This window comes from Caretta caretta, chromosome 7 (genome assembly GCF_965140235.1).
Source record: "Caretta caretta isolate rCarCar2 chromosome 7, rCarCar1.hap1, whole genome shotgun sequence".
Taxonomy (NCBI): Eukaryota; Metazoa; Chordata; order Testudines; family Cheloniidae; genus Caretta; species Caretta caretta.
Window position 1 is genome coordinate 68,526,684 of NC_134212.1, and position 61,690 is coordinate 68,588,373.

At 41.5% G+C, this 61,690-nt stretch overlaps 1 protein-coding gene across 8 annotated transcripts; it reads left to right on the plus strand.

The window, feature by feature from the left end:
* The first annotated feature begins 3,316 nt into the window (after positions 1-3,316).
* On the plus strand, positions 3,317-55,661 carry CSGALNACT2 (chondroitin sulfate N-acetylgalactosaminyltransferase 2). Of its 8 annotated transcripts, XM_048856254.2 has the most exons (11): positions 3,323-3,459; positions 6,159-6,248; positions 16,724-16,820; positions 29,072-29,216; positions 33,577-34,829; positions 45,359-45,575; positions 46,282-46,383; positions 47,935-48,113; positions 50,207-50,301; positions 52,177-52,258; positions 54,181-55,661. In XM_048856254.2, exons 5-11 carry the CDS (start codon positions 34,175-34,177, stop codon positions 54,471-54,473), a joined length of 1,623 nt encoding a protein of 540 aa, XP_048712211.1. In that variant the 5' UTR covers positions 3,323-3,459; positions 6,159-6,248; positions 16,724-16,820; positions 29,072-29,216; positions 33,577-34,174; the 3' UTR covers positions 54,474-55,661. The 8 variants fall into 8 exon arrangements, with proteins under 8 accessions (XP_048712213.1, XP_048712217.1, XP_048712211.1 ...); XM_048856261.2 differs by lacking the exon at positions 29,072-29,216; XM_048856258.2 differs by lacking the exon at positions 16,724-16,820.
* The last annotated feature ends 6,029 nt before the right edge of the window (positions 55,662-61,690 follow it).

Genomic DNA, 61,690 nt, shown 5'->3' on the forward strand with positions numbered 1-61,690 from the left:
AGTGAAATTGACAAGAATGACAGCCAACAGCTGATGTAAGGTATCTACAGACACTGCATTGCCCTAACTATACCGACATATGTCCTATGCCTCTCGTTGAGGTGGTTTTATTATGTTGGCATAGCAGGGCAGTTACATGGGTGGAAGGAGCTTTTCAGTGTGCATACCTCCACTGTTTTAGTAATGAAAGCTGACTTTTGTCGACAAAACTATGTAGTCTATACAAGCCTTACATGCATCCTTTGCTTTATGCAGCTGAGTAGTCCCACTGCAGTAAATGTGAAGCAATAGCCTCAAGGTTCCTTCCCCACTTTGAACTCTAGGGTACAAATGTGAGGACCTGCATGAAAACCTCCTAAGCTTACTTTTACCAGCTTAGGTTAAAACTTCCCCAAGGCACAAACTATTTTACCCTTGGTTTTCCACCTGGTTTCCTGAGAAAGCGTTGTTTGGAAACATCTTTCCCCCCAAAAATCCTCCCAACCCTTGCACCCTACTTCTTGGGGAAGGTTTGGTAAAAATCCTCACCAATTTGCATAGGTGACCACAGACCCAAGCCCTTGGATCTTAGAACAATGAAAAAAAGCATTCAGTTCTTGAAAAGAAACATTTTAATAGAAGAAACAGTAAAAAGAAAAGGATCACCTCTGTAAGATCAGGATGGTAAATACCTTACAGGGTAATCAGATTCAAAACATAGAGAATCCCCTTAGGCAAACCTTAGATTACAAAAAAACACACAGACAGGAATATTCATTCTATTCAGCACAACTTATTTTCTCAGCCATTTAAAGAAATCATAATCTGACGCATATCTAGCTAGATTACTTACTAAATTCTAAGACTCCATTCCTATTCTGTCCCCGGCAAAAGCCTCACCCAGACAGACACAGACCCTTTGATGTTTTCCCTCTTCCCAGCTTTTGAAAGTATCTTGTCTCCTCATTGGTCATTTTGGTCAGGTACCAGTGAGGTTATCCTAGCTTCTTAACCCTTTACACATGAAAAGGTTTTTTCCTCTGGCCAGGAGGGATTTAAAGGTGGTTAGCCTTCCCTTTATATTTATGACAAGCCCTGTTTCAATATTGATTACATGCTGAAGTCAATGGGATTACTCGTGTTAAGTTAAGCAGGTATGCAAGTCTGTAGGATTGGGGCCTTGGTTATTTTTGTCACTTTTTGATGAACAGGTTCAGAAATAATTGACATTTGTAAATTGTCATAAATGCAGTAAAGCAGCACAATTCTATACTCTCTCCATCTGCCAAGTGGCATTGGGAGGAAATGCTGGGAGTAGTGCTTTAACGTTTTATATGCAGTGACCTTGATCCTTCAATGAGCTTCATGTTGGAGGGCGCCTATTGCTTGCAACTGTAGGGCTTTTATGTGGGCCAGATCCCTGAGTTCCTACTGAAGTCAGTGGGAGTTGAGAGCTCACAACACATCCTGGATCAAGCGCTAAATGTAGAAAAGATTAGAAACAATATATAAGTGCTTTTATAGAAATTCAAATAACACTTATCGGATCATAACAGATAAATCATTTAGATTTATGCTATTGATTTAATGTTTAACAAAAGAACATACTTGTGCTTGGATGAAGTTGGGCCTTTTCTGGTTTATACATTGGCTGTGATCGCTATTGGTTATGTAGCACCCTGAGCGTATGGCATATAGAACGGTGCGTTATGCCAAAGCATAATAAATCTCTGCCTTGAATTAATATCTCTACAGTCCGGTGGATAGAGCCGATACAAAAGAGTATGGAGCAAACAAAGTGCTACATAGTCCTCAACAATGCAGCCTTTTCCAGGTGTTTTGGGTCTACTGTTATAATTACCAGGAAGCTTCGCATGCTTCCTGCAAGCATTAGGAGAAGTATATTGTGATTGGGTGGATGGATATGTCATCTGTCCTAAGGTACGCTGAGGCTGGGTGCACTGATTCAAGTTTCAGAGGGGTAGCCGTGTTAGTCTGTATCCACAAAAACAACGAGGAGTCCAGTGGCACCTTAAAGACTAACAGATTTATTGGGCATAAGCTTTCATCGGTAAAAAACCCACTTCTGCTTAGGCTCAAATAAATTTGTTAGTCTTTAAGGTGCCACCAGACTCCTCGTTGTTTTTTATTAAAGTTCAGCTTCTTGGCTCTTATCCAGTAGGTCAGAGAACAGGGACAAACTAAATATATAGTCTAAAGCCTTGTGATAGAATTACGTTGGTGGGTAAAGACCCTGGACAGACAAGGCATAAATGAATGGCTTTGAATGCTAGATGGCATACTTAATTATGGTTATTTAGCACTTTATTAAGTATGCCAATAACAAAGAAAGTGGGGTCTCCCTTCTAGCAGAGCATCTCTGCTGTTTTCTGGGTTTCACTTCAGGTTGAAATTTCAGCCTTCCGTTATTGTATTCACCACTAAAGTTTCAAAATCAATAGGCAGCCCAAACACCAACATGCATTATTATTTATGAGATTTTGGGATTCTTCCTTTATGATTTTTGACTTCTCTGGGCTTTGGCAATACATCAGAACAATGTTTAAACCTCCACTGGATACGGGTATCTCAAAGCCTACAGGCTGGTCTCTGTGGCCATGCAGAAGCCCAGTGAAGATCTGTGCAGGTCAGAAGAGCAACCTGTTGCAATATGAACTGTCACTCTCTTTCTTCAGTTTGTCCAACGGTGCAACCAAGACCCCACACATTGCAATGCGCTGGATTTCTCTATGGTGCAATATCCTCAAGTTTCTGAGGCTGAAGGTGCCTTGCTGTGGGTGCCCTGCTGTTGTAATAGCCCCAAAGAAATAAAAGTTATTTTATGGGGGAGGGGGACCTTGTGATTACCCTGCAAGTGCCCTATCGGTGTGGCAACAGGACCTCTGCCTGCTACGTGTAAAAGGGTTTGCCGTGGGACCCCTGATCTTTGTCTGCGTGTATTGGGGGGCTGTGTGTGCAATGGGATCAGCTGACTGCCATACGCATGTGGGGGTGGGGGACCCCCGAGTACCACCGGCATGTCTAGCTGAGGGGTGCGCATGGGGCAGAACCACAAGTGACCCCCCATGTGTGGGGGGCCGGGTAGTGCAGGGGGCCGGCCCGAAGGGCTGGTGTTTGTGTTGGGTGGGGGGAGGGCGTAGGGGTTCGAAAGCCAAGTGTGGGGGAGGGGGCAGAGGAACCCCTTAAACTACCCCCCAAACGCTGGGGCGGGCCCCGAATGGCCCCCGGGGCGGGGGAGGCCCCGATCCCGATGTGGCCAGGCTCAGGGAGGGACGAAGCCCCGCCCGCCTCACTCAGTGGCGGGCCGAGGGGAGGAGCGGGCCACCCGTCCCCGCCCCGTCTCCCGGGGCCGCGGCCTGCCGCTTTAAGGGGCTGCGGCTGAGCCGCCGCCTCCGGCCGGTTCCTGGCTCGCGGGAAGTGGGGCCGCTGCGCCGAGCCGGGAGGCGGCGGGACAGGCTGGTGAGTTACGCGCAGCCCCCCCTCCGCCCCCCCGGCCTGGCGCTCGCCGCCCGCCGGGCTCGTGCCTCGCGGGCCGCTGCTTCGCGGCCCTGCTCCTGGGCGGCTGCTTCACCCGTCCCGTCCCGTCCCCCCGGCGCCGCTACCCCCAGCCCCCCATATCGCCCTTGTGCACCTCCCCCCCAGCCCCCCATATTGCCCTTGTGCACCCCCCCTCCCCCCATAGCCCCCCATATCGCCCTTGTGCACCTCCCCCCCAGCCCCCCATATCGCCCTTGTGCAACCCCCTCCCCCCATAGCCCCCCCGGCGCCGCTACCCCCAGCCCCCCATATCGCCCTTGTGCACCTCCCCCCAGCCCCCCATATTGCCCTTGTGCAACCCCCTCCCCCCATAGCCCCCTGGCGCCACTACCCCCAGCCCCCCATATCGCCCTTGTGCACCTCCCCCCCAGCCCCCCATATCGCCCTTGTGCAACCCCCTCCCCCCATAGCCCCCCCGGCGCCGCTACCCCCAGCCCCCCATATCGCCCTTGTGCACCTCCCCCCCAGCCCCCCATATTGCCCTTGTGCACCCCCCCTCCCCCCATAGCCCCCTGGCGCCACTACCCCCAGCCCCCCATATCGCCCTTGTGCACCTCTCCCCAGCCCCCCATATTGCCCTTGTGCACCCCCCCTCCCCCCATAGCCCCCCGGCGCCACTACCCCCAGCCCCCCATATCGCCCTTGTGCACCTCCCCCCCAGCCCCCCATATTGCCCTTGTGCACCTCCCCTCCCCCCATAGCCCCCTGGCGCCACTACCCCCAGCCCCCTATATCGCCCTTGTGCACCTCCCCCCAGCCCCCCATATTGCCCTTGTGCACCCCCCCTCCCCCCATAGCCCCCCGGCGCCACTACCCCCAGCCCCCCATATCGCCCTTGTGCACCTCCCCCCCAGCCCCCCATATTGCCCTTGTGCACCCCCCCTCCCCCCATAGCTCCCCCGGCGCCGCTACCTCCAGCCCCCCATAGCCCCCTTGTGCACCTCTTCCCCAGCCCCCCATAGCCCCCTTGTGCACCCCCTTCCCCCATAGCCCCCCCGGCGCCACTACCCCCAGCCCCCCATAGCCCCCTTGTGCACCTCTTCCCCAGCCCCCCATAGCCCCCTTGTACACCCCCTCCCCCCATAGCCCCCTGGCGCAGCTACCCCCAGCCCCCCATAGCCCCCTTGTGCACCCCCTCCCCCATAGCCCCCCCGGAGCAGCTACCTCCAGCCCCCCATAGCCCCCTTGTGCACCCCCCTCCCCCATAGACCCCCAGTGCAGCTAACCCCAGGCCCCCAATGCCTGCTTGCGCACCCCCCCTCTCCCATAGCCCCCCTGGCACAGCTACCCCCAGCCCCCCCATATTGCCCTTGTGCACCCCCTTCCCCAATAGCCCCCCGGCGCAGCTACCCCCAGCCCCCCATATCGCCCTTGTGCACCCCCATAGATCCCTGATGCAGCTACCCCCAGCCCCCGTAGCCCCTTTGTGCACCCCCCATAGACCCCTGGCACAGCTACCCATAGCCCCCTTATGCACCCCTCTCTCCCATAGCCCCCCTGGCGCAGCTACCCCCAGGCCCCCCCCTTGTGCACCCCCCCATAGACCCCTGGCACAGCTACCCCCAGCCCCCATAGCTCGCTTGGCACCCCCCCTCTTCCTATAGCTCCCCCCGGCGCAGCTACCCCCAGCCTCTCATAGCCCCCTTGTGCACCCCCCCATAGCCCCCCCGGCCGAGCTGCCCCCCCAATAACCCCCCCGGCGCAGCTACCCCTCAGCCCCCCCATAGCTACCTTGTGCACCAGCGTCCCCCATAGCCCCCTGGCGCAGCTACCCCCAGCCCCCCATAGCCCCCTTGTGCAGCTACATCTTCTCCTCCCCCCATAACTCCCCTGTGCTGCTACCCCGAACCCTCTGTAGCCCCCCTTGTGCAGCCACCTCCCCACATTCGCCCCATAGCTCCCTTCCCGGCGCAGGTACCTCCAGCCTCCCTTAGCCCCCTTGTACAGCTGCCCCTCCCCTCCCACAAACCCTTCCCCCCGGCTCAGCTACCCCCAACTCTCTATAGCCCCCGTGTGCAGCCACATTCACCCCACAGCCCCCTGGCACAGCGGCCCTGATCCCCTTCCCCTCATTGCCCCTTGTGCAGCTACCCCTCCTCTTCCCCTCATTGCCCAAGGCAGTTAGCTCTTCTCCTCTTCTCTCCCCCGCGCCCCCGATTCTCCTAGCATTTCTGCTGTTTTATTCCCACTTCTTGTGCCAGCACCATTATCTCCCTCCTTAACTTTCTCCACCCCCCCCCCCCGGAATCTCCTCCCTTTTCTTTTCCTCTTCTCTTCTTCCATTTATTTACCCTCCCCCCACATCTTTTATTTCTTTGCCAATTCTTAAAATCTGGGCACTTTTTATTTCTTTCTAACCTCCTTTCCCACTGCTCCCCTTTCTCTGATCCTTTTAAGACTTCTATTTTCTGCTCTCCCAATTCCCTCTCCTAAATCAACTTGAGGATCTAATTCCTCTCCTTTCCCCAATACAGTTGGTACTCTTAGCACATACTCCGACCCACATTTCTCTTAGTGCATTTTATTGCCCCTTATCCCAGTTCCCCAGGAGCCCTTTATATTTCTCTTTTCTTCCACCATTGCAATCTGCCTGTCACTTTTATTCTCTGTTTATACTCCAGCCCCTAGTCCCTTTTGTGCATCTGTCTCTCCCTCCCACCACTTCCATTCTCCTCTACAACAGCTGGGGTTTCTGCAGTGTCTTCCTCTAGGTGAGCTGTGTTTTGTTTCTTTATGAAAACCTGGCATGATTTTAGCTCTTCTGGGTCATCCTGATGTAGACTTGAATGAAAGATCTGAGGAGGTGGAGGGAAAGGGGGAAAAAAAGAAGACTGAGATAAATGCCTCACTACCGACAGGTTAGAAAAGCTTTCATCATGAGAATGAGGTACCCTAGGATACTGTTTTAAAATTCGTCACAAATGAAGGAATCAGCTTCCGAAAGAGCAAGACTTGGTACTGCAGCTCTGTCCCTGTTGTGTGTGTGTGTGCGTTCTGAATGTCTACTCCCTCTGATGCCCATTTTTGGATTACACAGCATTAGTCTACGCTGACAGTGTTTGTGTGATGGTTCATATACTGTTGTTTCAGCAATGAAATTGGCCTTGTTTAGAAAGGAGTCTCTCTTTTTCTTTAACTTTCAAGGTGCTTCTGTTTGCTAAATGTTTAGCACTGGAAGGTGGCAGAAATACAATTTCTGTGATGCAAGGGATTTTGTGTCAGATATGGAGAGGGAGGAGTGAATATTAAATGGAAGAGATTGCACTGGTAGTTTTTAATGCCAAATTAGAGAAGACTGTATGGAGCTAAGAAACTTGTTATTGTGTGGGTTTCACCTCTCCCTCCTACAAGGGCAGCCTCACTGTAACCAGAATTGTAGTTGGCATGGCATTGAACCAATTCAGAACTGTTTCAGCTTCCTTGTGACTTGAGCTCAACTATATTTGAGTTCACTATGTATCTGTTCCACTGTATGTCTTGAGACCCCATTTTGGGACAATTGTAGCCAAGTCAGAGGATCTGGCTTAAGCACGACTAAAATCGGTAGCTTGGGGGAGAGAGTGCACCCATAACAAACTCCAAGATTTGGATAATATATCTGTGTCCTGTTCCCATTACAGTTTAAACCATGTTGTAACCAGAGGATAACCGTGTTAGAACCAAGTCAGAGGATTCTTTCTATCTGTAATTTAGACGAGGTCTTGAGAAGCCATCTTATCCTTCACACGTGGATGTCGTGCATGTGTAATTAATTTTTATTTCTGGGAAAAAAAATCACTTCTCTTCCTTGTCAGAGACCTGTTCCTAGTTAACTGTTTGTTGTATGTTAGAGTACCCTTTTGGTAGCTTGGTTCTGTTCTACCACTGAACACTTTGAAATAGGAGATTATAGTCATGTGTGATTAGATATCTCTGCAGAGAGCTCTCAGCAGTCTCAGTTTATCTTGACTGCATAATCAATAAACTATGCAAGGTATTTATTTGCAATTACATTTCTCCATTTCAGTGCTGTTGGTGTGTTTTGCATTTTAATTCCATACAGTCTTCTAGGCACAAATCAGATTTACTCTTAGCTCATAGGAATTGCAAGAAAATAAAAACTGAATCTGTTTTTCCCTCAAAAGAGGGGACTGGGATGGAAAGAAATGAGGGAATCTGCAGTAATCAATCTTTTTTTGCCAGCTATGGTTTTGCTAAGTGAAGTGATGTATGAATTGTGCCAAGTAAATGGATTTTGTTAGTGAGCACCCTACCTGCCAGTCTGTCACTAATTGACTTAAAAAAAGCCAGTCCTATTCCTGTCTGTTCATCATGTGCTTTCAATTGATGTATGATGTGTCCAGGTCAGTTCTGCAGCACACAAAAAAGGGGTTTTGAGTGTAAAATTGGAAGATAAAGCTGTTGTTAAAAGCACTTTAGTGCAGTGAAGTTGATTGGCATCTCTATTTTCAAAGAATAATTTCTAGAAACTACCTTCCTAAAATAATGTTTACTCCAGTGTCAAATTAATGTATACCTTTCTTTCAGGCTGTGGAAAGATCTGTTCATAGATTTACCCAGCAGCAGTGTGAAATTAAGACTCTGGTTAAGTTCCTTGTTGCCACCCTGTAGTTTGAAGTGGGCATAATAAAATAAAAAAAAACAGGTAAATTTCAATCTGATGCTGACTGAGAATGCCATGAAAAACTTCAGTGAGGCCCTGGGGTGGTTATGGGAGGAGTATCCCAAAAACAAAAGGAGTAGAGGAGACCCACTTCAAATGCAGGAGGCTGGGAATCAGGTAGAGTAGCTTCCCCACCTCAACCAGCAGTGTTAGCTACTAGCTTCTACTCCTTTCCAGGAGCCCAGAGGGCGGGAGAAGACTTATTTGTCAGACATTTATTAGCCAGAAGGTAATATGAAAAATGGAGTCCCCAGGCATTGTCCAAAGACAGTAACCTGGTCGGAATCCCAACAGATGTCAAGGGACATGGGTTGGGCTTGTCAACAGGGTACTTATCCCTTGGCCTCACTTGAGGCCCCAAATCACTCATATCAGCCTATTGGTGGACAGTTGGGCAAGCCTTTCCTGACTTATCTTGGGAGTCAGTCCATTACTGTTGTGCTAGGCTATCAATAACTGGAGAACTGAGTTAGGAACATAGTAGTCTTTGGTGTTTGGTGTGTAGAATATAATCCATAAATGGAAATTGTACAACTTGTCTATTTCTAAGTGAAACCCAGGCAGATTTCAGTGATGTTTTTTCTCTAGGGTAGATAATGACTCTGTGCATTCCAGGCTTCACCCCTGCCACCCCCCACCCCCCCCAAACAGCTCAAACCAGTAAGGCAACGCAAACTGCTTAACTTTTATGATTTGTAGCTTGAGAGAACGCCCCTCTCCTGACCTTGCTTCAATACCTTGTGAAGAGAGAATATTTCAGGTCACTAAGTTTGCTGCATGATAGTGGGAATTGCATAGCATTACACTTGCCCTTGAAACTCTCTTTGCTCTTAGAGGGGAGAATCCCTATGCTGTGTCTGGAACTTTGAAGTAGTAGAGTAAGAAGAAGATCTGAACTGCTCTCTGCCTTGGAGCTGTCAGACACTAGATGAGGATCTGAGTGGGACTGGAGTTCTGACTTACTTTCTGTTTCCACTTAGCATGTCTTTCCCCAACCCCGCAATGGAGCTGCTCTGAGCAACTGAACTTTGAGAAGGTGTGGTTGAGAACCTTGCTGCTGCTGCTCCTAGGGCTGTGAAAATGAAGCCGCTCTAGATGAAGCTGGCCCAGGGGTCCCGGCCAAGAGACAGCTAACTCTTTTGGATACTGATAAAAAAATATTCCTTGTAGATGTAGATGTAGGAAGAGAATGTTTCACTTCTATAATACCTTTTATCCTAGGATCTGAGTGCTTTACAGACTTGATTACATCAAGCTTCTAAGGTCTGTGGTGCTGGGAAATGTTATCCCTACTGTGCAGATGGAGAAACTAAAGCACTGAAGTCAGGTGACTTGCTCAGGGTTACATAGCAAGTTTATAGTAGAGCAAGACTAGAATGTTACTCCTAATTCACAGTCATGTATTGCAGCCACAAGAAAACTTGCAAAAGAAACTGGTAATCAATTCAGCTAACTATAGCTATTTTATAATTAGAATAGCTACTGAAAGATGATTGGCAATAAAAACATCATTCTCTACTAGTTCTGAATTCCCGCTGGCCCCCTTTTAAGGGCAAGTGGATTTGTGGGGGAAGGAAGGTGGTTTCGGGAGATAGCTAGCACGCAGCATGTTAGTGCCCTGCATGTTGCAGGAAGCTTACTTGTGGCTTCTGGTGCAAAGGGAGAAGAACAATCAAAGAAAATGTTAGGCTCCGTGCTGAGAAGTTTGGGTACTGCTTTCTATTGCATTTGTTTTAAAAATGTACACTGAGAGACTTCAAATGTTATGTTGTGTGTGGATAGACATGCAATCTAACCAGGTGAACCAGGTAGCTTAAAAGATGTCTTCACAACGGTGAATCTTCACCCCTCAGTTGCCTTGTTGCCTTTTGTATCTGACCTGAGCTGGTTGGATCTGAAAGACAGGGATGCTGGAACAGTTTTTATAGTGGGAGTGCCGAGAGCCATTGAACCAAACTGTAAACCCTGTATATAACAGAAACCACGTCAAGCCACAGGGCACCCCTAGTTCCAGCACCTGTGCTGAAAGGTGTTACCGGTCATGAACTAGTAATAAATTGATGGATGCAATTCAGAACTTGGCCAAAACAGGTTCATACAGCTGTTGCTACTGCTGACGCTTATTAGGTGTCGTATTGTGAATCTCAGCAAGACTAAGAATGGAGTGAACTGTCTTCTTCACTGCCACCTTCCTTAGGTCTTGTCAAGTAAAGATTGAGGCATATCAAAGAGTGCATGGGACATTTGCACTGTTATTGCCTTGCTGTACCATATCTCTAATAAGAGTATTTCAATTTTGTATGCAATCAAGTGTCTTTCACCAGCATTAAAGTATTTTTGATTTTTTGTAATTAACTTTGATCCTTTTTGAATGGTGTTGGAATAAATTCAGTCCTATGTGATGATGAGACAAAAAGAAATCTCATTTTCTCAGACTGAGTGGAAGCAATAGTTTTAAAAATTGCTGCTAGCACAGTGGTAAAATTATCCGACCATGTAAATCAGCAAACCATTGAACTTAACAAAACAAAATAAAAAAAACAAAAACCCTGTAGAAGGTGGCTGAGCAAATTTAACAAATAATTTAAACTTCCCCCGAATTTTGTGAATAGGGGACCACCTCTCAGTGGAAATGTTTTCTTGCCACCCACAATCAACTTCAACGCCCATCAAAATAAATTTAAATGCATTCTGCCCCTTTCTGCTTCCCAGTCACTTCCTGATTAAAATTGATTACTCCCACTGCACATAAGCAAGCTCAAGCACACCATGAGGTCGACTGCCTCTTGAGCAATCTCTCTCATTGTTCTCCCTGCAACGAGTTCCATGATCCTGGCTCCTGTATCTGCTTACCCACCTATTTCAAGGTCCGCAGTGCTCCCTCTGTTTCCAGTGATCTTGGCTATGGATCCCCTGACAGATTGCTCCAATGCAAAGGAGGCAGCTCCCTTTGGTAGCAGCTTCTTTCTGTTGTTCATATTAAATAGTACCCTGTTCTCAGGAGTGGTAGCTTCTGGGTTACAGGTAGAGAAGCCAATTTTTCTTATGGAACTGGTGGCAGCTCTGCTTCCATGTTTTTATGTCCTACCTGGAACTGTGCCCTATGGGATTAGAATCGGCAGCGTCACACAGCGGCCTTGTTCTGCTTGGGCTGTAGAGCAGAAGTTTCCAAACTAACTGATCAGATTGTGCCAAAAAGTGGGGCGAGTTGTCAATTAAGTTACTATTTAAATTTGTGCATCCGATGAAGTGAGCTGTAGCTCACGAAAGCTTATGCTCAAATAAATTCGTTAGTCCCTAAGGTGCCACAAGTACTCCTTTTCTTTTTATTTGAATTGTGCTGCTTGCAATTTACTACTAAAGAAAATAGCTTTATTTTTATTATGTTTGAGAGGTTCAGAACAGGCACACAATGTACAAGGACAATAATGAAACAGCAAAAGCACAATGGGGGAGAAATATGCAAATTTAAGTAATTGATTCTGAAAGGTATGCAGGAATGGAAACGAAGTTAGGAAGGGGATGAGAAAATGGTTAGAATTTGCAGTGCACCCTCAAAATTTTGGCAACTAATTTTAAATGTTTGTATAAATTTAACTTTTATTTCTAAAAATTCCTGACACATTTAAAAATGTAGCCAGATTATTATTCCATTGATATCCTAGCTCCAAAACACAAACAATTTATTCCTCTGGGGTACCTGGCATTGGCCACTATTGGAAAACAGGATATTGGGCCAGTGTGGCCGTTCTTATGCACTGAAACCCATTTTTGGATTGGTGGTTTTGGATTCTGCCTTGTACCTAGCCTCTTAGGGTCATCTGCTCTTTAATTTCAATGAGATCATGCAAAACTATTCAACCGATGACTGAGTTTTTGTGCCAAGTGCAACAGATAGTTCCATTGTTTGTCATTATTTGATTCTGCGTAGGCATTAATCCTGGGTATGCACACAGGATATGACAAGATCAGTGTTATCAGTTGGTAACAATGTAACTAACTGGCCAATCTGAGAGTCTTCCATAGCAAATGGCTATTCTTCTCTTTCAGATCCACTCTGTTCAAGTGTCAACATATTACCTGCTTATCTGCTCTGGAAGTACATTTTGATTCTTTTGGGCCAGATTTGTATAATGGAGGGCTGCAGGTTTCAAAAAAAACTGTACAGTATTCTGAGCTGCAGTGCTCAGGAAGGAAGTGAGACTTTCTCAAAACTATGTGCTTCACGGCAGAGTGAGCTGTATTAGTTCATGTTTGCAGAATACTTTGAAAGTGCAAGGTGCTCAGATAGAGCAAAGTATCAGGTCTTCAAAAATCTCCTCTCCTGCTTCTTTGTGTTGACTAGTAAATCTTCCTAGGGAGAGTTAAGCCATCCAGAGCTCCAGCTATTTTTAAGAGAACCTTCAGATGCACTGTTGCCTTCAGACAAATGGTTCTGGAGTGCTTCTGCTTAAAGTTTTTTCCTAGATTAATATGATGCTTGTCAGTTTCACTAACTATACTCAGAATCCTGTGAACAGTAATAAAACTGGCTGGCATCAATTTTTGCTGCTTGTGCTCTTTGAAAGCAGAGGAAGGATCTGGATTTAAAGGTGAGAAGGGATTCAAAAGTAGCAGAGAGCCCACCCCTCAAAGCAGCTAGGAGCCTCTGGAGTGGATGGCTGGATCGGGAAGATGGGAGAGCGGTCCCGTTCACTTCCAGGAGCCTGAGGGAGAACATGACAGGGATTTAAACTGATGAGCACATACTAGTCAGAGGCTGATAGGAAAGATGATTCCCCAAGCATGGTCCAAAAGTAGCTCCCTGATAGGAATCCTAGCATCTTTCTCCCCTGTCCTTCCGTTACTGGGGATTGAGTTTTTTCACCATGGCTTTTTATCTGGACCTCTCTATGGAAGCATCCTCCCCCTTCTCATTTTTGTGTGAGCTGTGAAATATTAGACTTAATCCAGTCATTACTCCACTTTTTCCAAGCCCTGCTAAGTATTTTGCCACTTTGTTAGCTGATGCAAGTTCCTGTGCTTTGGTCATAGTCTAACCTGGCTCGACACACTCATTGTGAGGAAAGGCAAAAAAGTAACTCATGAGAATTGTTTAATAAGAATTTTCCCTCCCTTAGCACAGAAAGGAAAACAACAAAAGCTTAAACGGTATTAAAACAACATAATTTAAGTGATTTGCCAATTAAGTAAAAAAGAAACTTAACAGTACCTGCAACATGTTTAAGTGTATCAGGGAGTCATGACCACCCTGCCTTTTCCCTATTGCTAAGTGAGAGGGGGGCCTAGGTTAGATGGAATAAGGCTGAGGACTACTGACTTTGGTGGTGGTCAAATAATATGTAGATGACTGTGGCCTAACTTTAAAAGGTGTTGAGCATCTGTGGTTTCCATTGATTAGAGAGGTTTTTTTAACATTTCAGCTTCTGCATAGGGTGCAGGGGGGGAAAACTATTGTTCAGCATTCAGCTGATCAGTGCAAAGACATGCATTCTTAGAGACTCAGATCTCTTGTTTCCATGCCTACACTGTGTACCTTATAGTGGCACAGTTGTGCTGCTACAGCCATGCTGCTGTAAGGTACGCAGTGTTGCCGCTCTTTGCTGGCAGGAGAGAGCTCTCCTGTTGACAACATAAAGCAACCCCCAAAAAGGGATGGTGGGACACTCTCCCTCTGACAAAGCACTGTTCACCACTGGTGCTTTTTGTAAAACTTTTGTCGGTTTAAAAGTGCAGTGTAGACATAGCCTTAGCTTCAGTGTAATGTTAGTCTTTAACAGCGTCACTTTATGCTCCATTACAGTATCTGAGAATGGTATTGCGGTTCTTCAAATGGAAGGGTTTTTTAGCTGTGATAAATGCTGCTCTTACAGTAGTTCTGAGATGCATTTTATCAGTGTTAAAATAATTGTTGGCATCCTGCTTTCAGGTATATTTGACACCAGAATTGACACAAGTAACTTATGCTAGCTAGGAGAAGGGTAAAATAAGCTTCCTGTAGTTGCTGTTTGCTAGATACTTTCAAGATAATGGAGAAGATGGGAGGGAAGAGCTCTATATCCGAAGGTGTGGACTGAGGAATGATTAATTAATTGAATATTGTTCAAGAGAATAATCTGTGGGAGGCAGGATATGTGAATTGATCCTGGCTATTTGATTTATAATCTTATTGTGTAAAAAATAGTTTGTTTCTTAGAATTTGCATATTAAATACCCACTGCATTTTCAAACTGGCTGAGGCTCTTCATAGCCTTCAAGCCAAATTACCACGTGGACTAAATGTGTAGAAATTACTGGAAATGGAGAACATAGCTGTTTTAGTCTTCCTCACACTTACTGTGAAACAACTATTTTAATACATTAAGTGGTGAAAGACAAAAATTTTGATATTAAATCACAGCCCCAAAGAGGATATTGCTGTGACGCTTTTTAGTCGTTTAATTGTCAGAGAGCCCATTTCAAAATTGTATTTAGAATACTAAAATTATTTCATAATATGAATTGATTTATTTAATGGAAATGCTTAAACTGTTGCTTTTATGACTTAGTTAAGAGGTGGCTTGAATGCCTCAAATTAATAAAATTTCAGGCTTCATCCCAGAAGGATTAAAATAAAGTCTTAGGCAGTATAACTTTATCTTTTCAGTACTCTACTACGTAAAGCTATAATTTTGATGGTTGTGAATTCATAATATGTCTTGGGTACTTGTCTGTCTGGCCTATACAATAGGTAGATACTGCAGAGGGATGACTCCAAAGAACTAGGAGTCAAACTTGTTAGCTCTAATCCTAGCTGTTTCGCTTTGTGAATATGAATCTCCATTTTCCCACCAGTAAAATGGGGAAAATGCTTACCTATTTCAGAGCCTGTTACGGTAATCAATTACTTCAGTGGGCCTCTTAATTGTTCAGCACAGTCTCAACTTTCATATTAAAATATATATATGTGTGTGTGTGTATGTGTGTGTGTGTGTATATATATTGAAAATGACAGTGTAATCAGTAGTGATATTTGAGTTTGCAGGGAGCCTGTAACAATAGCTCTGAGATGTGAGCTGCTCCATTTACTTCAATGGGTGCTAACTCTAACAATGATGGTACTTTAAATGTCAACATTGTTAACTATTTTACTGCTTTTAAAGCACTTCAGGTCTTGTTTACATAGGAAAGTTTGGTAGTTACTTCAGTATAGCTATGTTGGTATAGTTAAACTGCTGCAGTCATACGGGTAGAATTATTAATGGAAATTGTTCCAGAATCAGAGTGGCTTTTTAAGGCTTAGGTTAAACCATTTCCAAAGCAACATAGGATAAACTGGAAAAAGACATTCTTGTGCCAGAATAAGGCCTGATCTACATACCGATTTAGGCAAATAGCATTAAATAAGTGCCTTATATTGACTTAACTCTATAAGTGTCTACACTAAAATGTGGCTTCCACCGATGTAACTTGCCCACTACACTGACTTAATAACTTAATAACTCCACAAGCACTTAGGTCGATGCAGTGTCAGTGTAGAAACTGCATTGCTTACATAGACTGTTGCTGCCTTTCAGAAACCATCCCCAAATGCCCCATACTGACAGTTAAATTGGTGCAAATGTTTCTGGTGAGAACGCATGCCACCGACACAAGGAATGTAGTGTGGATATGCAAAAGCGATTTAATGACTGCAGTGGCTGTACTTCAGTGTAACTTAGGTCAACTTAATTCTGTAGTGTAGACTTGCCTGAGGTGTGTCTGTGTTGGGAGTTACACAAGAATAACAGTGGTTTAAATTCACATCTTAACTTACATAGGTGTACCTTTCTTATGTCGACAAGCCCCGAGGAAGTATCGTACAAGGAAGATCTACATACACATTCTACTCTGACAGGTTTCAGAGTAACAGCCGTGTTAGTCTGTATTCGCAAAAAGAAAAGGAGGACTTGTGGCACCTTAGAGACTAACCAATTTATTTGGGCATAAGCTTTTGTGAGCTACATGCATCCGATGAAGTGAGCTGTAGCTCATGAAAGCTTATGCTCAAATAAATTGGTTAGTCTCGAAGGTGCCACAAGTACTCCTTTTCATTCTACTCTGAGTAACTGCTTATTTCAAGTAGGCCTTTACCGACACTGGAGGGAAGAGGATGGGATTCAGCGTGTGTGTGTGTGTGGGGGGGAGGGGGTTATGGGAGGGATGGATGATTAGTTTCACTTTGCTGAAGTGGGACTTAGTTTGCTGAAATTTGGCAAATGCAGGATTGTTATTTGTATCGTGCTAGAAAGGTATGAGGTGCTTCAAGTGTTACTACTACTGCTATAGAAGCATAGTGAAAAGACCTTTTGTCAATTGAAAACTGTCATTTAGTCCTTTCAAAATAGGCACTTTATCTGTCTTAAGAGTGCCAGCTTTTTCAGATCTAAACATTCAACTACATATTAATAACAATCTTTTCCTTTATCTTGTGCATTGAGTTACTTTTGTGGCAGGAAATGGGTGAGATGTGCCTGATCTGTTTTTTTTTGTTTTTTTGCACAGGCGCATTACCTTTTACATGCCATACCGCATTTCTAGAAGCCTGGCTGCTGCTGTGGTCATTTCTCCCCGTCCTGCAAGATGTGTTTTAGCTATACTGGTATTCAGTCTTTCTCCTTCATATATATAAGAGAACAGAATGATCACAAATTTCACCACTTCCTGAATCAAATGGGGAACTCATGACTGCAAATTAGCTTTTCCACCGCAAGAATGGGGAAAAAGAAACAGTGGAAAGAAAGGAGAGAAAAATCTACTTTGTAATATGTATGTGGATATTTTAGGAGAGAAAAGAGGTGGATTTCGATCACAGTAAATTTTGGGGCACATAATTTGGTTTTTTTTAAGCTAGTCGGATAGTAAGGAGAATAATAGAAATGTGTTATAAGTAATGTGTTTACATATGATCTTAGAATATTTGATGTCTCATGTATTGTTTTTTCTTCTTTAATACTTGGATCTTCCAGTGTAGTAACATACCTGGAGTACGTGTTTTACTTTTTCCTGGTTATATTTAATATAGTGCCTTTATGATGCAGGAAGAGAAAAGCAACAAGTACAGCTCACCTTTTTAAAAAAACAAACAAACATGAAAATTCAGTGCATAAAATCTGTTAATGTCTGGTTAACATTTCAACTATAATGCTACAAGTCAGGAGATTTAGTTATGCTTCCCAGAGCAGCTGTAAATCTGCCACATTGTATATGTGTATTGGTGCATACCTCTTACAACATATACTCAATGTTACATGCATGCCCTGTGGATAAATGGTAGTTTCTGGGAGAACTACAATATAACTTTGCTTGATTTACAGTATCTTAAATTATCAACTATGATACTGCATTGATCTTTTTATTTTTTTTATTTTTTTTTTTGGATGCATTGAATATATAACAAGCTCAGTGTTAGGTTTAACCATATTGGTTTGAGATGATTATGGAGGGTGATTAATCTCTCAGCTGCTGAGCAACATTCCAGGAATATTTGAAAAATTTGCTCATCCCTTGCTGCCCATTGTGTTTACATTGTGATATGCAAGCGTAAGAATAGATGTTCTGCACACAACTGCTCCAGGGAAATGCAGCAGTAAAGAGATTGTAATATAACTCTTCAGTTACATTTTTCCTTCTCTTACTGCTGGTTTGTTTTTCAATATGCCCTATGTTTCAAAATCTTAGTTGCACATAATTAAATTGAAGTTTTAAGCAGTCCCGTTTACTTCAATGTGACTGCTCACATGAATAAAGTCAAATACATGTCTGTTAGGAGGAGAATGTCCTTAGTGTAATTTTATGCAGCACATTTTAGGCAAATAGCAAAAGCTAATAAATAACATTCATGAAATGACACTAAAGGTTGGAGTCTGCCAATATGTAGTGTGCAGGACCATTTGGGTTATAGGCATGATCAGTGGTTATATTTATCCCCCATTTCACTCAGCTCCTTTAATATTTTGAATGAAGTCAGGCAAATATTTTTCTAAGAATCTGCTCTTACAGAATGATACTTTCTGAAGGACTCCATCTTATTACTTGAATCTGAGAACTCAGGTTGGGGTAACAGATTAGGAATAATGTTACTGTGAGTATGGAGTAAATGAGTACACCTCGTTGTTATGGGGTCACATGTTGAATAGTTAATGCAGCCCTTCTTAGTGAGTGTCTTACTGTTCGGTTATTTGCAGGACCCTTGGCAAAAGTAGGTCAAATTGTTGGCTTGTCATCCTTAAGTGCCTGTTTCAAAGACATCAATTCAGATATGACATACTGACAAAATCCCTTTGGTTCACTTCCCTTCCTTCCATAGGCTAGTAATCATACATTTTTCCCATTTGTAGTTTATACTCTGTCTTGTATGGACTATATTGGTAGGCAAAATAATTGCAACCAGATGGTGCTGCTCTGCCATCAACATCTTTACAATAGGAGGAAGAAAAGGCCCCTTTCTAAGTTTTGAGTTGGCTTTGTTTTACACTGGGTTAAAATGTGAATACAGATGAATTAATAAGTGTAGGAAAGTTTAATGGGTTTTTACTTCTATAAACATGTAATTTTTATGTAAAATGAAAACAAACAGCCAGTAAAAATGCTTTGCACTACTACAGAGAATGTTGTAAGTCGTCATGGAAAACATCATCAACATTAGCATCAACACAAGATGCTCAGAAAAGGCTTACATTTTACATGGCTACTTACAGTGGGGAAAATATGACCGGCTGTTGTCTGTCTTCAGACAAATGGCAGTAGAATCAACATTTTACATGTTACTTTTTGATCTTCATGCTTTTTACACCTTCTTTGAAATAAGGGTATTTACAAAATTGGCAGTGTGGGGCTTGTGCGTGTTTTTCTGAGTTTCTTTTGGGGTCTGATCCAACCACCATTGAAGTCAATGAAAGGGATTCCCATTGATTTCAGTGGGAGCTGAATTAGGCATAGATTCACAAAAGGTACTTGGGCACTCAAGTCCCACTTTTAGGCTGCACTGTGATTCACAAAACTCCTGCCTAAACTCACTCTGTACCTATATTTTCAGAGTAGAAGTTCCCTCAGTGCCTACATTTTTGCCTTTGATCACACAATCTGTTGCCTCACTCTGGAGGCCTGTCTTCCACCAAAGCTTAAGAGCAATTCATGAACCAGGAAAGAAGCGTTCAGCCATGTAAGTCATGTGTGTGGTCTGATTCAAAGTGGGAAGATTCTGAATGCACCTACAGGGTTGGGTCTTATTCTAAATATGGCAGCTGGACGTGGTGGTGGAGGTATCCACCTTAAGTTTTAGCCCAGAGGTTAGAGCACTCACCTGGGATGAGGGAGACCCATGCTCAGTTGCCCCTGCAGGCAGAAGGGGAGAAATGATCTCAATGGGGTCTCCCACCACTCAGGTGAGCCCTGTAACCACTGAGCTGTGGGATATTCTGATGTGGGGTTCCTTCAGTCTCTCCTGTTGAAACTGTTCCATTGTGGATAAATAATGAATTATTGGAGCAGGGACCTGGACCATGGGTCTTCCACCTCCCAGGTAGGTGCCCTGAGCACCTATTACAGAGTAATTATCTCTCTTTTTTGGCCCAGTGTCACTTTCCTTATTTATCATCAGTGGAACAGTTTTAACAGGAGAGAGAGAATCCCCTAGCTCAATGGCTAGAGCACTCATCTTGGACCTGGAGATCTAGGTTGAATTCCCCCCTCCAGCAGAGGCGGAGAAAGGATCTGAACAGGATCTGGCACTGGAATAAAAGTTATGAGGTGTGTACTACCACCCTACTCTGGCTCCCTGTGTAGAGTTAGGTGCCTGTTTAAGTCATTCTCATAAGAAACACCTAAGGCACCCAAGCTACCTAACTCCAAGAATGCTGGCTTTTTGTGAATTGCTTTCTGAGCCACTTGTCTCTCCCCATTTATTATATAGGGAATCTAGGCACCTAACTCAGGTTTTATGAATCAGTGTTGTTCCTGTTTCCTAGGCACCCAAAAAGTTAGGCCTTGTTACGCTGAGCATCACAATGCCTGAGCCCCTTTGTGATTCTAGGTCTTTGTTACAGTGTAATTTAACTATCGTTGTGTGACTGATGGGCAGAATCCTATTATCTCCACCATAAATGTGAGCAACATCTCTCTTGTCCTCTGAAGGATAATCTACACTAGAAGCAATGGTGCAGCTGCACTGATGCAGCTGCGCCACTGTAGCATATCTGGTGAAGATGCTCTATGTCAAAGGGAGAGAGCTCTCCCGCTGGCATAATAAAACCAACTTCACACAGCTACTGCCTCTTACGGACGGGAGAGGCTCTTCCACCAACCTAGCACTGTCCACAGTGGCGCTTAGGTCAGTGTAACTTACGTCTCTTAGGGGGTGGCTTCTTCACACCTTTGAGCGACATAAGTTATGTCAACATAACCTGTAGTGCAGATAAGCCCCGAGTCAGTTTCACTCTGCTTCTGGTCGGAATACGTTACATGCAGGAATTAGAGATGCAGGCAACAACTGTTACTACTGTTGCTTAGGTTCTCAAGGGTGGTTGGAAGGGTGCTGTTTAGGTTAAAACACCATTCCCTTCCTTTGACTGTCAGTTGGTGGTGGATTGCCTGAGAATTTGATTTTAACATAGTCTTCATTGCAGGGGACTCTTTCCTCACTTGAGGCTGTTAAGTATATGCTTCTCTTTCCTAAGAGACTCAGTTGCAGAATACCACTGATTTCCAAATATAGCCATTATGTAACATTGCTTTCTCTGTTGTTTGAACGGTATTGTACATGGAGTTGCTCTGTAATTTTTGAATATTGTATGTTGACCTGGATACTGTGATGTTTACTCTATGAAGATATTGGTTTAGTCTGTAAGAAAACAAGCAGGAAGGACATAATGTCTTAAGATAAGCCACCTCATGGTAAACACTAAAGGTTTGTTATGGGACAATTGGAGAGTCCATGGCTCTGAGGCTGATGGCTTGACCTGTTATGGAGCCTTGCAAACCTTGTTTTGCCACACAGGTTGAATGGTGGAAATTGGAAGATCAAAAGGATTATAGCAGTTAAAAAGACTGTCTGTTTAGAGAGGGATTTGGTTGTTGGAAAGCTGGTCATACTGAGACAGGCACTCACTGGGGCATCTGAAGAAGGTGTACCCGCCATCATAGGATGGCAGAGCTTTAGGAAGGGTGTGTATGTGTACGCTTTTGCTTTAAACTCCCTTTTCTCTCATGTTATGCTTTGTTCCTACTGTTAAACAGTGCTTTGGTTTTAAGGAGGTTGTCTGTGACCAGTAATGACTAGACTCCTGAGGAAAGAATAGCAGGTGCTGAACTCCATGGGACCTGCTGGTGAGCATAATTGACAGAGGACTGTAGACCCGGGTCTGGTCTGAAAGAGGGAGAATTGCCGCTTTCTACCCTAGGTGATGTAAAGCCATATGGCCTGGTGCCTAAGGGAGTGCATTCACAGTCTAGAGAAGGGAAAGAGGTGCAGCTTAACCTGTAACCATGACACTGACCATCAACAGCAAGAAGGGAAAAATGTGAAGAGTAATGTTGGAGGAAATCTGTACCAGGTTTCCTAGTGGATGAGAGAGGTAACAAAAAACTGCCGGCACTTGTCCTATGGCAGAAAATAAGAATCAGCATAAATCCCTGATTTCAGGAGAATTATGTAGCAGTACCTATGGGAGTGTCTAAATATGAAATCTGAGACTTGTGTAAAATGTCCATTTTTCTTCTGGCAAAAATAGTTTTTTGCTATGCACAAGGCAGAATTTTACAGTAGGAATCACTTTGAAATTCACTATTTGCAATGAGACAATACATACTGGGGGGATTTTGTGTGTGTGAGAGATTATGGTTTTGTTTTGTGTTTGGAGTCTGGCCTTTTTTTTTTTTTTTGAGAAGTGAAGTAAATCCACAGAATGTTGTGCAGTTTCAAAAAGTGTAGCATTCTTACCACTGTCTTTTATGATTGAATAATTTATCAGTCAGTCTTTATTTTGCCAAGCAACTGCATTTTTCTACACAATTTAATATGAGGGATTGAGAAGTATACTTTTTCAGCAGTTATCTCTTACAGATTTGCTCTGGCTCTTAATTTTAGACTCTTCATAAGATATAAAATTGGCCTTATATGAATCTTGTGGCTTGTGGCTCTTAAAATGTTTTCAATTAAAAACTAAGTTACTTAATGTCACTGTCTTCTGTAGTCATAGTGTGAAAGCTTCTTAACCTCCTCATATCAACGTGCCCCCTGCTGACCAGCAGTGCGTCAGCCTCTGCACTCTTGTGGGGCTCATGACTAGGGTAGAAATGAGCAATGTCTTTTTAAGGTCAATTTAGTACTTATGAAAGAAGCCAGATTGACAGCCCTGGAGACAAAAGTTCTTTATAAACTAGGCTATTAGATCATCATGAGTAAAGCTTGTTGTTGGTCATGCTGCTGTGGATGGTTATGGAATCCATGACTATTACTTTAAGGGGTGGAGGGAAGTAAATATCCCTCAGGCATGCTATTAGACAAATGTGGCGTAGATGCTATGGCTACTCAATGAGGCTGAGAATGATCTTTTAAGGAGCGCAGTCGGTTTTGAGTCAGATGTGTCATAGCGTGGAGCTGATTACTTCTGTGTCCTGATCCTCTCTGGAAGTCGCAGTTGCCGAGATCTCTGCTTTCTGTCAGACTTCCTGTTTCTGTCTCTTCCATATCTGCAGCCCTAGAGGAGAGGAGTCTCCATAGTAACTGTCCAGTTATATCTGTGACTCTTCTGATTTACCAGAATTGTGACTCTAACTTTATTTGTTCTTCCTGTGATTGTCAAGGTTTTTCCCACAACAAAGAACCCACCTGGTCACCTGGTTCGTGAATTTATAGGCCAATGGGTTTGTGAGAAATGGGACTGTGACTGCAAGTAAAATAAATCCTTGTAGCTGTGATCTGGCTTCAGATGAAGGATACACGGATTTAAAAGTATCAAGTGTTAGTGATCATTAGTGCAGTGACAAAATGAAATTATGGACCCTCAGGCCTAAGCTCTTATGGTCTTGAGATAGTTGCTTGTGTGACCTCCATTTACTACTTCCTTTTCTATGCTTTCTCTGCATTTTTACTGATTTTTAACATCTCTACAAAAGAAGAAAAGGAGAACTACTCCAGCACAAAAACTCAGGCTTCAAAGTGAAATTGACCAGACCTGTGCGAAACTGAAAATCGGTCTGTAGCCAACATTGACTCAAGGTCTTCTGTGAGAGTTTGTAATACTATTTAACCCCATCACTGTTAGTGCTGCCTTTCTGTGGATATCAGTTAAGCTAAAGGTGCATTCCAGGATTAGGCTGCCAGGTTTTTTTTACCCTTGTAATGGTCCTACAGTCACTACAAAGTGTTATTTTCAGTAGTTTATAACTTTTTTCCTTCTCTACATTAATAACTTCAGTTTTTACTAAGAATATTTCTCTTCCTCAGCAGGAAGAATTAAAATTCACTGTCATCTGTTTATAACAGATCTCAAGCTGTACTCCTCATTTTCTTGTTGTGATCTTCTGTGGGTGGACCACTGAACTCTGCTGGCCAAGTAGAAGCTTTGACCCAAATTAAGGGCTTTATACAAATCCCACTGAAGTTAACAAGAGCCTTTCCATTAACTTAAAAAGGCTTTGGATCAACTGTTAAATCCCTGTAAACCTGTATCATTTGAATTAAGGTGGTGCTGCAACACAATGCTGAAATACAGCCTTTCTTGAAACTCTGTCAAATAGCTATTGGGTATCGAGTGTGGACAAGCCCTTTATGGAGAAATTAGTTGTAGATAAGGTAGCTTCTTCTCCCTCCTCCCCCTTTTTGGTGCATTAAAATTATCTGTAGCTGAAGAAACCAGCTCACTTTAGAAAACTACTGCAATGAGTCACAAAACATCTGGAAGTTAAGACTCTGAAGTGTATAGTTTCTCTAATGATCAGCAAGCATTCCTTGTAGAATCAGTATGAATTTGGTGGGAAATAGGGTAATATAACATGTTCAAGAGACGTTACTAAGATTTGTACCCTTTGTATGTGAATTGCCAAGAAAAACAGTTGTAAAAATGAAATGTTAATTTTGTGGTATCTCTTGGGTAGAGTTAAGGTCCTACCTAGGATGTGAAATTACTGTAAATTTGCCTTTAAACTGAGTCATAGATTTGCAAAAGCAGCCAAACCACAGGATCATCTGTAGATTACAGAAAAGGAAAATACTGAAGTGGAATATATGAAAATAAGTATGTGCAGACACAACTCAAAATAGAATAAAAATATACAGAATTAGGTCATTACTATAAGCATAAAAATGCCTCCTCTTTAGGAAAGCCACTTTTCTATTCTTCACAACAAGGGACCAAACCGGAATGCTAATGTAACAAAAACAGATAAGTGTTTTGAATTAGCATTTTAGTTTGTTTCCTTGTGCTTGGAGAATAAATGATCTCTTTTGTAAACAGCAGAAACACTTCTATATTTGAATATATGAAATGCAGTAGGAATAACAAAGTTATTTCTATATATCCTAACATTTTTGGTAACATTGTGTGTACCTCGGATGTTTCCTTTTCAGAGGCACGATAGTCATTCTTCTAAATCAAATGAATTTCTGTCAGCCAGAATAAAAGACTTTTCCTGTGTGAAATCTCAACATGCAAAATTCCAGGATGTAGAAAGTCAGCCTTTAAACAAGGTCATGCTCAAAATACCATATTTTCCAGATAATCTTGTTATACCGTAGCTTTCTCCAGATATTTAAAAAAATACATGTTGTTTTCAAGGGCAGCGACTTACTTTTCCAATGTTGTGATGCTCTCCGCACCTTCACCCATCTCTAGAATTATATAGTGCAGGCCATCACCCTCCACTTAAAGCACAAGGCTTGGAAAAACTACCTGCAAGTCTGAAACTGATGTGAAAGACGACTTCTGATCACTAGTAGGATCCGGGAGCAGTACTTCATGAGAAAGTGAGCACAATCATCCTCAGTCTCTTGGGAAGTGGTACTGAATACCCATCAGGGTGCCATCCCTGCACCCAGCATGAAGAATTTGTATTTCATATCAGGGCTGACTAGCAAAAATATGTAACTTTATTCTCCCATCACCCTGCCTTCCTGGGGCAGAGTTCTCCATATCTTTATCCCTTGGTGGGACAGGACTTCAAAGGATCCCACTTGTTGATCTCTCTTCTCCTTCTTTTTGGGGGGAGGGGGAAGCAAGGTAGGCAACATGCTTACCTCTGCTGTTGCTGCCAGAGAAAGTTGTGATCAGTAGTAGTGACAAAAACTCAATCCTTTAGCTCCTTCAGGCAGGTGAGGAAAAAGAGACTCCAATCTCTTTCAGTCCTTGACACAGGACAAGATTCTAAAGGAGCAGTAGAGTGAGGATGAGAAGACGTGATGCGAGAAGTCTGGGTTTCTGGCTATCTGACTTAATCCTGTGACTAGTAGGTGTCTAGTAAACCTTTCAAGTCTTTTATCCAGTACAAAATTCTTTTTAAAGGCAGTATATGTAAAAGGTGAGATTCTTACAGTAACATTAGTTTGGCTACTCTGCATATAGCTAGTATTTTCTGTTCTATTAAATTTTCAAATTTAAATGTATACTATTTAAAAAGTACCAAATGTCCAATATGTCTGAGTTGGCATTGCTGTAGAAACAGAAATATTTATATTTTCTGCCTCTTCACTTTAACTGTGCAACCTGATAAGTTGCATGTAATTTCTCTTTTTTTAAAGAGCGGGGCAGTAGTGATGGAAAAGTTGGCATTTATAGGGACATAATTGAATGTGGCTTTTCACATCACATATAAATAGGGTAGGGATGCTTTTACATGGCAGCAACATGTGATGGATGCAAGACCTATCTCTTGGCAAAAGCTTTTACCTCCTAGTAACAACTTAGAATTGGTATTGTTTCTCGTGGTTAGGTGGCATTGAGGAGGAGGTGGGAAACAAAATAGAGGGGAAAGAATTGAGTGTAGGCATCTGACTAAAGGAATTCAGGTGAAGTTTCCTTTATAGACCATGGTGCAGTCTGTATGCAGTCTTAATGCACTGCATTAGAAATAAGTAAGATAGATTTATTATTATTGCAACTGTAGTGGTACTTCTGATCAGAGTGCTTCATAAAACAGAGGTTTGTTATGTACACAGAGAAGGTGCTAGTAGATGTGGCTCAAGAATATGCAGCGTTTGTACTTGTACGCTACAGGTGGGTTTGTGTTAGCTCTTCACATGAAGATCTTAACAGTGCTGACCATTGCCATATATATATCTGGCCACAATAGATAGAAGCTTCCTTCACAAATAGTTCAACCGGTCATACTTTTATTTCACCCATTACTGTCCTATCTGTGTACCTCACAATCTCTCTACTGTATTTTTCCCTCTCCTCACCTCTGTGAGCTAGGGAAGTACTACAAAGTAAAAATCCTTAAATCAGACTCTGATTTGTCAAGCAGCGTTTGTCTAACTTTGCCTATCTGTTATTTTGATTATCATTTATGGAAATATTTTGTTTGTGTGTGAATGAAATAGACATTTGCTGATTAAATACCTAATCCTTCCAAGCCTGTTTATAGATCACACTTTATCAAAGGATTTTATAGCAAGTTGCAAATGTTATCCCATTTTAGGCTAGACACTAAATGACTGACCAAGCATCCCTCAGTTGACCGCTCCAGCTATTTGCCAATACCCAATGACAGTTGATTAGGCCCATTAACCCCGTGACCGTCTTTGTAATTGCCAATGGCTTGACTCTTTCCCTTGCCCTTGGGGCACTTCTGTAACTTCCTCATTTTTCCCAAAGGCATAACAATAACTTAGATGTTCTCATCACTTTCCTTTTAATAATTAAAGTTTTCATTCATAGATTGAAAATGGTGCCTAATGTTTGTAGTATCACTTTCTTTCCCCACTTATATACTTATGTAAATGCTTCAGAAGACAGAAGTTCAAACATTAACCTCTGTGCCCCAAATCCCACTGGCTGTGGGATTTAGACCCTTAATTCTTTTCCAGGAAAAAAAAATTGTCCCTCCAGCCCCTTTCAATCCCCAAAAATGGATTGCCATGTTGACTGAATTATCAGCACTCTGCCTGTTACTCAAAGAGCATGAAATGCTGCCATTGCTGCAATAGTCACCATTCTGGATGGGAAAGTCAGGTATTACGGAGAAGGAGACTCAGGTTTGGCATTACCGAATCTGTTTTGACTCCGCTACAGCCTGATCTTTACTTGTTGTAAGTAGACTAAGCCTGTGAGTGCCAGTTTTGCCTAACCAGGTTCAGGTGTCTGCAGCTTCCACTGAACTAATGCCCTTCTGTATACAATACTTAACTGGGTTTTTTAATACTTGTGCTTTAAGAAAACCTAAAATTCATTAGCTAGCAAATGTGTTTCCAATGCTTATTTTGCTGTAAAATTCAGAAGGAAATGGGAAAGGATCATTTATAAAATCAATATAATTTTCTGTTAAAGAAAGGTTGGATGTCAGTGTTACATCACTCCGTGTCCTGGTTTTGCACTGCAGACTGGCTTTTTCTTTCTGCCTTGACTGACCAAATCTGGACTCTGGTCAATAGTTTGAGGACACATCTGGTATTAATCATATTTATAGACACGTGATTGTATTTATGTAATATTTTATTCGTAAAATGTTCCAGACATTTTTCATTCATTTTCCCTTCTTAAGGACTTACCTGGGTTTAATTACCTGAAATTACTGTGTTATAGATGTTTGTTTATATATTGTGTATTAAATTGTTCAGTAATGACACATTCAAAAAATGTCTGTATTAGATAGCTTTTGCCTTCGATCCATCTTCTTCAGGTCTTCCTTCAACCTCTCTAATTTGTTCCTTAGCTAAATATTATTAGGCATTGATTGTGGCAACAGGAAGTGGGTAACAGGACCACTCATATACATGTACACTTCAATCAGACCACTCCTGTGCATGAAGTTCAGTACTTGCACAATCAGGGGACCATAGTCTCTTACTCAAAATTCTGGGTGGCTTGATGCTCTAATGTAGATTCGGTAGAACAGGCATATTTGAAATCCCAGGTGATATTATGTATAGCTACAGGCGTGGTCTGTGCACAGAATTGAGATGGAAGAATTCCAGGCTTTGGCTCTGGTTCCGACTTTGTGCCCTTGGGCAAGTCACTTAATCTTTCAGCCATACTTATCACATTTGGGAATAGGTGTAACAGTGTATATAGAAATAGTGTGGGATCTATGTGGTAGGGTTGGATAAATATTGACTTAATAGTTATTTCCACTGTACATCAAATGTGCAGAATGTGGTGTGCCATAAAGACTTGATTAGTGAGAGTTTGAGAAGACTGCATCTCTGACAGATGCCAAAATTGTGGGTCATTCCTGTCATCGCAAATAATGTAATGGTGTAACCATTTCCCCCCTGCAATCTTTTCTTTTAATTATTTACATATTAAAACTAAATTGATATTCAAGTCTGGGTACTTAGGTGAATTTCCACTTAAGTACCCCAGACAACGGTTTCACAATGTGGTCAAGAGGGAAATGCAGTTAATTGCCCTTTTTTGGTGATGTGGGGGAGCCCTGAGGTTGCTATCTGAAAACAGGACTAAAATCCCTTTAATGCTCTTGGGAGACACAAATCTTGAATTGAAAGGCCTAACATGTCTTTCTATATTCCCTGCAGTAGGAAAGAGGCTTACTTAGGACAGAATCTTTTGAGCACTTGGTGAGAATTGTGGGAAGCTCCTACAGTTCATGTATGCCCAGAGAAAGGTGGTCAGACCTGTTGGGATGACTGATGATGTGCTCAAATTTTATGTCTGTCTGTCTCTCTCTTCTCCAAAGATAGAGGGTGGAAAAGTCTTGCAAAAATTAAAAGGAAGAACAAAGGAGGAATGCCTGATTCTTGCGCAGATTGCAGCATACTTGAATGCCCCCAAGACAGTCAGCCCAGGATCTCAAAAAATGGATGTCTATAACTTACAATATAGTAAGTTTCCTTTATTTTTTGCAAGAGTGCTTTGCAGAAGCATGAACAATAATTTACTTACCTTAGTAACTGAGTTAATACATATTCGCTTTTATTTCCTATTCTGTTTTTGGTTTTTTGTTTTTGTTTTTGCCTTGTAACCTTAATGGTATAATGGAAATACTCTTTGGCTGCATTGTGTTTAAGGGTGTATCCTTTGAGACACTATTAAAGAGAATCCATCCCTTATAGGTGGAAGAATCAATCCCAATGTTCATTTCAAAACAAGTTTGTTTTGGTTTCCCAGTCCTGGTGACCCAGTAATTGGCCTTTTCTGCCTTTCTTTCATTTGTCCCTATCTGATCATATTTAGTCACAGGATTTCATTTGCTACCTACATGTGAAGAATTTGCAGATCTGCCTTTCCACTCTACTCTCTCTTCTTCCATTAGAGTCTGGTTGATTCTCTGCTATCTCTTCTGGGATGTTATGCTGCCTATGTAAACTTAACATGTCAGATTCTGAATGCCTTCTCTTCTCAGCCTCTTCCCCCTCCTCCCTTTACTTGTCGTTTGCTATTCCACTCTCCTTCCTGTCCCTCAGTATTCAAAGGATGCTTCCATTTTTTACTTCTGTCCTTTTCCCTCCCTGTCACTCACTTACCCTCCCCCCACAAATGCTGTATCCTGCTGGTGTATTCTTTCTGATACATCTCAGAAATCTGTTTTCTCTTTCTGTTCTCTTTGCTTGTCCTTGCTTTTAAATCCTTCACAACTTAACTTGTTCTCTGCTTCCTCTTTGTCGTCTTTTGGTCCACACTTGCCCCCTTTACTTCATCCTACAACACAGAATAACAATCCTTTCACATTCTTCACTCTTGCCAGTGGCTTCTTCCATGAACCATTTCTCCCTCTTGTTCCTCCCTGCCCTTCCTTCCCCCTCATCTTGAATTCTCTCCTTCACCTGGTCTTCTCTGCATTCACATTCTCTTCAAAGTCCCTCCTTAGCCCATTTTGTACAAAAGGTCACTAAACCCTAGTTTTCTTCCCCCAAAGAAATGTTGGCTGCCCAAGCTACCACACCATGGAAAATAAACCTTCCTAGCAAATATCATGGAAACTGTGTGTGCAACTCACTCAGAAGTTGGAATATCTTACTACTTGTTGCTGTTCTTTTTTCTTTTACCTGTTCATTTTGTGTTGAAACAGCTCTTTGGGTCCACACTCTTGTTTCACACTATTCTATGGTGTGTCTAGCACACTGTTGTTGGTGCTGTCAAAATAATAGCTGAGGTATTGGCCAAGGATAAATCTGAGTCAATTGGGGAACGCATAAAGCCTATTCAAATGAATATAAATTGCACTTGCAGATAAGAAAAAGCACAAGTAATTTAATAAGCTTAAAGATTTGCCAATAAAGTTGTATGCGCTGTGGAACTTCCATAGGCTGTGAGCATTCTCCTTGCATTCCTCCAACCCTCCCCCAAGCTTCCTGTGTGCCACCCTCCCACGCTTTTCTATTGCAGGGACTCCTACCAACTCCTCCCATTTCCTTCCTCACACCATGGGCTCTGTCTCCATTCCCAATACCATTGACCCTGATTATCCCCCCCCCAGCAGTGGCCCCTCCTTACTCTCCCCATCCCCTCCCCAGGTGTTCTGTGTGCATCTTCGTTCCCCCTTCCCCTTATGCCTGGATCTGTGTGCCCTATGTTCCTCCTCTTTCCCCTTCCCCCACTCTTCTTTGGGTTTTTGCATTCCCTATAACCACCACTCACCCCCAGTCCTCTGTTTCCCCACCGCTACTGCCCCTTCAACCCACTAAGGCTTTCTTATTGCCTGTAGCCCAGACGAACAGAAGTCTCCTTACAGAGCAAGCTAAGTTTCAGAGTAGCAGCCGTGTTCGCCTGTATCCGCAAAAGGAAAGGAGGACTTGTGGCACCTTGTTAGTCTCTAAGGTGCCACAAGTCCTCCTTTTCTTCTTACAGCAAGGAAGTTGCTGCCCCTGTTATGCATAGGTTGCAGAGAGACTTCTCTGCCTACAGTGCCAGGTAGTCTGTGGACCCTGATATTCCTGTGAATCAGGCTTTTCCAGTTGTCTGATTTGCACCAAAATCAGTGTGGTTGCGCCCACGGATGCCTTGAATATGCTCCAAAATATTGGATTGATCAGATTTTGAATGCTGCATCTATCTCATTACAGACAAACAGATGCCATTGAGTTGAATGTAATGGCTCTGTTTGAGTGGCCAGAAACCCAGAACTATTTCATTTAGACCTTGCCTGAGAAACTATATTTGTATAACTTTAACCTTTAGATCTTTAGCACTTGAGTATGTTGATAAGTAAATTGTCTCTCAAAGGATATTAGATGCAAATAAGGGTAATCAGAAATGCAAGTTATGTTCGAACAGTGAGATTACCTTAAATTTATTTTTTTAGTAGGGCTGTCAAGCAACTAAAAAAAAATTAATCACGATTAATCGTGTGATTAATCTCACTGTTAAACAACAATAGAATACCATTTATTTAAATTTTTTGGATGTTTTCTACATTTTCAGATCTGTTTATTTCAATTACAACACAGAATGTAAAGTGTACAGTGCTTACTTTGTTTATTTTTGATTACAAGTATTTGCACTGTAAAAAAACAAAAGAAATAGTATTTTTCAATTCACTTAATACAAGTACTGTAGTGCAATCTCTTTATCATGAAAGTTGAACTTATAAATGTAGAATTATGTACAACAAAATGCATTCAAAAATAAAACAATCTAAAATTTTAGAGCCTGCAAGTCCACTCAGTACTACTTCTTGTTCAGCCAATCACTCAAACACATTTGTTTACATTTGGAGGAAATAATGCTGCCTGCTTCTTGTTTACAATGTTACCTGAAAGTGAGAACAGGCATTCTCATGGCACTGTTGTAGCCAGCATTGCAAGATATTTACGTGTCAGATGTGCTAAAGATTCATATGTCCCATCATGCTTCAACCACCCTTCCAGGGGACATGTATCCATGCTGATGACTGATTCTGCTCGATAACAATCCAAAGCAGTGCAGACTGACACCTGTTCATTTTCATTATCTCAGATGCCACCAGCAGAAGGTTGTTTTTTGGTGCGTTGTTTGGGTTCTGTAGTTTTTGCATCGGAGTGTTGCTCTTGACTTTTGAAAGCATGCTCCACACCTCGTCCCTCTCAGATTTTGGAAGGCACTTTAGATTCTTAAACCTTGGGTCGAGTCCTGTAGCTATTTTTAGAAATCTCACATTGGTATCTTCTTTGCATTTTGTGAATTCTGCAGTGAAAGTGTTCTTAAAATGAACAACGTGTGCTGGGTCATCATCTGAGACTGCTATAACATGAAATATATGGTAGAATGCAGGTAAAACATCAGGGGACATACAATTCTCCCCCAAGGAGTCAGTCACAAATTTATTTAACACATTTTTTTTAACGAGCGTCATCAGCATGGAAGCATGTCCTCTGGAATGGTGGCCGAAGTATGAAGGGGCATACCAATGTTTAGCATATTTGGCATGTAAGTACCTTGCTGTGCCAGCTACAAAAGTACCATGCAAATGCCTGTTCTCACTTTCTGATGATACTGTAAACAAGAAGAGGGCAGCATTATCTCCTGTAAAGGTAAACAAACGTGTTTGTCTTAGCAATTGAGTGGATTTGTAGGCTCTGAAGTTTTACCTTGTTTTGTTTGAGTGCAGTTATGTAACAAAATCTACATTTGTAAGTTGCACTATCACAACATTGCACTACACATAGTCTGAGGTGAACGGAAAAATACTATTTCTTTTGTTTATCATTTTTACAGTGCAAATATTTGTAGTAAAAAATAGTATACACTTTGATTTCAATTACAACACAGAATACAATATACATGAAAATGTAGAAAAACATCCAAAATATATAATAAATTTTAATGGCATTCTATTGTTTAACAGCGCGATTAAAACTGCGATTAATTGCAGTTAATTTTTTTTGAGTTAATCGCATGAGTTAACAGCGATTAATCGACAGCCCTATTTTTTTTGTATTACTTTCAGAAAAAATCAACCATGATGATTAGGGAAGCTCTTCAGACATGATGCAATAGGACTGGAAAAGAATTCTTGTAACTTATCTGCTTGAAAAAGTTGTTTCATTCAGCTATTCTTATTAGTATGCTCCAGACAGTTCCATAGGAAATAAATCAGTCATGTGTAACACTGTGGAAAGTACTATAGGTTTTTACAAATAAAAAAAAACCAAAACTTTTGCAATCCATCATGGCTACATTTTTGGATGTTAATGTTTCGTTCATGTGTTTTCCAGCTGCCTGGCTGCTTTATAGTTCTAATATGCACCTTTCATTTAATTTTAGATTCTGCCTTGGTATTGCTGACTCAAACCACAGAAGCCCAAAGAAGGGGGGAAGTGGAATAAAATGCTCAAGAGTGCCAGAGGAAAATATCAAACTGTCCAATGAAAACTACTGTTACGAAGGTGTAGATTGCTCCTGCAGTGTATAAATGTGTGTGTGCAAAAAAGCTGTGCATCAAAAGCCTACCAATCCTAGTATTTGCCAGGTTTCTTCATTGAGACAAAATTCAGACTAAAAACCTTAACTCTTCTTTTTAAGAAACAAACAAAAACAGGAAAAGAGTCAGCAAGTATTCACAATATTTCTGTCTTTTGGTCAAGTTACCAGAATGTTATGAGAATTCTATTTGATGGTGTAGACTGCATTTCTCCGTTTCATCATGGAAGTTATAGTAACTTTAGACTTTGTCTCTGCAATATCAAATGATTAAGACAAATGTTGAACGTAACTTTTTTTTTTGGCTGACATAACTTTGGTGTGACTGTTTAAAAAAAAAAATCATGGTTTCATTCCTTTTTTAAGTCTTTGTTGGGATGCTCTTGGAAAGGTATGAAAAAGAAAATCAGCTTTTTGGAGGGGGACTCAAAATCTGATAAGAATGCCCAGAAGGGGTTTAATATTTCAAGCCAGGACCCGTTGGCTATTGGTGGGTCTTGCCTTGCTATTCAGTTTAATGCTGTTCATGTACCTGCTTGAGTGTGCTCCACAAACAGATGGAAATGGATCTCTGCCTGGCGTTGCAGGGGAGAACTTGGGTAAAGAACATTACCAAGCTCTTCTACAGGAACAAGAGGAACACTATCAAACCCGGGCTACTAGTCTGAAGCGTCAGATTGCTCAGCTGAAACAAGAGCTTCAGGAAATGAGTGATAAGCTGAAATTGCTGCAGGAAAAAAAGAGCCCAAGAGTCAATGGCATGGGCTACCAAGGCACCAAAGAACAAGCATCCAATGATCTCCTAGAATTTCTTCATTCCCAAATTGACAAGGCTGAGGTGAGCATTGGCGCCAAGCTACCGAGTGAATATGGTGTCATTCCTTTTGAAAGCTTTACCTCTATGAAAGTGTTCCAGTTGGAGATGGGGCTCACTCGACACCCAGAGGAGAAACCTGTTAGAAAGGATAAGCGAGATGAGTTGGTGGAAGTTATTGAGGCTGGCCTAGAGGTAATCAATAATCCGGATGAAGAAGATGGACAAGATGATGATGGAGTAGGAGAGAGACCGCTCTATAATGAAAATGATTTCATAGAAGGTACTGTAAAAGCTTATTTAATAACTTATGTATTTCCCAATCGGCTGCACAGAATGTCATAATACACTATGAATAATTGCAAAGGAATATATAGTTGTAAAAGAAAATTAATAGCATTTTTCCATGTCTTTATAGTTTTGATATCTACTCTAATATGTAGTACTTCTGCTGCACTAAGAAAAACCTTAGACCTGGTTTGCCTGTTGTAATAGAATCTGTTTCATAATATTGCACAATACCATGCACTGAAAGGGGGTGGGGGGAGTAATGATTTCAGTGGAGATATTTTACTATAGCAAGCAGACAAAACAAGCTGTGTCTGTTTGAATTTTAACAGTTGGATCTCTTATCGTTGAAGATCATTTTACGTATTTTGTGCTGATGTAGATCCAAAATGCTACCTAATACTGAGGAGGAGCTTTCAGAAGCACATAGAGCCCAACTTGAAGGTCATGAGTCTTGATTGCCTAGCTTCCCTTTCTGCCTTTGAAAATCTCCATTTAACTTTGTCTCTTTGTATCCTAGTTATGACTAGTTAACTATAAACTGCATGTTGGTGAAGAGGGCTATATTAATGTCACAATGCAAACTAGTTATTCATATTTAAAACATTGGCACATGCACCTGTGTTGGGGGAAGAGTGGTATTTATAGAGTACCTTATCTTTGTTAGACTATTTGGTTGCTGAGTATCTAGGGCAGGGGTCGGCAAACTTTTGGCCCGAGGGCCACATCAGGGTACAAAACTGTATGGAGGGCTGGGTAGGGAAGGCTGTTCTCTCCCCCCCCCCCCCCCCCCAAACAGCCTGGCCTCCACTCCCTATTCACCCCTTCCCACTTCCCAACCCCCCTGTCCCCTGACTGCCCCCTGGGACTCCCTAGCCAACCTCCTCACCTCTGTGTGCGCTGCTGCCACCCCCTTACCATGCTGCTCAGAGTGGTAGGAGCTCACAACGTGGTGAGCTGAGGCTGCATGGGGGGGGGCAGCGGGGGAGGGGCCAGGAGCGAGCCTCCTGGGCCAGGATGGTCCTGCGGGCCACAGTTTGCCCACCTCTAATCTAGGGGTAGATCTTCAGGGGGCATAAAATAGCACAGCTCCATTAGTCAGTGAATCTATGCAGAGTTAAACCAGCTCAGGATCTTTCCCGATGTGCAAAACCTGAAACCAGATTATTCAAACATATGACTTTTAAAATGTTTGTTAAATTCTCAGAATCCCAGGGGTAGGGGAGAGAAGATGAATGTTATTTCAGCTGTAAAACATTGAAGCAATGATATATGAACATTGCTTTCTCAAGGCTGATGTACTGAAAAGGTACAGTGACCACTGTTTCTCTAGAATTCAGTCTTGAAGGTACTCGATACTAAAATGTAATTCTGATGGAAATATTAAGATTTTTTTACACAGGCTTACAGTATTAAATGCAGTACATATTGCCAGAAAGTGTCAGAAGGGCACAATGCTTTCGAGTAATTCTTATATTTTCAAGCACACCAAAATCTGCATAGTGATGTATGATGCATAGTTAAGCAAATATATACGTGAGAATGCTACACAGTCCTTGAAATAGTTAACTTTTTTTAGTCCGATGACTTAATTGGCTCCAAAATGAATTTGCTTCTCACTAATGGAATAATGCAGTGGTCTTTTGCCTTAACAGTACTCTATTGAAACTTCCAAGTAAAGTTCCTTTGTTATCTTGGGGGGAGGAGTAGAAATGCATCTAAAGTATAGCTCTAAAGCCAGTCAATGCAGCATTGGACTTTAAAGTTTTTCCCCTGAAAGCATATTTCAGTTTGCCTAGAGACAGACATTCTCACAATGTCATTTTACAATTCTGTTTTTCTTTTAAATTACTATAATGTGCAGTGGCTTTCCTCTCATACATATTGTGTGCACTTCAGTATGTCTTTGCAGCTGTTTAAATTGTAGCTTTTCTTTTAGCCACTTCTAATGACTATAGGCCTCTGAGAAAGCTAGAAGACATGGTACCTTATGAAACAAAGTTCTTCTCCTCCCTTCATCTCTTTACCCCAGATAAATTGACAATTAGTTCCTAAATAACATCTTTCTCTTTGGAAATTGAACTCATTTCCTCTGTGGTCAAGACAGTGTTTTATGACTTGGATTACAGGAATCACATAGTAGTGAATAATGGTTAAGTGAAAATATTTTTGTGCTGTAGGTCATCAGGATATGTTAGTTACTAGCCACAGTAATATAACATTGTTTCCTTTCAACCAGAGATAGTACCTATACAAGTCATCCTATGGTTTCCTAGGCATGTGAAAATAGCATTGGCAGACTTGAGAAACGTTTTGGACAGCTGAAGAGAAATTTTCTTTGAGCATTAACTGTTTTGACTTCAAATTTCAGAGCTAAATCTTTCATTTTTAATGTTTTGTCCCTTTCAAGGACTTCAGTCTTTTACTTTATAACTTGTCATTTTGTTGATGGAAGCGTGGTTAGAAAGCTGCTGCCATTATGTTTGGAAAATACAGTGCTCCCTTATAACATCCATCATAAGCGCTCAGGCTTAAGCTGTCAGACCTCATTGTCCCTGTCCTAAAATCATAGTAAATGCTTTTAATGTCTGCCTAGAAATGGTATCCCAAGAACAAAGTTTCTCTGTGAAGATTTTAACCACTTTATTTAAATTGGCTTTAATGCGCCATTCTGTATTGACAAATATTTTGGCACCTAAACTGATGTATCATCATCAACAGTTGAACTCCAGTCTAAGATTCTAATGAGATATTTAGAACCAGAAACTAAAATTGAAGCAGATTGGACCAGATGACTGGGAAACTGATATTTGATAGTATGGAAGTTCTGAAAACAATAGAACTGATTACTTTAAGTTTAAGGGAAACCAAATGGCTTTGTAGTGTCTATTTCAGCCCCACTGAGTTACTAAGATGGAGTAGACAGACTGAATTTAAAGAAAAACCTAATTTTACAAGCATAATTATACCAAAATGACCCAAATGAAACAGGAAAAAAAGCACTCTTACTGTGGAGTAAGTGTCCACGCAGGGAGTTTATAGTGGTATAACTTTCTGTGTAGACAAGAGCTTGTTCTTTTGCAGCTATCTTAACTTTTTCCTAAACTTCTGTTTATGAAGTATCACTTCTTTAATTTTTGAGCCCTGCTTTCTCTCATGTGCTTCCGGATATGCACATAGTGGACATTTAATTTTACATGTTTGCTCAGGTCTCTCTTTAATAAGGCTTCAAAGTCTCAGCTTTCTCAGCCCATTGCCATTTCCCTTACTACCATCTTTTCTTTCCCCTCACCCCTTGAATTTGTACTGAATTTTTTTTCCAACCTAGCTTTTTTAAATCTGAGGTACAGTGGTAAATAATCAAGAAATGAAAACAATCATCATGTTTTACAACTGTCAAATCTCAGTTCCTGTTGCATCTTGGGGCATATCTACATGAGGACACCCAGGGACAGTCATAGTTCATTAAATAAGGGTTGAATTTAAAATGCATTAACTAAAAGCACATTAAAGCCTTGTGAACGCTGTCATTCTGAGTTAAGCTGAAGTGAACTAAGGCCAGTTTAATTCACTTCCAAAGGGAATTAAGCTAAGGCAACTTTACTTCTGAATGAGCTCATCTACACAGCTGTAATGCACTTTAAAAATGCATTTTAAATTCAACTTGTTAGTTAATTCAGCATTAATTTTCCCAAGTGTCACCATGTAGATATGTCCTTTTCCTCACTGGGGCAGGAGGGGAGGGTGTGTGGGGGTGTGTGTGAGAGAGAGAGAATATCTAGCATTTTCAAATAGTATACTTTCTAATAATACAGTGTATATAGTTAATGAAGTTTGTATGTAGTGTGGATTCCCAGTGGGGCTGACCATATGGCCATAAAAGGTTCACAGAGAAGCCATGATACTTGCCAGATATGGTAGACTGCCTTGGTATTACTCTTCTTTTCCAACTCCTATTTTCTGCATTTCACTAATCCTTCAGTTCTTTGGTGTCCTTTTGCTGGTGTGTTCTAGCATTTCATGTTCTTCCTCTTGCCATGTCTGATTCAAGCAGCCTGTGCTATCAAGCAGTTAGCTTCAAGTCTATTTTCTAAAGCAAGGCAAATGGTTTTTAGAGTTGTATATCTGATATCAAATCTGTTATCACATCATGTCAGTGAATGTGCACTTGTGCTCATCACCAGTTTGTGGCATCTTTGCTATTGATGGGGCCGGATCAAGAAAATAGTAAAAGGAAATTGCAGATCACATATATACATTGAAACTCTAAAATAACATGGTGAGTGCCACAAGTAACTTTGGGTAGAGAAATAATCAGCCTGCTTTGCTGGTGATGAGCTTGCTACCAGAAAACCCTGCTGCAGTCTGGAGGTGGCCTATAGGACTGTGTTTAATATGTCCTTCTTTTGTATCTCCTAAAGACATACATATTACTTTGACAGGTCACTATTAATTTTAAGAGAATATAACCTGATTGAAAAAATAAACACTTTCATTTGAAAGTTGTATAGTGGCTTCATTATTTTAAACTCAATTTCTTTTATCATCCCCCTTACCTAATTGTCTGAAATATCTGATCACTCTGCCAAGCCCAGCAGTTCCTTAAAGTAAACTATTGTTGTGGACAGCGTTCTCAAGAAGAATATAGTGTGTATGTCTCACTTGGATAAGAGCTGCCGAAACCGCCTACCATCTGGGCTACAGGGTGGATGAGACAGGGGATGCAGGGGAGCAGAAGCAGAGCATTGTTGACTTTGTCTTAAGAGCAGAATTGGAGGGGATAAAAGAAATGGCAGTTTTACTTTGGGGTGGGGGGTGGACCACAAACAAAAATCTTTCACCCAAGCACAAAGGGCTTCCAAGGCAGCCACTCTGGTGAAAAGTTAAGTGTCTATTCACCCTCCTCCCCAGGTTAACACTACCATTTTAATGTTTTGTTTCCATCTACTGCTTTTAACTAATAAGAAACGTGCTGTGATGATGTGTAGGTCTATACCTATCTCAATATTGGACCCAATCTTTGGATGCCATGTGCATCAAAGCCTGCAGGATCTCTTCAGAGTCCAGACTTTCTCTGGGTCTTTAGGGCACACTCCTGGGCGTAGACTCCTTGTCTGAAACGCTTCCTGGGGATTGGAGATTCTGCAGTCCAACTACCATAGCCCCCAAGACCAGTGCTGAGACTTCCAAAGCCAGGTGCTTATTGTATGCTCCCACAGAGTAGTTCTTGTCCTTTGTGGGCACTGTGACTTATCTCTTTGGGGACATGTGGCAGGTAAAGCAAGGTTCACACTGTTACTACTTCAGTGCACACACAAATGCACTTACTACTTAAACAGCACAAGAGAGTTACAGGGGTGTGCAAAACAATGACGACGTTCCTGGGTGCAATCCAGATCAGTGAGGGGCTGTCACCCCTGCCCTGCAACTTTGGGTGCCTCACAATGCTTTGCTATTGCAGCTTCCAACTTGGGTTGCTTACGAATGGCCAAACAGCAGCATGCAGGCCGCACTGTCTGTCTGTCTGTCTACAGACCTAGTTCAGCAGCTCTGACTTTAGCAGACTCTTAGTACAGTTGCTACTGGGAATTAATCCACAAGGGTCAAATAAACACAAATGACTAATACATTTTGTGGGTGCAGTTCACTTTAATCTTTGCTAATGGAACTAAAAAACTAAAAAAGGTGGCTAATGAAGCAATAGGTAATAGTTTTAGCAACTTTATTTTCAAAACTCAATTTACATAACAAGAATCAGAACTCCTCTGTATAGTACTTAAAGTGAATAAAACTTCAGGGGCCAAGAATGCAGAAATAAAATTCTGCCAGTGTTTGCTTTGCTGTTATTTATTCTGGATCGTAGTCAGTAAATACTAGTTTGAAGGTGGGATAGCAGGTTTTATTATATAATGAGTCATTCTCAGACGCTAAAACTACATGTAGTGAGAAGTTAAGCAGATGTTAGCTACTTAAAATTTTCTGTTCCCTGACTTCTTGGCCACACACTTGATCACATTTAATCTTGTGAAATTAGTAAGATTACAGATTTTATAGCTAAGGTTTTAACCCATGGTGAGCACAGGAATATAGAATTTATCTTCATTTAGTATGACTCAGTGTCTTTTTTTTAGTCTTTGTATGGTCGCTGAGTGAAACTGTTTACACAGTCCAACACGTTTTTACTGCTAAGAAGCATTACCTGCTACCTTTGTAAAGCTGCACATCTCTTGCAAATATTTTCTCTTCAGCAAATGTTCACATACTTTTAGTCGGGGATGCCAGTAGAAGTCAGGAGGAATTATAATGATCAGTGCTTCTTGGGATAGACAGATTTGTGCCCTAAGATCACTCTATGCTGTTCGTCAATGAGAGCGAATATGTGTAGAAGTTTGGAGTGGGGAGAGTAGATACTCAAACCAAGCCTTATGGGCTATGTCTTGTCTTGCTTTCACGAACAATAAAGAGCAAAAAGATTCAGTGTAGGAGAAGGTGAAATGCTTGTTTAAGCTGCGGGAGGAAGAGGAATCTTTGGGTTTATAACTGGGGAAGGGTTGGCAGTTAATGCCTTACGTGAGTGCTTTCAAGGCTCCAAAAATTTTAAAGAATTTTTAATACAAAAAAAAAAGTTGCAGTAGTATAGGTCTTGATATCTTTGTCCCTTTGACTGTGTTTAAAACCTGTAACATCAGGAATCCCAGCTTTCCTGTGGTAGAAAATGCCTTGATTGATTGATTTTGATAGCTTTCAATGAAGGACTTTCAAATCCAAAATCTGTCTTGGTCACTAGAACCAGGAGCACATGCTGTGTACCATTTTAAAAGCTGGAAATTCTAGTTTTTAGGTGGCATGCAGCATAATATCTAAGGTTAAAGGTGTGAAATATTAACAAATAATAATGCAAATATGTGTGCTTATTCTGGTTCACCAACTTTTTCCTTAACCAGTAAACTACTTCAGCAGCGGTAAATACAAAATGATGAGTATGGTGGGGAGGTCAGGAAGCAGGGGCATGAATTCATGAATGTAAAGGAGTTCACAGCTAATTTTTCAAAATGGTCCTGTTACACTTAAACATAGCGCTTCCTTCTCTGTAGAGATTGAATTTATGCAGTGTTTTTTGCAAGTGATATATTGATATGTGAGGTCTAATATACAATCATAGTATTAGTTTGTGATCACAATAGCATAATCAAGTCCATTTACAGAAGCTCTGTATTGTTAATCTTATTAGACTAATATATGCCATCTTTGCAGACCTACATAACAAATTAACTGCATGTTCTAGGATTTTCAGACTTTTCACAACTGAAACTGCACCATGAGGTTGTTTGGAATATTTTTTTGGGGGGGAGGGGTCTTCTTTCTCCCCACATAAGAATTTGATTTTGTAGATTGCTTCACCCTTAATTCTTCTCTGCCTTTTTCTTTATATAAATAAAAACAAAGTGGTCTGGTGTGGAATTTAGTGAAGCATTGTAGCTTTTGTATAGTCTTGAAACTGAGGCGGTTTCCTTCTGTTGTTCGTCTCAGAAACAAAGTTCTACCTGCAGTACATTTGAGAGAGTGTACAGATTTGTTAATGGCGCAAAACTAGTAAAACACCTTGCTTTCAGAACAATGCCAGGTATCTCAAAAGCAAATACTGACTTGTTCGTTGGAAAGAAATGACTTAAAAATTAAGTTGTACAGCAACTGTTTTGTCACCACCATATGTTTGGGTAACGAGCTTTACCTTTGTCCTTCCTTGGTCCTGAAGGCTGTGTTGAGTATCACCACCTACATGGTGAAAACATTTTATTTCTTTCTCGTTCTCTCCTCCTCACCTTCACTGTTCTGAAGAACCCTGGTTCTTGTGTTACGTGAAGGAGTAAATAACACTTCCCTGTTTACTTTCTCCACACCATTCATGATTTTATAGACCTCCATCATATCCTCTTAGTTTTCTGCTTTCTAAACTGAAGTTTTTTTAATCTCTCCTCATACGGAAGCTGTTCCATACATTTAATCATTTTTGTTGCCTTTCTCTGTACCTTTTCCAATTCTAGTATATCTCCTTTGAGATGTGGCCACCAGAATGCCACACAGTATTCAAGGTGTAGTCATACCATGTATTTATATAATGGCATTCTGATATTTTTCTGTCTTATCGATCCCTTTCTTAATGGTTCCTAACGTTTTGTTAGCTTTTTTGTCTGCCCCTGCACACTGAGCTGATGTTTTCAGAGAACTATCCACAATGACTCCAAGATCTTTCTTGAGTAGGAACAGTTAATTTAGATCCCATCATTTTGTATGTATAGTCAGGATTATGTTTTCCCATGTGCATTACTTTGAATTTAATCTGCCATTTTGTTACCCAGTCATCCAGTTCAGTGAGATCCTTTTGTAACTTTTTGCAGTCTGCTTCGGACTTAACTGTCTTGAGTTTGAGAAACTTGCACCTCCTGTTTAGTAACTTTTGACCACTGGGACAGCCTTCTTAACAAATTTTTTTTATTTTGCAGTTGGAACAAAGAATTAGAGAATTTTAGTCTCATCTGATCTTAGACTTCACTGCAAGTTAAATTAGACAGTTGTTCTTGGTTACAGGAACAAAGCCGATTTACAATCCTAGAAAGTCCTAATCGTCCTGTTTTTGAGAGACTTTGGTGTTTGATCAACTCTATTAGAACTAGTTCTGGTGCTCCCCAGGCAGTGTGTGCTAGAATTATTGAAGCTACGTGCTCAGGCATTGTTTCTTGACAGCCCTTAAATGTAAGTTACTAAAGGGTGACTACTCAGGGACTCATTTTCATTCTTTCCCTTGGTAGATAGGCTGTGTAGAGCAAAGTTTACACCCCACTTATCGGAAAGAGAACACAATGGCTAGTGGCAACCCCAGATACAGTTTTAATAATTATTAAAGACCATCTAGTATTTGTTAGAGGGTTTGTGCTCTGCCACCACATATCTAACTCTTACACACCCCATAGGAATATATATTAATCCTTCCCATGGGGAAGGTAGTATGGAAAGGCAGCAAGAACAGCCATGCTAGATAACAGCCACATATGTGTACATAGTCCAGCAGGATGGCTTTTGTAAATAACTCCAGGTTATTGCCAGCGCTCTTTCATGCAGCTATCCCTCTCGAAACTTGTGTAATGGGAGTGAAGAGGGAATAAGCTACTCTGGGAGGCATGACCACTGGAACTGATTTTAGGAATGGGTTTACTATGTGTCTTTCATATTATGCTAACCAGTGCTTAGTCTTATGAGCAAATAATGTAATCTGATTAATCAGCAGTAACAAAATTCCTAATAGTTGGTCTTATTTCGTGCAAAGAGTTCCAATGTTTATATGCACCGAAGGATTTATACTCTGGAGATTAAAAATGTGCCATAACTCCTCCAAAAATAAAACTACTTGGTTCTCTTTTGTAGAACCTTTTATACACTGAACCTCGGTCGTTAAAGTAGCAACACAATTTTCCATTACAGATATTTGGAAATTGGCTAATTAAATCAAAACTATCATGTTTGTCAAGCTATAATGTCTGTTTCAAAAGAGCAAATTCTATGAAGTCAGTAAAATTATTTAAAATGTTAATCTCCTTTTAAAATGGATTATATATAGTCAAAACTACTGTCACAAACAAAGCAGCAAAAGTTACTTTGACTCTTTCCTCAATGTAGGACTCAGTCCGGAAAGTAGTAAAAGTTGACATTATGTTTTTGATATCTGGTGCCAATCATCTTCATTTTGAGAATCAACTCTAATTCTCGCAGAACCTATTTATTTATGATGGTAATACGGAGGGTTTGAGTCTGTAAAACCCATGGTGATTGGTTCTGTTTTTGTTGCTGTAGCAACAGAAATTACTACCCTGTAAACTTCCAGAAGCTTCCTTCAGTTAACAGCTGTTGAACACCGGTAGCTACATGTGCTATATGATGCACTACTATCTGAGGCCAAGAATTAGTCAGCCCAACAGAGGCCTCACAAAGAGTGGTCATGGTCTGTGACCCCAGTGACTTCCTAGAACCGACTGGCCAAGGACACAGAGGAAGTGCATAGGGTTTACATGCTTCTCCTGGGTCTGGTATGTACCTTCTAGTTCTCCAAAGAGTGTCATGTGTTGCAGTGTCCTTACTCACTATTTTCTGAATCTCTATTCTTTAATGATAAATGTACAACTACTTTTTTTAGTACAGCTGGTCAAAAATTTCTTTTTAAAACACCCTGTGCCCCCCCCAAAGAAAATGGCTTTTTGTCAAAACAGACGTTTCTTTAGGAAAGGTCTGTTTTTGATATAATTTTTTTAGGTTTCCTTGGATGTTTTTGTTTGTTTGGTTGGGTTTTTTTGCTTTTCGATGGAAACCCAAAAGGTTTCTCTTTTCAATGAACAAAAAAACCACTTTCCAAGTAGTTTTGTCTATACTATTTTATAATTGGATAGAAATCAAGTGGTGCATCTAAAATTAATAGCTAAATGTCTCAGTAAAACGTGTTTTTGACTAGATAAATTCCTTCTCTGACTTCAGGTTATTATCGCACAGAGAGAGATAAGGGAACACAGTATGAATTGTTTTATAAGAAGATAGATCTTATGGAATACAGACATGTCACACTATTCCGACCATTTGGACCCCTCATGAAAGTGAAGAGTGAAACAGTTGACATTTCTAGATCGGTTATTAACATTATTGTCCCTCTTTCTGGAAGAACTGAGGCATTTGCACAATTCATGCAAAACTTTAGGTAAGTGTATCAGTGTCTAAATTAAACTGTTTTGTTTTTCCTTCGTTTATCAAAGTGAAAACCTATTTTCATGGACTTTAGCTCTACCGCAGGTCTATAATTTACATAGAAATGTTATGGAATACTAATAGCTGCATGGAGAAATGTTTCTTCAAACAATACTCTTCCTTATCTTTACACGAAAACACAAACCAAATACTCTAGCTAGGACTCCAACCTAGATTAAGAAGGGCAGGACCACTGGAGATCTGATGTTTAATTGCATGATGATTGTGGTGGGTGTATTAGCTTTAGAGCTACCTTATCAGGAATGAGATGCAGGTATGGAAGACCTATTTGAATCAGGAAGATGGGGCACAGGAGAACTAATGTGTTTCTATCTCTTTTTAAAAGCTGCTAGATGCACTGTGAAGGCTTTTTAAAACTTTTTTACAGCAAGATTAACGTAAACTATTGCACTATCTGTAGTGAATTACAGTAGTGATTAACTTCACTGAATTGGTTTTTAGTTGGCAAGAGGTGATTTTATAAAATATACCATATATATTAGCTGCATGTGATGCGAAGTTGCTTTATGCAGGGTTGTCATTGTCAAAATCAAAAAGCTTGTAGGAAAATAATTTGCTTAAGCTACTAACTTCAAAACACTGAAGTGAGAGAGCCCTTGCTAGAATACAATAATGGATATTACTCATCTTTATTATAGGGATGTGTGTATTCATCAGGACAAGCGGATTCACCTCACAGTGGTATACTTTGGCCAAGATGGGCTATCTGAAGTGAGGAGCATCCTGGAGTCAGTAGCTCGGTAAGTGAGCTAATCCGAATAGAAGGCTCTGAAATACAAGTGATGTTTATTGGTCAGTTAACAAAGCCTCACAAATAATGAGGAAGAATTTGGTGGGTCAGTCACAGCCAAACAAAATTCCTTTTATCTTTTTACAGTATGTTCATCATTTTGATTTTTCTTAACATTGTTTGTGGTTGTTAAAGTCTCTGTCTATTTTTATGGAGTGATCATTTGAATATTCTGAGTCTGAAAGAATGCATAGTCGAGAGATTGAGTGATTTACTAATGGTTGGCACTGGGTAGTATAAAATACAGTGGTGAGTTTTGTAGTAAATACTGGGTCAAATGAACTGATGCTGACTGGAAAACTAAATGTGTAAAAAAGTGAAATTATGGATACACTATGCTACTTATTATGTATCCCAAATAATGGTAACTGATTTCTTTTAATGATAGTGAATAGAAATGGCTGGTCACCCGTGACGAAATGAGCACAGTACCCTGCTGCCAGAGGGCCGCTCAATGTGTTAGCCTGAGCAGTTAATCTACTATTCTCAGCCTTCAATATGACGACTCCAGATTGTCCCCTACTTGCACTTAACTTTCCATGGATCACTTTGTAAACAAATGATGAAACCTGTTGGCCAGAGGTTATAGTGCAGATGGCTTGAAACGGCACCATGAGAGAGTTGCTTGATGCACGGAGGTTGATGAGTGTTTTTCTCCACTGCTCCATCAGAAGCAGAACCATCAGTTGGCTGTCAGTGTGAAGAAGACTGGTTTCTCTGTTGGGAAACTATCACTTTTTTCCTCATTGAGGCCCCTCCAACTTCTTCTCAGATGAGTGATCTGTTTCAGACTAGGTTTTGTTGACTCAGTGGGTCCCCAGCTTGGTTAGGAAGTATTGTTCTCACATGTTTCCAAAATTTACTTTCTGAGAGATTCCAGATGGTATTTTGGGGCATTTGCTCATTTCCCCCCGGATATGCTTCTCGTGTGCTTCTACATAGCTCTTTTCCAATATTGCTTTCTCTTCAATGTGTGTGTGAGGCTGGTGGGGAGATAGTGAGTTGACTGGGCAGTGGTGTCATTAACATATGGACAACTTGCAGCTTATTGCTTCTCTTACAGCTATCACATAGTGCCATAGTTTGATTTCCCAGTGTGCTCTGCTCTTGAGACTGAGAGTCCCACTTCCAGAATCCTCTGACAATTTAGAATTGCCTTTCCTGGAGTTAAAGTGGTATCAGAGGCTCAAAGCGCCCTTTTAATCTGTCTGGATAACTACTGTATTTGAAATGTTACTGCATGGATTGTGGTGGCAAAAATCAGATCTCCGCCCCCCACCCCTCCCCCAAACTTGTAGTTTGGATTATTAAATGTAGAGAATGCTTAATGCTGCAGCTGTGTCCCCCCCCCAAAAAAAATGCATGAGAAAAACAGTAAGATTGATATTATTAGATGTGTTAAATAACTAATTTATACTACAGTGGCAATTGATAGCACTGTAAATGCCATCCTTCTTTCCACACTCCTTTATTAAATTGTTTTCACTTTTTTCCTTTATAGAGAAACTAATTTTCACAATTACACACTGGTCTCTTTGAATGAGGAATTTAATCGTGGGCGAGGACTAGACATGGGTGCCAGAGCCTGGGAAAAAGGCGAAGTGTTAATGTTCTTCTGTGATGTTGATATTTATTTCACAGCTGAGTTCCTCAACAGTTGCCGCTTGAATGCTGAACCAGGTAAGCTCCTGTTAAGCTACTGAAGCGGGGAAATGTTACCTCCTGAAGTCAGCCTTACAATAACTTGATAAGACTAATTTGAATGGTGGAGTAATTTCAATAGTGTGGCTCTTGGAAGGGAAAATAATTCTGTGCCCAAAATAACTAGTGTTGATGCAGTATTAAGACTCAAAAATCTAGCACTCACATAGGAAGCTCAGAGAGTGGAACCTTAACTTAACTGTGCTTATGCCTTAAAATGTGACTTCTCTTCGTATCATTATAAATGTCAGACAATTAAACTTAAAGTACAAACTAAAATTCTTATACAATAAATGCATGCTTTTAAAAGCTGGGAATCTACAAAACGCCAAGTTAAAAAAATATTTCAGTACCTTTAACAATTGGATCATTTCTTCATTGATTTAAAAAATAGTGTCACCTCAGAGCAGAGACCAACTATGGGAAATACTTACCCTCAAGAGTTAGTCTGCAAGTCAAGAGCAGTTCTAAAAGGGAATGTGATCAACCAGTGCCTGCTATAATTCTGAGCCTTTATAAAGAGCTCCACATCTTACAAAGCATTGTAAAACATTTATCTGCAGTGTTTAGTCCTCACAACATTCCTGCAGGATAAGTATCATCACCATTTTACTGCCAAAACATGGCAGTAAAGTGACTTGCCTTAAGGCCCCAAAGCATGTTGCTGACAGAGTTGGAATTCGAATTTAGGATTTCCTTTCTCCCATTCTTCTTCTCCAGACTCTGCTGCCACAAGCATATGAAGCTTATCTATCTCTTTTATAAACTCTTGTAGCGAAGTTGAAGGCTTCTGTGAGCTATTATGCAAGCTAGCTAGCACAGTGGCACAATAGTAATTTTAAAAATTTTACTCATTACAAATTTGTTGCATCCAGAATATTTTATTTTTCCCCTCTTTGCATGCCAATATGCAATGGAAAGATGCTTTTCCTTAGGACAGGCAACAGACAATTGCAAACCAATTTGGCTTGAGCTCACTGCCTCTTATTCCTCTGTCTCAGCACTTGCATACCAGGATGATGGAAGGCCATATAAGTATTTAAATAGCTTGAGAGATGTTACAGCACAGGGAATTTTTTTGTGAACTAGCACTGCTGCAATATCACAGAATGAAGTCAGCCTTGGAGCTGATCTCTACTCTTAATGGAAGTGACATGTCAAATTTGCTTGGAGTGGGAATTGGAGATACCTTCTCTTCGCACTTTGCTGCAGAGGGTGCTTGAGTCTGGATATAGTCATGTTGCCTCTTTGCTCTATTCCTGGGAGAAGGGAAGGATACTACTCAAGAAAGAGCCTTGGTGAGACAGAGGAACAGTGAGGATCACAAGTGCCTTCAATATGGCTTTGGATCCTGGTCTTAAGGCCCTCTTAAATTGAGTCTACATGGAAAGCAAAGCTGAGGCTGCCTCTCTGAAAAGGTGCCCCAACAGCAGCACAAGGGAAGGAATACTTGAGGCCTTCTCCCAACCTAGGTCACTGGCTTTGGAGAAGCAGACAGTGCATGTGGATTCCCAGTGTAATGCAAGGGCTCTCCTAAGTACCAGCCAAAACTCGGTGGCAGGCATAGTGTGGAATATAGGCAGGTGAGGTAAAGGTCTGTCCAATCTAAAGCCAGAGGAGTACTCAGCAGCTGCAAATTGGTATCCCAACATATGGAAAATAAACATAACTGTCACTGCAAGGGCCATAGCAGAAATTAAAACCACCCAAACTGACAGGAAAGAGGTGTGATTCTAAAACTCCATCTGCCTAAACTTTCTGGTGGATGGCTGTTGGATTTTGATGGTTTTAATTCCCTCTTAGTATTCATATGTTACTGTTACTTTAGGGGTCCTCTGGAAGCTAAGCCCACCTTAGCACAGCATCATGTTGGAGGCTGTATACTGTTTCTTTTCTATGTCACTCTTGCAAGATGTTAATGGACTCTCTAAATGGAAATTATGGGAGGCAGGCCATGTACCTACGCTTTTTTCATTAGATTAATAATGAATTATCCATGAATACATCACAGCTGCACGTTTCACTCACAAAGATGGTCCACTGTGACTAACACAACTCTTCTGACTTTATAGGCAAGAAAGTTTTCTATCCCGTGGTATTCAGCCTTTATAATCCTGCTATTGTCTATGCCAACCAAGATGTACCACCCCCTGTGGAGCAGCAATTGGTAAGTGGTCTTCATTTTTAAGACATTTAGAGCCTTGTGCTACATCTCAATGAGGCAGTTCAGTGTAGCAGCATATCTAAAATATCCTAGATACTTACCAGAGACATTGACAATGATATGAAACAGAACTTTTCCTATATTGATTAGACATAAAAGAGTAAGAGCTTAGGAGACAAACATTGTAATAGAAAGTGCCAAAATGCCAGTATTTCTGGCTACATCTAGCTTCTACCCAGAGTTTACTGGACTATGAAACTAACCAAGCACAGTTAACAGTTGTAATTCAAGGGCTGTATTGTGGGTTTTTTTAAGCCATTGCTAGAGTTTGATGGGAGAACTGTACTACAGCAAGTGGCAGTTACTGGAGGTAATCTCCATGAGTAATGAAGCGTGCAGAATATCTTTTGCAGGTGTCTCTTGGGCAGGTGAAAGGGAGGACACTGAGGAGTAGCTCCTAGCCCTCCTCTTTGGAAGGTGCAGCATGGGCTTCATTCAACACTGGCCCAAGAATGCTAGCGACTGAGTGGTGATCAGGTGTATGGCCCTGTCTACCCTCTCAGTTCGGCAGAGGAGAGGAGGGAGATGTACTGCATCTCTAGCTGTACTGTCTATTCCCCATACCTAATGCACTAACATAAGCACTGGGTTTCTTGCTGCGCTCTGTGGAGGGCTGTCTTACCCCCACCATTCAACAGCAGCCAGAATCCCATTAGAAACGCTTACGTAGTGCCATTAATTTATATAGTGCTTTAAAAACAGGAAATACTGACTCCCTGAAGAGCTTGCAATCTAAATAAAACAAACATTGGACAACCATTTGAAAAACAGGTGTTAAAGTTACTGAGGAAGACAAGGAAAGGAGAGTCTGTTCGATGGGGATGTTTTAAGTGAGAGAACAGAAGTGGGAGGTGACTGATGGTAAGGAAGACTAAAATGTAGGTGGTACCAGGTTTATGTAGGGCCCCGGAAGAAAGTACAAAGAGCCTGAACTGATGTGCTAAGAGGTAGGAAGCCAGTGGAGAGATTTGGAAATGGGGGTGCCATGGCCTGAGTGGAAAACCACTTGTCAACAGTACTCTAGGCAGACTGGGGAAGGGAAGGAACAGTGAGAGGCAGTAAGCCTAGACATCAGAGAGCAACATAAATCAAAATAAGAGATGGCCAGAGTGTAGACAAGGGGCTCTGCGTAAAGGGAGTAGGTTTCTGAGAGATAAAAGAAGCAGCAGCAACAAGACTTTGTAAAAAGAGCCCAGAAGGATAGGTGGACAGAGTCCTTTAGAAAGGAGTAATGAGGCCGTGTGTGTCTGGTTTTTAAAGAAGAAGAGGTCCTAGTTGACGGAAGAGTGAACTTCAAACTGCAAGAAGTCTGCCTACTTGTCAGACTGCAGCATTTCTGGATAAACCGCTTATGACCAAGGAAGGAGGAAGCCAATGTGGCAGAAGTATTGAAATTAGGGAGATGGGGAGCAGAGGGAGTTAGCTGTAGAATAGGTGAATATGAAAGTTAGACCCATTGTTGGCATCAACAGACAGGTGGGAAGCAGGAGGAGAGCAGTAGGGAGGCTAGATTGGAGATTGCAAAAGGAATGTGTTTGAAGAAAAAGGCAGGAAAGAGAGTGACTGGTTTCTGGGTAATCTAAATTAATATGTCTGTCATTTCTTATGAGGCCCTTATGTTAGATGTGGATGACCCGTAATTGGAACAAACAGCATATGTATATATACTGTGAAACACAAATATCAAATGTTGTGTACTGTGTCAAGCAAATAACCAGATAAATACAGATTCTCCTGAAATCAAAGACCGACACATTTGCTTCAAGCTGTCTTGTACTACGGGGGGGAAAATCTAAAATGTTTGTTTTAAAATTGTAGGTACACAAAAAGGATTCTGGCTTCTGGCGGGATTTTGGCTTTGGAATGACTTGTCAATATCGGACAGATTTCCTGACTGTCGGTAAGATGGATTTACATAAGTGTGTTTTGTAAATTTTGGTGAGGGGAGTTCAAAACCTCATCTATTACTGTTTTCTTCTGTGATTTTTAAGAGGGTAAACTGTTAATTTATCTTATTGCATTTCCTGAGCTCCCAGTCAAACTTTCTGCCTTTTAGGTTTGGCTTATTGTTTTAGACTGTTGTTAGAGTTTAACAATTTAAGTATCAATAGCATTAAATAAAGAGCACTAAAGATCTTTAAGTAAAATATCTTACTACTTGCAAATGTAGTAGTTTGACAGTGAAATTCACCAAGCATTTGAACTTTGTAGTATGTTCATCTGTGTTTTTAAAAAATGCTATCCTTTCCTTTTAATAAGTGCACTTATTAAGTACTAAATGTTGCCATGAGTATTGTGACTATTTCAAGTTTGAAATATACTTTGGCACCCTCTTGTGGTTCACGTTAGAAATGAGCAAGGCTTGATTACTTCAGTTTCAAAACAGCCTTCTTCTTAGTCCCAGAGTAACAGCCGTGTTAGTCTGTATTCGCAAAAAGAAAAGGAGTACTTGTGGCACCTTAGAGACTAACCAATTTATTTGAGCATGAGCTTTCGTGAGCTACAGCTCACTTCATCGGATGCATACCGTGGAAACTGCAGCAGACTTTATATATACACAGAGAATATATAAAGTCTGCTGCAGTTTCCACGGTATGCATCCGATGAAGTGAGCTGTAGCTCACGAAAGCTCATGCTCAAATAAATTGGTTAGTCTCTAAGGTGCCACAAGTACTCCTTTCCTTCTTCTTAGTGTTAGCCATAATTGATTTATTAATCAATCGATTAATTATCTAGAAAATCTTGCACTTGCCCTCAGATGCTTCATAATTGATAATTAAACCAAACTGATTTCTAGTAACAATCCTGTTGCTTTGTTTGTGGTATATTAGATGATCTACATAATCCTAGGTTTTTTTCCTCTGCATGTCAGCATAACTTCTACTATGCTTTTGGCTAGAAACGTGGCTGTATGGACTTCTTTTAATCAAGAGTTTCTCAAACTGTGGTTCATGGGCACTTGCTTGTGGTCCGTAGAGTTGGACGATCACATGATGCTTGATCACCTTATTTGCAGTTTCTAAAATTTAGAAAACACTTACTCATTATTCATATTCATGAGTACAACTGCAGTAGTTGTCACAAATACTATCTATTACTAAGCCTAAGATTTTGTCGTGGATATTTTTAGTAAAAGTCATGGTCGGGTCACAGGCAATAAAGAAAAAGTTCACCTTAGACCTGTCCCTGACTTACTAATAAGAATATCCATGATAAAATGGGAAGTGGCTGGGAGCTCTGGGAGCCCCCACCACTGATGGGGGCTCAGAGCTGCAGGGATCTCCCCCTCACCCCCTCAGTGGCGGCCAGGGAGCTGCAGGGGTCCTCTGTCGCCCGCAGCAGCTTGGAGTTTGGGGGCTCTGCCGCCTCAGGTGGCGGGGGTACCTCACAGTTCCCCACCGTGGTACCCTTCAGCTCTCGGCCACCGGGGCCAAAGTCACAGAGGTCTTTGGAAGTCATGGATTTCATGACTCTTGTGACCTCCATGACAAAATCGTAGCCTTAACTATGACCGATGTTGTGCACAATGTGAATGGATCACATTATGCCGTTTTGAAGTCTTGCTGTAACATGTGTGATGCCAGGAATCTGCATCCTGTGGTGAAAGCCAGTTTCCAGTGCCAAACTGCATTGCGTCTTTTCAGTTACTCCACAAATATGGCAGGTGCTGTTGGTATTGGCTGTAAAAGTGTCATTAAGTGACATGTCAGGTGGTAAATATCTACAACATGTGGTAGAACGGTGGGGGGGGGTTTATGTTAGAGCTCATTTTTCATTCTGCAAAACTAATGCTTTCTGATGTGTCTATTTGTGCTACTATAGGGGGGTTTGACTTGGAAGTGAAAGGCTGGGGTGGAGAGGATGTTCACCTTTACAGAAAGTACTTGCACGGAGACCTTATTGTGATCCGGACCCCAGTTCCAGGCCTGTTTCACCTCTGGCATGAGAAGCATTGTGCTGATGAGCTGACTCCAGAGCAATATCGCATGTGTATCCAGTCTAAAGCCATGAATGAAGCATCTCACTCGCACCTTGGAATGCTGGTCTTCAGGGAGGAGATTGAGACCCATCTCCGTAAACAGGCCTATAGGACTAACAGTGAAGCAATAGATTAAAAGGATTCTTAATGCAAGACCGAAGACTTTAAACCCACAATGAACCAGCATCATTCTACAGCCTTAATTCAGCTTACACATTCAGTGCCTCTCTTCCAGTGAAGAAGAGTTTAACTTCTTTGTCTGGTATTCTGTTACATATCTCACCAGTTCAGGCACCCGAGATAAGAACTTTTGAAAGTAATTATTTCAATGAAAGTTTCTTCAGTATTAACTTTATGGAAAAATATAGCAGCAGAATGTATGACCTAACACTTTTTTACCTCCTTATAATTTTTTTCATATTTACATTATTGTAAGGTAAGGATTGCATTAAGTGGACAATATTTTGTCTTGTCTGCCAAGTATTGTTACACTGTCTTGCTCATTGCACTGTAACTTTATAAAGATACCATACTTACACATTCCAGAATAAAAACTAAACACACACAACCATGAAACTCATTGGAAATATGTACACAAGAGCTTAATTAGTATGTTAATTAGGTTGCTGATTTCATGGCAATTTAATTGAATTCATTGTATTAACAGCCATCCATATAATTCACATTAGAGAAGAATTTATAGGAAAAAGGGATGTATGAAAATCTCTTAAAGGGGAATTCTAGAACAGTTCGTATTGTTTGATATCAATGCGAAAGTAAGCTGGACACGTACCATTTGCTTATCCTAGCTACGGGCCAAAAAAAATTCCTCTTTCATATTTCAGGATGTACAAAGACAAGCAGTTGAAATAAAAGCGGGTTACTTGTCTTCTGTTGCGTCGTATGGTATGATTAGATGCATCGTTTTTAATATCCTTTGTTTTCAGATGAATGTTGAGGTTCACTAATTTAGTGGGAAGTGTGGGGGATTTGCATCTGCAGTCTCCAAATTTAGGAATTAGTTTAAAACCATTCACTAAATCAACAAACTTTGGATCTGTTTTTAAAAATCTGTTTGTTTCAAACACTTAAGGGCAAGTAAAGATTAAAATATGTGACTTCTGGATGCAAAATATGCTTTGTAATATAATGCTGTTCACTGATCCTTTTTTACATGTACATAAAATTTTCTTTTATGTAACTTATTGTGGAGAACAGTGTACTGTATTGTGTTTTGAAGAGGGGAGAATGTAATGCAAGATGTCTTACAATTGATATTCCCTCTGTGATGAATGAATAAATTGAATATTTCTGCATTTTAGAACTTTTCCAAGCTGGTTTATTGAAACTTTGTTATGAAAGGGGAAAAAATGTTCGACATCATCGATACCAATAAGACTATTGCCCATGCTGATGTTCCAGACTTAAGCAATAATCTCTACAGCAAAAAGTTCAATTTACAGTTAATGTTGGGCAAGTGCACATCCCACCAATATAACAGGTGAAAGTTATAGGGCAGATCCTCAGCTGGTGTAAATTGTCATATCACTACTGACCTTAATCTAGCTGTTACAATTTACATCAGCTGAGAATTTGCCACTAGGGAGCAACCATTAAAGCTCCTCCTTCTCACCTCTTCATGATACTTTGTGACTAGGAGAAAGGCCATGTCAATTGAACAGCAGAGCTATAGGGGCTGGAGGTGTGGGGACATGAAGGAAGAGGGCATGGAAGTGAATGGAGTTTGAGCTGGATGTGGCTAAGGGTGACGGAGAAAGAAGCAAAGCAGAAAGGTGCTGTGTTCTGGTATATTACTCATTGTTCATCAGATCTGAGCTCTTTTCTACTTCCCTTACCGAGGAATCCGCTTCTGAAGGGCTCAACCTGGCATTGCTGCCTTTGCGTCCTTGGCAATCTAGTAGGGAGCCTTCTATGTGCAGAAACACTATTCTCCCTGGCACTGGTGCATGAAATGAGGTGTCAGCACTAGAGTGAGCCCTTCAGGTCTGGTTGACATGGTGCAGAGGTGCTAACCTCCAACCCAGTCCAGGTCTCTACCATTATCACCACATAAACAGCCCTCAGCCCTTTCATCTTCACAGCCCCTCAGAGCGCTAGGCAAATGGGCAATGTTGTGTTTTGGTTTGTAAGTAGAAGCTGACAGAACTCAGAAAGGTCAGATCTTATAGTTTACTTCATTTGTTATATCATATGAGTGAAGAGCTATTTGACATAGTTCAAATGTGGCCTAGAGCTGAGAAGTAAGTTTGTGTCTATGAGAGAGAGAGCAGTTTGTGGGGACTGTTGGTGCGGCTATAGGAACAGCAAAATCTTAATACAGGACAACTCTTCAAAAACAAATCATTGCCCTCTGGCAAAACAAGGAAATTTCTCTGAAAATATTGCCTGGAAAATTTGTCTGTCATTGTATCAAATTTGAAGATTAGATGTAATCATTAACTTGTTTTGAAATGAAGGGAGTTTGGTCCTGTTTTTAAGTACAAAGCTCTTGAGTATCTCTGGAATTAAACTTGGCATTTCTTATAGGTATATTGGAGACAATTGAGTCCTAAAATGCAGTGACCACACTCATTGGTGGAAGTACCTACTTCCAAATAATGAATTTTAGGTGTCGCTCTTCTGCTTTTGCTTCACTGAGTTGGATTCAAGGACTCAGTCCAGTCCACTTTCTGTATGTGTCGGGCAGGTTCTTGGGACAGTTCTTCACTGCAAAGTTTACTCAGGCTCTAATTTAGGTGTTGTCCCTAACATGGCTACCATCAATAAACAAAATTCTGACTAGACTTTGGTGTGTTGAGTCCAGTTTAGCTGGTCTGCCTGCAGCTATAGGCTAAAGCCTGTGTACTGCTTACACTTTGCAGTGTAGATACAGGCTTATCAACTTAGGTGCTGCTAGTCATCCAGTGTCTTCCCACAACTCCCCTGTGCTATATTTTTCTTGTCATCTACCTACTCCTTTTTTCAGCACTGGTAGGTAACTTCCAGTGAAAATATACTGGTTTAGCCTTTAAACCCCCACCATGTGCATTTGTAGGGATGGGGACAGACTGGGCATGTGTGCCATTTATGGGCATGAATTGTGCTTGTTAAGGTTCCTTCCCCACTCTGAACTTTAGGGAATAGATGTGGGGACCTGCATGAAAGACCCCCTAAGCTTATTCTTACCAGCTTAGGTTAAAAGCTGCCACCACCAAAGTGTTACACAAAGAATAGGGAAAGAGCCCACTTGGAAACATCTTTCCCCTCCCCCCCCTGCCCAAGCCCAACACCCCCTTTCCTGGGGAAGGCTTGATAAAAATCCTCACCAATTTGCATAGGTGAACACAGACCCAAACCCTTGGATCTTAAGAACAATGAAAAAAGCAATCAGGTTCTTAGAAGAATTTTAATTAAAGAAAAAGTAAAAGAAAAACCTCTGTAAAATCAGGAAGGGAAATACTTTACAGAGTAATCAGATTCAAAACATAGAGAATCCCTCTAGACAAAACCTTAAGTTACAAAAACAGGAATATACATTCCATTCAGCACAACTTATTTTATCAGCCATTTAAACAAAACAGAATCTAACACATCTAACTAGCTTGCTTATTAACTCTTTACAGAAGTTCTGACCTGCATTCCTGCTCTGGTCCTGGCAAAAGCATCACACAGACAGAGAGGACCCTTTGTTTTTTCCCCCTCGCTCCAGCTTTGAAAGTATCTTGTCTCCTCATTGGTCATTTTGGTCAGGTGTCAGCGAGGTTATCTTAGCTTCTTAACCCTTTACAGCTGAAATGGTTTTTCCTCTGGCCAGGAGGGATTTAAAGGTGGTTAGCCTTCCCTTTATATTTATGACAGTGCTGGTGTCATTTCCTCAAAGCCTGCTGCTATTCTGGGGAAATTGTCACCATGTGTGGGTAAGCCATGGCAATAATGGTCATGCAAACATCCATTACCACAGAACTGACAGTTGACTTGCCAATGCCAAACTGGTTAGCCATTGACCTGGAGCTGTCTGGTACAGCCAGTTCCTAGATGGTAACACACTTTTCAGCTGCATGTCCTGCTGCTGAAGGACCAGGACAAGCTTTTCACATAGTTCCAGGAAGGTGGCCTTCCTCATGTGGAACTGCTAGTCCATAGCTAGTCATCTCAGTCTGTGTGATGAGGTAGTCTCACCATTCCACTTGTGGTCCTGTTCCAGAATGGCAAGTCAGCATAGGGGAATTATTACAGTTTCCACTAAGCTGTGTCAGCTGTCTCCACTGCTCACTGTCTGCGTGCAGCCTACGTGATTGCCTGAGCAAGGTCCACCACTGCCTTTTCAAGGTGACAAGCCACTGCCAGAATGCCCTCCTTAATGTCTCATGTCCTGTATCTGCCTCCTCTTGCCAAACTGAGTCACAATACCAGGAATAAAAAGGGGTTATTGTCCTGAGTTGGATTTCTTGTCACCGATTGGAATAGAGGCTTCAGACAGAAACTAGAGTGTGCCAACCTGGCAGCAGTTTAAAGAGTTGGAGGGCTAAGAACATTTCTGCACAGGGGCCCAGAAAGGACAGACAAATTGTCCCACAATACACTGGAAAATACATAAAGTGGCACAGCTTGGTGTGGCACTAAAAACCATGGGATGTTCTTCCTTCCCCTCCGCCTACCCCCAGTGCCTCACAAGTGAATGTAGTATCAGTGAGAACACCACAACTTCAGTGTGGTTTTCAAGTATCAGACCTTGCGCTTGAGCATGGCTAATCGAAGTGGCAATCACCTGGGTTATCTGCAGTGAAGACCTACCTTGGGAATGGGTTGAGTGGTTGGAAAGTCACCCACTTCCTAATTAAGACATCAGGAGAAGGTTTGTTCCCTCACTTTCAGTTAGCAAAGGATTTTCAAGGCAGTCTCTGAGCACAATACAGGACAAGGACAGGTAAGAAAAGAGAGCATGATTTAGTATTTCTTTTATGAACTTGTTTAACTTTTGCTAAAGAAATAGTATCAGTCATTGTGTTAAACATTAATTTAAAGTGATAGCAATATGCTGGGAATAAACTAAAAAAAGAATTGGAATATGCACTATTAAAACATCATGAAGTCGCAAAATCTAATGACTTCAATATATACACCTGTCTCAAAGCAAAGATGCTACTTTGTTTCTTATACTGGAAAATGATTTTGATATCCGTATTGAATTTGATGCCTTTAATACAGGAGCTTGTTCAATTCCAATCAAGCTTTTTGACAGTTTGTGGGACATGTTAATAAAAATAATTCTGAAGTTAGAAATCTAAATGACACATTTGTTCAAAAAGAGATTAGTCATTGACTGAAAACTCATCTCAGGTAATGATCATCAATCACTTATTTAGAGCACAACTTTCCCAACTATTCATACCTAATTTAAAATTGCTTTGTAGTAATTTTCTAAATGGCTCTTTAAATGAAATCCAAGTTACATTTATTCTTATATCTGTGTGTTCTGTTGAAAGCAGCCCTGAACTCTTTGGACTTCTAATGTCCACTTCAGGGCAGATTCTGGCCCTCTTCCTCATGTTAGGTATTTTCAAGAAAACCAGTGGGATTTCTTGTGGCATAAGATACTACTCAGTTCCTAAGAGCCCACCAATTCTGCATTTACTGTGAACCTTGGAGTCCACTCCTAAAATATACTCAATTAGCTGCGAATTGGGTTAGTATGATCTATTGTTTGTGCAGCGCACTTGCTGTTCTCCAACTGCTGTCCCACACTGCTTTGAGTGTCTGTGACCAACTTGTCTGTATACCTTTGTGCCCTCCACTGCTCTGGGGGCCAAGATGACCAGATCCCCTGTTTATAAAAGCTGGCATTTCCTGCTGGATTCCAGTATATCAGGATTACAGTGATATTACTCCAGCAACCTTTATAGTATGCCTCAAGCCGTTGCTTGAGGCACAGTGAGATTCTAGAACTCGTTGCCAGCTGGGGAGAAGTATCAATGCAACAAGCTCTTGGGCCAGCCACCCCAAGAAAGATGTTTGTGGACATTGCTAGTTAGATGTCTGAGAAGGGCAGGGTCACAACCTGGAGGCCAGCCAGTTCTAGATAAAGAGCAAACAGTGCAGGAGAACTTGCATTAAAACCAGGGATGCCAGGAAACAATCTGGCTGTGGAAAATATAACCTGTCAATTATTTGAGGAGCAGGACAAGATCCTAGCATGGTCAACCTTTCCAGACCACCCTGCATTTGTGTACGTGAATCTGCCACAGTGGTCAAACAGCCCTTGGAGCACCACAGAGATACCCCTTTCTGATTCTCAACTGAGTCTGGTGCAGGAAGTACAGGAGAGGCACAGGACTCTTATCACTTTCCCCCATACAGTTTGGGAACCTCATTTGTGCAAAGCTATCAATAATCTGGGCATTACCAAACTGTATTACCCAGCGCAGCAATACCTTACATATGCCATCACACCGCCCATGCCGAATTGGTAGGCTACAGACCAGTAACGTTGGGTGGTGGCCAGCTTCCAGATAGCACTGGCGACCTGCTTCTCAACAGGTACAGGGTGTTGTATGTTGTGGCTGCTACTCCAGGACTAGTTGAGCACAGATCCCAAAAAAGTTTGCCTGAAATTCGGTCCCCATTGCTGGTAGCCTGGGTCTACAGACCAGTCTTTTCCCACCAATCAGTGCTGGTATCCAGGGCCTAGAAATCACTCTGCACTGTGTGAAGTTTGTGTTGTAACACTTGCTCAGTGTTATCCCATGTTCCTTGTCCCCATCTTCACTGCTGGAAGAGCTGCGATTGAATTAAGCTACCCAGCTGTGAGAGATCAAATAAATTCCAAACAGCCTCAGCATATTCACAAGTGCGAGCATAGAGTTAAGGAGTTGTGCTGGGTCCATACAGGCCAACAGCAATTCAGAAAGGTGCTAACCTGCCCAGAAAGAGGAAATGAGGGATGGAGGGATTGGAATAATGGGATTTTTTGTTTGACTCCCCAAGGCCCAGAATTCACCTGGCTTCCACTATGCGTTGCACAGTGAGAATATTCCCAGAGGCTCAGCAGCAAAGCAAAGGACCATGGGCTACCCTCCCAGAATGCCACACGCATCAAGCCCCCACTGTGCGTACACAATGATATGACTTGAAAGAGGGAATGACTGTACAATGTGCATGCTATTAGTGTGGCTTATGTATTGGGCACCAGCTAGTGTGCATCAATTCAGTGTAAACTAAACCCCTTGTGTAGACAAGCCCAAAGAGGTGAGTCAAGCTGATTTCTCAAAACTGGTGAGACTGACCAGGGGATCTTCAGCAGGGAATTACAGCCCACATGAACACCATGCATTTCCCACAGTGCTGCATAGGTGA

What these genes read in the sequence shown, in the direction of transcription:
- CSGALNACT2 (XM_048856256.2), top strand. Translation starts at nt 34,175, where the DNA reads ATGCCCAGAAGGGGTTTAATATTTCAAGCCAGGACCCGTTGGCTATTG. An exon ending in TGAAAATGATTTCATAGAAG is followed by an intron (nt 34,830 to 45,358) that starts GTACTGTAAAAG and finishes CTCTGACTTCAG; the next exon opens with GTTATTATCGCACAGAGAGA. An exon ending in CCGCTTGAATGCTGAACCAG is followed by an intron (nt 48,114 to 50,206) that starts GTAAGCTCCTGT and finishes CTGACTTTATAG; the next exon opens with GCAAGAAAGTTTTCTATCCC.